General features: G+C 47.0%; 1 protein-coding gene across 4 annotated transcripts; it reads right to left on the bottom strand.

Moving 5' to 3' along the window:
- Positions 1-17,111: 17,111 nt before the first annotated feature.
- Positions 17,112-48,349, bottom strand: LOC141176107 (uncharacterized). Of its 4 annotated transcripts, none has more exons than XM_073660099.1 (8): positions 48,265-48,349; positions 27,449-28,964; positions 27,189-27,334; positions 26,880-27,059; positions 26,673-26,796; positions 26,491-26,588; positions 26,202-26,292; positions 17,112-19,724 (listed from the first exon to the last, which is right to left on the bottom strand). In XM_073660099.1, exons 3-8 carry the CDS (start codon positions 27,264-27,266, stop codon positions 18,433-18,435), a joined length of 1,863 nt encoding a protein of 620 aa, XP_073516200.1. In that variant the 5' UTR covers positions 27,267-27,334; positions 27,449-28,964; positions 48,265-48,349; the 3' UTR covers positions 17,112-18,432. The 4 variants fall into 4 exon arrangements, with proteins under 4 accessions (XP_073516200.1, XP_073516199.1, XP_073516202.1 ...); XM_073660098.1 differs by having other exon boundaries at positions 28,767-28,964; XM_073660101.1 differs by having other exon boundaries at positions 17,112-19,721; positions 28,767-28,964.
- Between the last annotated feature and the right edge of the window lie 2,467 nt (positions 48,350-50,816).

Genomic DNA, 50,816 nt, shown 5'->3' with positions numbered 1-50,816 from the left:
TACGGAGCAGAGCCGCGTGTGTACGAGGTGTACGGAGCAGAGCCGCGTGTGTACGAGGTGTACGAAGCAGAGCCGCGTGTACGAGGTGTACGAAGCAGAGCTGTGTGTGTACGAGGCGTACGGAGCAAAGCCGTGTGTGTACGAGGCGTACGGAGCAGAGCCGTGTGTGTACGAGGTGTTCGGAGCGGAGCCGTGCGTGTACGAGGTGTACGGAGCGGAGCCTAGTGTGTACGGAGCGGAGCCACGCGTGTACGAGGTATACTGAGCAGAGCTGCGTGTGTACGAGGTGTACGAAGCAGAGCCGTGTGTGTACGAGGCGTACGGAGCAGAGCCGTGTGTGTACGAGGCGTACGGAGCAGAGCCGTGTGTGTACGAGGTGTTCGCAGCGGAGCCGTGCGTGTACGAGGTGTATGGAGCGGAGCCTAGTGTGTACGGAGCGGAGCCACGCGTGTACGAGGTATACTGAGCAGAGCCGCGTGTGTACGAGGCGTACGGAGCAGAGCCGCGTGTGTACGAGGCGTACGGAGCAGAGCCGTGTGTGTACGAGGTGTACGGAGCGGAGCCGCGAGTGTACGAGGTTTACGGAGCGGAGCCGCGCGTGTACGAGGTATACTGAGCAGAGCCGCGTGTGTACGAGGTATACTGAGCAGAGCCGTGTGTGTACGAGGCGTACGGAGCAGAGTCGCGTGTGTACGAGGCGTACGGAGCAGAGCCGTGTGTACGAGGTGTACGGAGCGGAGCCGCAAGTGTACGAGGTGTACGGAGCGGAGCCGCGCGTGTACGAGGTGTACGGAGCGGAGCCGCGTGTGTACGAGGCGTACGGAGCGGAGCCGCGCGTGTACGAGGCGTACGGAGCTGAGCCGCGTGTGTACGAGGCGTACGGAGCAGAGCCGAGCGTGTACGAGGCGTACGGAGCAGAGCCGAGCGTGTACGAGGCGTACGGAGCAGAGCCGAGCGTGTACGAGGCGTACGGAGCAGAGCCGAGCGTGTACGAGGCGTACGGAGCAGAGCCGCGCGTGTACGAGGTGTACGGAGCAGAGCCGCGTGTGTACGTGGTGTACGGAGCGGAGCCGAGCGTGTACGAGGTGTACGGAGCAGAGCCGAGCGTGTACGAGGTGTACGGAGCAGAGCCGCGTGTGTACGAGGTGTATGGAGCGGAGTCGAGCGTGTACGAGGCGTATACGGAGCGGAGCCGCGCGTGTACGAGGCGTACGGAGCGGAGCCGAGCGTGTACGAGGCGTACGGAGCAGAGCTGCGTGTGTACGTGGTGTACGGAGCGGAGCCGAGCGTGTACGAGGTGTAGGGAGCAGAGCTGAGCGTGTACGAGGTGTACGGAGCAGAGCTGCGTGTGTACGAGGTGTACGGAGAGGAGCTGCGTGTGTACGAGGTATACGGAGCGGAGCGGCGTGTGTACGAGGTATACGGAGAGGAGCCGTGTGTGTACGAGGTATACGAAGCGGAGCCGCGTGTGTACGAGGTGTACGGAGCGGAGCCATGTGTGTACGAGGTGTACGGAGCGGATCCGAGCGTGTACGAGGTGTACGGAGCGGAGCCGTGCGTGTACGAGGTGTACGGAGCAGAGCCGCGTGTGTACAAGGTGTACGGAGCAGAGCCGCATGTGTACGAAGTGTACGGAGCAGAGCCGCGTGTGTACGAGATGTACGAAGCAGAGCCGTGTGTACGAGGTGTACGGAGCAGAGCCGTGTGTGTACGAGGCGTACGGAGCAGAGCCGTGTGTGTACGAGGCGTACGGAGCAGAGCCGTGTCTGTACGAGGTGTACGGAGCGGAGCCTAGTGTGTACGGAGCGGAGCCTAGTGTGTACGGAGCGGAGCCGCGCGTGTACGAGGTATACTGAGCAGAGCCGCGTGTGTACGAGGTGTACGGAGCAGAGCCGCGTGTGTACGAGGTGTACGGAGCAGAGCCACGTGTGTACGAGGTGTACGGAGCAGAGCCGCGTGTGGACGAGGTGTATGGAGCAGAGCCGCGCGTGTACGAGATATACGGAGCAGAGCCGCGCGTGTACGAGGTGTACGGAGCAGAGCCGCGTGTGTACGAGGTGTACGGAGCAGAGCCGCGTGTGTACGAGGTGTACGGAGCAGAGCCGCGTGTGTACGAGGTGTACGGAGCGGAGCCGTGTGTACGAGGTGTACGGAGCAGAGCCGTGTGTGTACGAGGTGTACGGAGCAGAGCCGTGTGTGTACGAGGTGTACGGAGCAGAGCCGCGTGTGTACGAAGCGGAGCCGCGTGTGTACGAGGTGTACGGAGCGGAGCCGCGTGTGTACGAGGTGTACGGAGCGTAGCCGCGCGTGTACGAGGTGTACGGAGCAGAGCTGCGTGTGTACGATGTGTACGGAGCGGAGCTGCGTGTGTACGAGGTATACGGAGCGGAGCCGTGTGTGTATGAGGTATACGGAGCGGAGCCGCGTGTGTACGAGGTGTACGGAGCGGAGCCATGTGTGTACGAGGTGTACGGAGCGGATCCGAGCGTGTACGCGGTGTACGGATCGGAGCCGTGCGTGTACGAGGTGTACGGAGCAGAGCCGCGTGTGTACAAGGTGTACGGAGCAGAGCCGCATGTGTACAAAGTGTACGGAGCAGAGCCGCGTGTGTACGAGGTGTACGAAGCAGAGCCGCGTGTACGAGGCGTACGGAGCAGAGCCGTGTGCGTACAAGGTGTATGGAGCGGAGCCTAGTGTGTACGGAGCGGAGCCGCGCATGAACGAGGTATACGGAGCAGAGCCGCGTGTGTACGAGGCGTACAGAGCAGAGCCGTGTGTGTACGAGGCGTACGGAGCAGAGCCGTGCGTGTACGAGGTGTACGGAGCAGAGCCGTGTGTGTGCGAGGTGTACGGAGCGGAGCAGTGTGTGTACGAGGTGTACAGAGCAGAGCCGCTTGTGTACAAGGTGTACGGAGCGGAGCCGCGTGTGTACGAGGTGTACGGAGCAGAGCCGTGTGTGTACGAGGCGTACGGAGCAGAGCCGTGTGTGTACGAGGCGTACGGAGCAGAGCCGTGTGTGTGCGAGACGTACGGAGAGAGCCGTGTGTGTACGCGGTGTTCGGAGCCGTGCGTGTACGAGGTGTACGGAGCGGAGCCTAATGTGTACGGAGCGGAGCCGCGCGTGTACGAGGTATGCTGAGCAGAGCCGCGTGTGTACGAGGTGTACGGAGCAGAGCCGCGTTTGTACGAGGCGTACGGAGCAGAGCCGTGCGTGTACGAGGTGTACGGAGCGGAGCCGCGCGTGTACGAGGTATACGGAGCGGAGCCGTGTGTGTACGAGGTGTACGGAGCGGAGCCGCGTGTGTACAAGGTGTACGGAGCGGAGCCGCGTGTGTACGAGGTGTACGGAGCAGAGCCGCGTGTGTACGAGGTGTACGGAGCAGAGCCGCGTGTGTACGAGGTGTACGGAGCAGAGCCGCGCATGTACGAGGTGTACGGAGCGGAGCCGCGCGTGTACGAGGTGTACGGAGCAGAGCCGCGTGTGTACGACGTGTACGGAGCGGAGCCGCGTGTGTACGAGGTGTACGTAGCGGAGTCGCGTGTGTATGAGGTGTTCGGAGCGGAGCCGCGCGTGTACGAGGTGTACGGAGCGGAGCCGCGTGTGTACGAGGCGTACGGAGCGGAGCCGCGCGTGTACGAGGTGTACGGAGCCGCGTGTGTACGAGGCGTACGGAGCGGAGCCGCGTGTGTTCGAGGTGTACGGAGCAGAGCTGCGTGTGTACGAGGTGTACGGAGCGGAGCTGCGTGTGTACGAGGTGTACGGAGCGGAGCCGTGTGTGTACGAGGTGTACGGAGCGGAGCCGCGTGTGTACGAGGTGTACGGAGCGGAGCCGCGTGTGTACGAGGTCTACGGAGCAGAGCCGCGCGTGTACGAGGCGTACGGAGCGGAGCCGCGCGTGTACGAGGTGTACGGAGCCGCGTGTGTACGAGGCGTACGGAGCGGAGCCGCGTGTGTTCGAGGTGTACGGAGCAGAGCCGCGTGTGTACGAGGTGTACGGAGCGGAGCTGCGTGTGTACGAGGTGTACGGAGCGGAGCCGTGTGTGTACGAGGTGTACGGAGCGGAGCCGCGTGTGTACGAGGTGTACGGAGCGGAGCCGCGTGTGTACGAGGTGTACGGAGCGGAGCCATGTGTGTACGAGGTGTACGGAGCGGAGCCGAGCGTGTACGAGGTGTACGGAACGGAGCCGTGCGTGTACGAGGTGTACGGAGCGGAGCCGCGTGTGTACAAGGTGTACGGAGCAGAGCCGCGTGTGTACGAAGTGTACGGAGCAGAGCCGCGTGTGTACGAGGTGTACGAAGCAGAGCCGCGTGTACGAGGTGTACGGAGCAGAGCCGTGTGTGTACGAGGCGTACGGAGCAGAGCCGTGTGTGTTTACGAGGCGTACGGAGCAGAGCCGTGTGTGTACGAGGTGTTCGGAGCGGAGCCGTGCGTGTACGAGGTGTACGGAGCGGAGCCTAGTGTGTACGGAGCGGAGCCGCGCGTTTACGAGGTATACTGAGCAGAGCCGCGTGTGTACGAGGTGTACAGAGCAGAGCCGCGTGTGTACGAGGTGTACGGAGCAGAGCCGCGTGTGTACGAGGCGTACGGAGCAGAGCCGTGTGTGTACGAGGTGTACGGAGCTGAGCCGCGAGTGTACGAGGTGTACGGAGCGGAGCCGCGCGTGTACGAGGCGTACGGAGCGGAGCCGCGTGTGTACGAGGCGTACGGAGCGGAGCCGCGTGTGTACGAGGCGTACGGAGCGGAGCCGCGTGTGTACGAGGTGTACGGAGCGGAGCCGCGTGTACGAGGTGTACGGAGCGGAGCCGAGCGTGTACGAGGTGTACGGAGCGGAGCCGAGCGTGTACGAGGTGTACGGAGCGGAGCCGTGTGTGTACGAGGTGTACGGAGCGGAGCCACGTGTGTACGAGGTGTACGGAGCAGAGCCGCGTGTGTACGAGGTGTACGAAGCAGAGCCGCGTGTACGAGGTGTACGGAGCAGAGCCGTGTGTGTACGGAGCAGAGCCGTGTGTGTACGAGGCGTACGGAGCAGAGCCGTGTGTGTACGAGGTGTTCGGAGCGGAGCCGTGCGTGTACGAGGTGTACAGAGCGGAGCCTAGTGTGTACGGAGCGGAGCCACGCATGTACGAGGTATACTGAGCAGAGCCGCGTGTGTACGAGGTGTACGGAGCAGAGCCGCGTGTGTACGAGGCGTACGGAGCAGAGCCGTGTATGTACGAGGTGTACGGAGCGGAGCCGCGTGTGTACGAGGTGTACGGAGCGGAGCCGCGTGTGTACGAGGCGTACGGACCTGAGCCATGTGTGTACGAGGTGTACGGAGCGTAGCCGTGCATGTACGAGGTGCACTGAGCAGAGCCGTGTGTGTACGAGGTGTATGGAGCAGAGCCGCGTGTGTACGAGGCGTACGGAGCAGAGCCGTGTGTGTACGAGGTGTACGGATCGGAGCCGTGCATGTACGAGGTATACTGAGCAGAGCCGCTTGTATACATGGTGTACGGAGCAGAGCTGTGTGTGTACGAGGCGTACGGAGCAGCGCCATGTGTGTACGAGGTGTACGGAGCGGAGCCGTGCGTGTACGAGGTATACGGAGCGGAGCCTAGTGTGTACGGAGCGGAGCCACGCGTGTACGAGGTGTACGGAGCAGAGCCACGCGTGTACGAGGTGTACGGAGCAGAGACGCGCGTGTACGAGGTGTACAGAGCAGAGCCGCGTGTGTACGTGGTGTACTGAGCAGAGCCGCGTTTGTACGAGGCGTACGAAGCAGAGCCCTGTGTGTACAAGGTGTACGGAGCGGAGCCTAGTGTGTATGGAGCGGAGCCGCGCATGAACGAGGTATACAGAGCAGAGCCGCGTGTGTACGAGGCGTACAGAGCAGAGCCGTGTGTGTACGAGGCGTACGGAGCAGAGCCGTGTGTGTACGAGGCGTACGGAGCAGAGCCGTGTGTGTACGAGGCATACGGAGCAGAGCCGTGTGTGTACGAGGTGTTCGGAGCGGAGCCGTGCGTGTACGAGGTGTACGGAGCGGAGCCTAGTGTGTACGGAGCGGAGCCGCGCGTTTACGAGGTATACTGAGCAGAGCCGTGCGTGTACGAGGTGTACGGAGCGGAGCCGCGCGTGTGTACGAGGTGTACGGAGCAGAGCCGTGCGTGTACGAGGTGTACGGAGCGGAGCCTTGCGTGTACGGGGCGTACGGAGCTGAGCCGCGCGTGTACGGGGCGTACGGAGCTGAGCCGCGCGTGTACGGGGCGTACGGAGCTGAGCCGCGCGTGTACGGGGCGTACGGAGCTGAGCCGCGCGTGTACGGGGCGTACGGAGCTGAGCCGCGCGTGTACGGGGCGTACGGAGCTGAGCCGCGCGTGTACGGGGCGTACGGAGCTGAGCCGCGCGTGTACGGGGCGTACGGAGCTGAGCCGCGCGTGTACGGGGCGTACGGAGCTGAGCCGCGCGTGTACGGGGCGTACGGAGCTGAGCCGCGCGTGTACGGGGCGTACTTAGCTGAGCCGCGCGTGTACGGGGCGTACGGAGCTGAGCGGCGCGTGTACGGGATGTACGGAGCTGAGCCGCGCGTGTACGGGGCGTACTTAGCTGAGCCGCGCGTGTACGGGGCGTACGGAGCTGAGCCGCGCGTGTACGGGGTGTACGGAGCTGAGCCGCGCGTGTACGGGGCGTACGGAGCTGAGCCGCGCATGTACGGGGCGTACGAAGCTGAGCCGCGCGTGTATGGGGCTTACGGAGCTGAGCCGCGCGTGTACGGGGCTTACGGAGCGGAGCTGTGTGTACGAGGTGTACGGAGCGGAGCTGCTTGTATATGAGGTGTACGGAGCGGCCAATAGCAAAGCCCTCGAGGTGTGAAGAACATACGACCCCCTAAAGTGACCCCATTTCGGACACTGTACCCACGAGGGAAGTCATCTGAGGGTGTAATGGACGTTCTTACGTTCTTATCCCACAGGTGTGTCACTGATTTCTTTACCGCTCGTTTGTGTGTAAATAATATTACATTTGTTCAGAGCCGCAGCGAGGGGTTCAGCCAGGGGTGGACACACCGCCGATGCAGCTGCACCCGGGCCCAGAGGTGAAGGGGGGCCCATGCAGGAAGGGGCGCAGTGCTCAGGCAGTAGACCACGCAGCTGCTATGGGGCCCCTTGACTGAGGGCTGATGCTGCTTAACCCCGTCCACCCATAATGATTTTTGATACCCTGGGCAGAGTGCGGGCATTGAAAAATGGGGCATGTCATGCAGGAGAGAGGCTGCTGGCCAATGAATACTTCCCCATCAGACTGATGAGAGCGCTCATTGGCTGCTGTGTCTGTCCTCCTGCAGGGTCTTACAGGGGGTCTTCTGCCTCCTGCTGTTCTTTTGCCAGCAGCATTTCCTCAAAGAGGGGGGAGGAGAGTCCACAGCATCGGACAGCACGCAGGGGCAGAAAGCTGAAATCAGTCCTGCCTGCTGTGTCCCCTCCTCCACAGTGGGCTCTACAGCCCTCTCCAGAAGACCTTAATATCATAAAAGATTAGTATATGAGTGCATGTATATGTGTGCAGGGCTGCCACCAGTAATTTCAGACCCCATACTGGCAAAAAAATTTCGGGCACCCTTGAGGCTCCGCCCAGGCTCCACCCCAGCTCCACCTCGACTCCTCGAACCTTCCACAGTCACACCGCCCACTCTTGGAAAAACTCCATTTCTGCACCACATCCTTATCAATCACACATTAAGTGTATGTGCCCACGCTCAGGAGACGCCTGTGGCCCCGAAGCTGCGGGATAGTCGTGCGGCTTCTGCCCTCATTTTATGCAATTGAGTGGCGCGATTTGTTTTTTTGTACATGCGGAGTTTCTTCATAAATGTTATTCTGTGGAGAAAGTCCACATGTGGACCCGCAAGACAAATTGACATGTTGCGGGTCTGAAAGACGCGACGCATGTCAGTTTCCGTAGGTGATCCATAGGTGCACAGAGTCCCATAGTGGACATGGGATTTCTAGAAATCCTATCCATTATGCTGTAACACCTGGCCGCTGCAGGTTTGATGCTGCATAAGCACGCAGTGTCAAACCCACAGTGGCTCCTGTCCATGTGCACATACCCTAACAGTTCCCATGGAACACCATATCACATACATAGCAGCAGCTTTTGTTTGGCCAAAAGATTTTGTAAGCCGCCGCCACGACAAGGTAAACTCTTCTGTCCGGGCCCTACTCTACTCTAACCTATTAAACATTTCTTAAAATATCCAGTACTCTATTTAGGTATATTTTTCTTTATTTTTCTTTAAGGGAATGTGTCACATACATTTTTTCAAATAATATCACATACAAATGGACAAAAACCGTCACACCATGGCCGGACTACATATTACCACCACAAAGTGACCAAATAATACCACATACAAAGAATACTGACACACCATGACTAGACCACATATTATCACCACATAGTGACCAAATAATACTACATACAAGGAGCAAATACCACCACACCATGACCAGACCACATATTACCACCAGATAGTGACCAAATAATACTACATACAAGGAACATAGAATTAAACCTCATACTCTTGTTCATGCATATTTGTATCCCACCCTGTATATAAACTGTTTATTGCAGGAAATTCGTGTGAAAACCACCGATGTTAGGAAATATACCCGCATCTGATCTGGTGCAAAGTATAATATCCTGGCAAAGGATCATAGAGCTGCAGATATACCGAGCATTATCAGTCATATCAACGGGAGGCAAATAGATGCATCATTGTAAAACAGACAAAACAAGTATGTACAAAACACTGGTGAGATTAATGTAGAACATTGCAATGGTGAATCAGATTAGATGGAATGTACAAATCCATGATATCCAAGAGCTGAATGTATAACAGATCAATGGCAATGGGAGACGTCTGCATAGAGTCTGATGGAAAACCTGATCGTGAGGCTATAGGTATAGCAAGCATTTCTATCTGTATCAATGAAAAACAGATTGTCATGGAAGTATTGAAAATCTTTTTCTTCTCCCCTGTCATAGATATTAAGAAGTCTCTCTCTCAGACTCTTCTTCTCTCCTCCCCTATAGTAATTGTCCATGGGAGAAGAGCTGACACTTTGGCCAGTGATCTCTATGCAAATCAACACACACATGAGAAGGGCCTTGCAAGCAAATGCTGGCCCAAAAGCTGCTACCAAACCCAATTAACACAGGCTTGTGATAGATTTACAGCTAACTGAGAAGGTTGTATTCCCAGTGCTTGAAAGGGAATGTAACAAAGGCCTGCAGACGGCCAAAAGCCGATATGAAATAACTAAAGTTCCATATGTCCGATAATAATGGGGCCTATATTTTGGGTGGCAGGGTCCGCTAAGGAACAATATGGATATTTAACCGTCGCTGTAAGCCCCTCTAGGGAGCTGTGGCGCAAAAGTTACAAAATAGAAGACGGCAGCTATACCGTGTGTGGTCTCTGGAGAAAGGTAAAATCATAACGGAAAATATGGTATCACTTTCGGGCCTCTACGATCAACCCACGATAAGTTATTGCAAAAAAAAAGATATCTAATAAAAATATGAAGGCTGGAGACTAGCCCCCGTGATGTCATCACAGGGGGTATATGGGCAGGTCTCACTTAGGCATAAAAGAATCCACAGAGGATGGATCAGCACTTATGTTGGAAGTTACATAGTTTGTGTAGCACGGGTCACATTCGCTGAACGGCATCGGGAGTGCTTCCCTCCACCTATACTGAGTCATCTCTGCGAACTGTATAGAGTAAGTTGAGAATTGGAAGACACATTACTGTAATGTGTTGCCTGACAAAGGTTTTCTATAGAGTGTGGTGTCCACTTTATGAGATGTTACTATCCCTGTCAGGAAAATATCCAGAAATGGAGTGGAAATCAAAGGTTCACTGACAGTGAATTTTAAATTTAAGGAATAAGAATTCAAATACAAAACAAATTGTGACACTAACTGGGGGTCACCTCTCCATACCAAAAGTACATCATCAGCATATCTACCAAACAAATAAATGTGCTAAAAAAATGGATTATCATCAGAAAAAATGTAGATTTCTTCCCACCACGACATGTACAGAAAAGCCAAAGATGGTGAGAATTTGGAGCCCATGGGGGCTCCAAGTACTTGTAAATAATATTTAGAATCAAACATAAAATTGTTGTGGGACAACAAATATTTTATGTTATAATGAACCTTTTTAAATTCACAGAATATCCACTATATTTATTTAAATGGTGTTGAACAGCAATGATGGCCAATGCGTGAGGGATGGAGGAATACAGGTTGACAACATTACTGGTGACAAACCTATATTCTTCCTGCCACACAAACCTGTCAAAAACCCTCAGGACAGACGTAGTATCTTTCACATAGCCTGGTGTTTGAATAACCAGAGGATACAAATGTTCACCAGCCATTGGCTTAAATTCTCATTCAATGAACCCATACCCGAGATAATAGGGCGAAGGGTGGGGGGGAGATAACCTTGTGTGTTTTGGGGAGCCCATGAAAAATGGGATAATCAGGTAACAGCCAGCGCTGAATTTTGTTATTAAACACCGACAAATAAATGCCTTCCTCCAGAATAGTGGACAACATTGTTTTATACAAATTGGTAGGATTCATAGAGAGCACCGGAGCAGATTTCATATATCAACAGTTCTAATAGCACATACTCCGGGGCATCAAAACATTTTGTGTCCATAGAGAATAATGATCTCACACATTGTTCTTTCTTTGGTCTTGAAAAAGTTAATTATCCGGTAAGGGGTGGAAACAGACAGAAACACCTTAATATGCGTGAAGCCTTCTGGATCTGACGTGTAAATACTAAATACCCTTCGGGTAATGAATTTCCGCAATGACCTGTTTTACATCTATTGATGAAATCCATACTGGTTTATTCCCAGCAGACATCTATATGGTGACATTCCAGGTTTTCTGAATTTATTTTGTGTTTTTCCGGTTATTATTTGCCGGTGTACTTATTTTCCTTTCTGTATATTGCGCTATCATCGCTGATTCATCTTCGCAGAACGCACATAAATGATGCAAATATCTTATAGATTTTTCAGCAATGACGGAGTATTTCCATTCAATGTTCTGCAGCTTATTTATCTTCCATTTCTCATATATTTATTTTTGTCAGTTTTTTCGCAATATAATCCAATGATTTGTTTTTCGTTGATACAGATAGAAATTCCCGCTACATCCACAGCTTCACGATTCAGTTCTGCATCAGATATTTGTTTTTGTGAGTTTTATTATAATGTAATTACCTGTTTTTCGTTGATACAGATAGAAATGCTTGCTCCATCTATAGCCTCACGATCAGGTTCTCCATCAGACTCTATGCAGACGTCTCCCATTGCCATTGATCTGTTATACATCCAGCTCTTGGATATCATGGATTTGTACGCTCCATCTAATCTGATTCGCCATTACAATGCTCCACAGTAATTGATTCGCCATTACAATGCTCCACAATAATCTGATTCGCCATTACAATGCTCCACAGTAATCTGATTCGCCATTACAATGCTCCACAGTAATCTGATTCGCCATTACAATGCTCCACAATAATCTGATTCGCCATTACAATGCTCCACAGTAATCTGATTCGCCATTACAATGCTCCACAGTAATCTGATTCGCCATTACAATGCTCCACAGTAATCTGATTCGCCATTACAATGCTCCACAGTAATCTCACCAGTGTTCTGTACTTGTTCTTGTCTGTTTTACAATGATGCATCTATTTGCCTCCCGTTGATATGACAGATAATGCTCGGTATATCTGCGGCTCTATGATCCTTTGCCAGGATATTATACTTTGCACCAGATCAGATGCGGGTGGATTTCCTCAATTTTGATTTGCATAATTTTTTCCCCTCTATATGTTCATTGTTATAGGTTTATAGTTTCTCCATATTGGTTATTGTGCATATTATTTTATATTATATTTTTACGTGTCAGATCGATAAGAACAATATTTCTATTCACAATTTAGACACTGATGCGTTTTCTCTGTTTATTGGACATTGTTATTGCGATGCTCTATACTGAATCTATCATCCATCTCATGTACAGTATACATGTTCCTGTCCCTCTATAATCAGTATATCCTTCCACCTTCCGTTGCTATAGTTGATGGCATTTGCGATGTTCTGACCCTGTGATCTCACACCTGTACACTTAATCCCGGTGTTGTGTTCCTATATGGGATAATCCCTGGCAACTAACACCGGTGGTCTTCACACAAATGTCCTGCAATAAACAGTTTATATACAGAGGGGGATACGGATATGCATGAATAAGAGGATGAGGTCTAATTCTATCTTATTTTTCACCATCATGGTGTTTTGCATTTCTGGCTTGTTGTGTGACGCTTGCAATGATCATCTTGTCTGTATTTGATCTCGTTGCCTTCAATGTGAACTGTGGCCGGGATTTTCTTCACACCTTTTGCATGTCTAATTGATTTCTCATTTCGTGTCATGTGTCTCCATTGTGCCTGTATATATATATATATGACTTCATTGTCCTTTTCTCATCTGCTATAACTAAGGACACAACCCTAGCGCCAGAAGCGCATAAGAATTTTACATTTTTTTTTTTTTTTTTAAATGATCCAATACATTTTTTTCATATTTTACCTGTTGGAGTGCTGATTTTCTCCTTTTCGTTTTCTTCATATGTCTGTGCTCACCAGCCGGACCGGCACCCTTCAGTGGACTATCTTCACCCTGTTTGGATTCAGCGTTGCAGCTCCCTAACCCTCCCTCCTGTTTCTTCACAATATTGTAACACGTATCCTAGGCCTCGATGTTCCCCATACAAACTTGCTGTTAGAATTGTTGAGACGGGAGAAAAAGGTCTGAGGAACGCAGACCGGAACGGTCTGAAATATATAAAGAAGATCTGGTAAAATGTCCATTTTGATCACACTAATACGACCAAACCAGGACAAGGGTTTCAAGTTATAATTCATTCGATTTTTAACCATTTGTTCAAGGATGGGGGATATAATTTAAAATATACAGATCATCCAAGTTCCCCAGAATTTGTATACCCAGGTACTTAATTGTGTCTTTCTGCCACTTAAAGGGGAAATTAGAAATTAGTTATTGTGTCAGTTCAGGGTTAAAAGTTATGTTCATGGCCTCTGTTTTAGAGTAGTTGACTTTAAAATTGCTTACATGGCCGAGTTATAATTCCTTTATTACAGAGAGAAATGAGATCACTGGGTTTGAAACATAGAGCAACAGCTCATCTGCGCATAGAGCTAGTTTATAGTGATGTGAGTCTATAGTAACTCCACTAATATCTGGATTTGTATGTAATGCTACCGCGAAATGTTCCATCACCAATGTGTATAGGAGAGGTGATAAGGGACAATCTTGTCTCGTCCCCTTTTTAATAGAAAATGTGTCAGATAGTAGGCCGTTTACCCTATCGCTTTAGGGTCAGTGTAGAAGGATAGAATTTTAGATAACAAGAAAGAGTCCAACCTAATTTGTGGTAGGGTGCTCTTCAAGAAAGACCAAGGCACTGTGTTGAACGCTTCTTTAGTGTAGGCAGAAACAAGGCACATTGAGATCCCCTGTTTATTGCATGTGAAATTAACAATGTTTTATTTGTATTATCACGAGCTTCTCTGCCCTGATCGTTGCTAACAATTGAGGGTAGACAGTGGGAGAGCCGTGTTGTAATCACTTTAGAGAATATTTTGACGTCTACATTATTTAATGATATTGGAAGAATATTAGGGCAGGCATTTAGTTCTTTTCCAGGCTTTGATGAAACCATTATATGAGCCTTAAGTGATTGGGGGGCAAAACGGGGAGTCTTCTGAGATATTATTGAGCACTTTGGCTAAAAATGGTAATAACAGAGGTGCAAACATGTTACAAAATCTATTATTGAATCCATCTGGCCCAGGGCTCTTCCCGATAGGGAATGATTTATTGGCCTCTCATATCTCCTGTTCAGTGAAAGCTTAGTCTAGTATCTCCTGCTCAGGGGTCTGTAAGGAAGGAACGGCAGTGTCCATAATATATTTATAAATTTTTGTTTCAAGAATATTAGGCGGCATGTCGTGGTGTTGTCCATGAATATTATATAGCGAGCTACAATGGCAACAAAATGCTTCCGCTATGTCAGTGGGGCTATGAATTTATAGTCTTGGTGATCCTTTTATTTTGGATACGTATGTCCTTTGCATCCGTGGATGTAACTTCCTTGTCAATGAGAGACCACATTTATCTGTGAATTCATACGAGAACCTTCACATGTGATCTTGGCATTTTGTATACGTTTGATCTAGTAAAGACCTTCCCTCATTTCTTTTTTTCAATCAGATCATTTTTATTTAACAAAACAAAGAAAGACCAACATTTTGTTTTTTTTTAAATAAACTTTGTGACAAAAAAAATAAAAAGAAAGAAAAACCAGTAAACAATACAAGAACCGGTTTACAATGATATAAATCCCAATATCACTCTATAGTACAATGTTTTGGAATAGTAATTTTACATTTGTACATAAATATCTGAATACTTCCGGACGGCTTATTTTTTTCCCTATTGGGACATCAAAAGAAAAAGAATATATCTAAGAAGGGGCAATTGTGTGGACTGAGACAATTATTATTAGCTGACACCTTAGGTATAAGGATATAAATTCCTGGTTTACTATAAGGAAATGTACAAATGGTCCAGTATAGTATTTCTGAGAAGGTTTTCTGAAGCAATACCTGGGGTAATTAACCATTGCTCCCATATGTGTATAGATTTCTTGAGAGCGTTCCTTTAATATAAGATCCCCTTTCCAAGCATAGAGTGTTATTTATCCTGGATTTTAGTTCTGTTATCGTTGGGGGAGAATTGTCTATCCAATGTAGTGCCAACAACTTTCTGGCTTGGAATAATATTCTTGAGGTAGCTATTGCTATATGGGAGTCTGGGTCTACGTCTTCTCCCAGGAGTCCTAGGATACAGATTTTAGGTTCCAACTGAAGTTGTATCCCAAATACAGATAGTACAAGAGCGATCACCCCATTCCAGTAGTCGCCAATATTTACACATTCCCACATCATATGTATCAGGTGGGCGTCATTTTGATCACATCTAAGACATGCGTCATCCGTTTGTATTTCAATTTTAAATAAAATACTTGGGGATCTATATACCCTATGAATCAGAAGAATTCGGGACAATCTTTGTGACTCCGACAATGAAAGTTTCGGTGTCATTTCAGTATTTTCCCCCATTGCTCCTCAGATAAGGGACCCACATCCTCCTCCCATTTTGTCTTAACTATCAAAGGATATTTATCCAACTATAGGGCCAGTAACTGCCTATAAATAAGGGATATTAGACCTTTTGTATCCACTGCTGTAGCAATGGTACAGTTCTGCTCAAAAGTTTACATACCCCAGCAGAATTAACATCCTCACCTGTGACCTGTTTGCTTGTAATCAGTGTGTGTGCACTGACATTTCTGGATTGTGAGTCATGGGGAAAGCAAAAGAATTTTCAACGGATCTATGGAAAAAGGTAGTTGAACTGTATAACACAGCAAAGGTAGACGAACAAAGATTTCAGCCACAACGGCAAGGAAAATTGTTCTGGATGCAAAGAAAAACCCACAAATAACATCATCTGAAATTCAGGACTCTGAAAACTAGCGGTGTGGCTGTTTCAAGATGCACAATAAGGAGGCACGTGAAGAAAAATGGGCTGCATGGATGAGTCGTCAGAAGAAAGCCATTACTGCGCAAATGCCACAAAGTATCTCACCTAGAATACGCCAAAGAAGCCTCAAAACTTCTGGAACAAGGCAATTTGGAGTGATGAGACCAAAATTTAACTTTTTGGCCACAACCATAAACGTTACATTTGGAGAGAGGTCAACAAGGCCTATGATGAAAGGAACACCTTTCCTACTGTAAAGCACAGAGTTGGATCGCTGATGTTTTGGGGATGTGTGAACTACAAAGGCACAGGAAACTTGGTAAAAGTTGAAGGAAAGATGAATGCAGCACGTTATCAGCAAATACTGAAGATAAATTTTCACTCATCAGCCCGGAAGCTGCACATGGGATGTACTTGGACGTTTCAACATGACAACCATCCAAAACACAAGGCCAAGTCGACCTGTCATTGGCTACAGCAGAACAAAGTGAAGGTTCTGGAGTGGCCATATCAGTCTACTGACCTCAATATCATTGAGTCACTCTGGGGAGATCTCAAGCGCGCAATTCATGCTAGACAGCCCAAGAATTTACAGGAACTGCAGGCTTTTTGCCAAGAAGAATGGGCAGCTTTACCATCTGAGGAAATAAAAAACCTCATCCACAACTACCACAAAAGACTTCAAGCTGTCATTGATGTTAAAGGGGGCAATACACGGTATTAAGAACTGGGGTATGTGAACTTTTGATCAGGGTCATTTGGATGTTTTTGGTTGTCATTAAGATTTAAAAAAGAGAAAACACAGTAGTTTGACAATAAATGGCTTCATCCAACCAATAGCCATGAGTGGAGAAAAAGTTTTTTTGTTATCATTCATATTCTCTGAGACAAGGCCAAGAAAGCAAAAATTCTGCCGGGGTATGTAAACTTTTGTGCACAACTGTATCTAATTATATGCTTAAAGAAATAAGTAATCATCTGAAAACTGTCTCTCTCATCAAGGAAGACTAGATTCATTTCAGGAGCTCATATGATTGGCAGGTTCCTTTTCCATCTGGCTGCATCACCATCAAGTTCCTGATCCACTGAACGCCTTCTGCGACGTGCTGGAACTCTCTGTGGCAATGGTGGAGCAGGTGGCCAGTCAGATATATGGAATGTCCAGGACATCACAAATAGGTCTCATGTTGCTTGGATCTTTGAAAATTTACAGCTAGAATGGGTAGCCCCAGGAGTACATCAGGCCATTTTCCCAGAGGGCATCAAGTAGTGGTTTCAATACCCTTCTTTTAGCAAGTGTCATTCAGGATAGATATGTGAGCAATTATATGCGTTTTCCATTGAAATCACCAGGACCCAACTCCTCTGCTTTCCTCACAATGGCCTCTTTTATATTGAAAAAATGTATGCGACAGGTAATGTCCCTTGGACGCTCAGGATCTGGGCCATGATTGCCTAATGTACGGTGCGCCTTATAAATCTCCACCTCCTTATCAATAGGATCACCAAGGATATTATTGAATAATGATCGCAGTGTTGGCATAATCGCTTGTGCATTGATGCTTTCAGGTATACCCCTTATCCAGATATTATTGTGATTTTCTTGATCATCAACCATATTAAACAGATGGTTTATTTACTGCCTGTGAAGATCCAGTGTTAGTTTCTGAGCATTTTGATGGCCTCTAACCTGGACGACATTATCCTCTAATCTCTGTACCTTGTCAGTAAGCTGTGACAGGATAGAAGTGAGGGGACGTGTTTCAGTATTGTATGTGGTCTCCAGCCTCTGAATATATTGCTCCATATCTTCTTTAGTAGGGATAGATACAATCTGATATACAAATAAGTTATGTTGTTCCCCACATCAGAATAACCTGTGGCTGGGGGGTAAATGTCCCTGTGAAGCAAGCACTGCACAGTGGGGGCTTTGGTGAGCGTACAGGGAGATTTGTGGAGCTGTTTTCTTGTGAGGCCTACATTAAGAGAGAAATTGCTGCAGGACTTACAGGCTGGAGCTGTCTGGCATCATGAGGGTTTAGACTGCTTTTTTTCCATGCTGAGGTGAGGCAGTAATAGCTCCGGAGCAGGAAGATAAGACCTTCCATAAGAAACGCGGCATACCAGGCATGCTGACAGAGGTGGAGGACCTCAGACTAACCTCTGATCTCTTCTTTCTTTCCCATATCGAAAGTCATGTTGGAGGCTGTAAATTGCTTATAATTCCCCCAGGAACACAGTCTGACGAGAGTGCTTTCAATGTGTGCATTCTCTTGGTGCTATGTCCAGGCTATGTCCCTCCTGTTGATGTTCAATACATCCAAAGGCGAGGACAGTGAAGGCGGCGTTGATTGGGCACAGAGCTTGTGTGATGTAACAACTTTATGTGAGCCCCGGGAAAGCAAGTTGTGACACCAATGGAACAGTGCCAGAACGGGAGGTGCGTATGAGTGTTTTTATTTTAACAAGGCCAAACATGAGGAATGAGAAGGAGTTGTCCTAGTAGTGAACAACCCCTTTATGAAGATACAATTTTCGGTTAAAACATTTCCAACATTCTGAACATGAAAAAGATTTCTCCCCAGTATGAGTTCTCTGGTGACCAAGAAGAGATTATTTATTCACAAAACATCTCCCACATTTTGAACATGGAAAAGGCTTCTCAGCTATGTGGGTTCTCTGGTGTTTAACCAAATCGGATTTCTGGTCAAACATTTTCCACATTCTAAGCTGGAAAAAGGGGCTTCTTCTCTGTGTGAGTTCCCTGATGTTTGATAAGACTTGATTTCTCTGTAAAACATTTCCCACATTCTGAACAGGAAAAGGGCTTCTTCCCTGTGTGGGTTCTTAGGTGTATAACAACATTTGATTTCTGGTTAAAACATTTCCCACATTCTGAACAGGAAAAAGGCTTCTTCCCTGTGTGAGTTCTCTGGTGGATAACAAGATGAGCTTTCTGTTTAAAATATTTCCCACATTCTGAACATGAAAAATGCTTCTCCCCTGTGTGTATTCTCTGGTGCTTAACAAAATCTGATTTCTGATTAAAACATTTCCCACATTCTGAACAGGAAAAAGGCTTCTCCCCTGTGTGAATTCTCTGGTGGTTAATAAGATGTGCTTTCCGGTTAAAACATTTCTGATTAAAACACTTCCCACAGTCTGAACAGGAAAATGGCTTCTCCCCTGTGTGAGTATTCTGATGTTTCATAAGACTTGATTTGTCTGTAAAACATTTCCCACATTCTGAACATGAAAAAGGCTTCTCCCCTGTGTGAATTCTCTGGTGGTTATTAAGATGCGCTTTCCGGTTAAAACATTTCCCACATTCTGAACATGAAAAAGGCTTCTCCCCTGTGTGAGTTCTCTGGTGAGTAACAAAATCTAATTTCTGATTAAAACATTTCCCACAATCTGAACAGGAAAATGGCTTCTCCCCTGTGTGAGTATTCTGATGTTTCATAAAATTTGATTTCTGGTTAAAACATTTCCCACATTCTGAACAGGAAAAAGGCTTCTCCCCTGTGTGAGTTCTCTGGTGGCAATCAAGATGCGCTTTCCGGTTAAAACATTTCCCACATTCTAAACATGAAAAAGGCTTCTCCCCTGTGTGAATTCTCTGGTGAGAAACAAGATCTGATATCTGGTTAAAACATTTCCCACACTTGGAACAAGAAAATCTATTCTCCGCTGTGTGAATTTTTTGATATTTAAGGAAAGATTTTTCGAGGGGAAAACTTTTTCTAGGTTCTGAAAGTGAAAATGGCTTCTTTGCTTTAGAAGCAGTTTGTTTTTTAATGCTTATTTTGTGACTTTGATTTTCCTTAGTAATTGATAATGAATCAGAAGACAGGATCTGTTTCAAAGGATCAGATGATAGATCTTTGCTGTGAAGGGATGATGTTATATCTGTAGTAATGGCATTCACTTCAGTTGTATCCTGTGGGATCTCGAGATCATCTGATTTAAAAATTGAAGTTGTCAGCTGTCCCTCTGCTCTCCTGGTATAATCATCTGCTAAGAAAAAAAACAATTATTAATTTTAAATAAAATATCTTTAAAATTTATATTTTTGAACATTTCTACAAACACTCCTTAAAATGCATGTTCTTTAAAAAATTACATTATTCACCAAGACAATGACAGTTCATAGTCTAATAAAGGCTCTTGAAAAGCAACATGGCTTCCATAAACCCATCCAGCAATATCCGCTCTCCCAAAGTCAAATCTCCCCCTCGCTTCTGAGCCTTGCAGTGTGACCAAACCATACTCAGCATCCATGTATTTGGAATTACTATTGTGAGAAGAACCCACTTAATTTACGGTGTGTGTCTCCTGGAGCACAATCTGAGCACTATGTGTTGGGTAATAAAATGACACATTTGCAATTTTCACTCTCCAACATGCACTTCTTGATAATTTCCAGAAAGTGGCTGTGGAATCAAAATAGTCACTTTTGCTATAGACTGAAAAGCTCTGGAGAGGGACAGAAGCGCATACAAAATAGGGCAATTCCGCCTGGTTAGGGATAGGTTATAATCGATGATAGCACTAACCTAAGGCTGTTGTGTGTAGGCACAACACCTATAAGAACATAAAAAGCCGCTGCTGCTGCCCCGTGGCTGGAGGAAAGGTTCTTCCAGAGGTATAATGGTAAAAATGGAAGCTGACACGTTTAGGCGGGCTGGGCTCCGGAAATGAAAAGCCTTGGGATTCCAATACGGTTTGTATTAATACCAACACATTTTCTGTCATAAAAACCAAGCCTCTTGGTTTTATACAGGTGCATCTCACTAAATTAGAATATCATCAAAAAGTTAATTTATTTCAGTTCTTCAATACAAAAAGTGAAACTCATAGTATATAGAGTCATTACAAATAGAGTGATCTATTTCAAGTGTTTATTTCTGTTAATGTTGATGACTATGGCTTACAGCCAATGAAAACACAAAAGTCATTATCTCAGTAAATTAGAATACTTTATAGCACCAGCTTGAAAAATGATTTTAAAATCCGAAATGTTGACCTAATGAAATGTATGTTCAGTAAATGCACTCAATACTTGGTTGGGGCTCCTTTTGCATCAATTACTGCATCAATGTGCATGGAGGCAATCAGCCTGTGGCACTGCTGAGGTGTTATGGAAGGCCAGGTGGCTTTGATAACAGACTTCAGCTCGTCTCCATTGTTGGGTCTGGTGTCTCTCGTCTTCCTCTTGACAATACCCCATTGATTCTTTATGGGGTTAAGGTCAGGCGAGTTTGCTGGCCAATCAAGCACCGTGATACTGTTGTTTTTAAACCAGGTATTGGTACTTTTGGCAGTGTGGACAGGTGCCAAGTCCTGCTGGAGAATGAAATTTCCATCTCCAAAAAGCTTGTCTGCAGAGGAAAGCATGAAGTGCTGTAAAATGTCCTGGTAGACGGCTGCGCTGACTTTGGTCTTGATAAAACACATTGAACCTACACCAGCAGAAGAGATGGCTCCCCAACCATCACTGACTTCACACTAGACCTCAAGCAGCTTGGATAGTGGCCTGTCCACTCTTCCTCCAGACTCTAGGATCTTGATTTCCAAAAGAAATGCAAAATTGAGGACTTCTGGTTCCAGCGCTGGTAATGTAGGGAGGATGACTCCTGAGCTCCCGGCACCTCCACAGACCTTACTAAAGTACCGGCTACAAATAGCGGCGATAGGCTCCGTAACCAGGCAAGTCAGGAAGACTGAACGGTGGGGCACGCGTCCCACCTACATGGAATGATATCTACTGCGCAGCAATGCCAAAAACAAGACAGCCCGCGCTTTCAGGGAGGTGTCATGGTGCTGGTACATGCAGACACTCGCGCCACTGCAGAGGAAAGCAGGCTGGAGACGCACATGAACACTGGCACCGATGCTAACAGAGACACCCAGGTACTGAGATTGGACTATAAGAGACTGGCCTCGGAGGTGGCCTATAAACTATTACCTGAGATATTACATACCTTGAAATAATCAGTGACACAGGCACTGCAGGCAATGCAGGAACAGCTACATGAGGCCACTGAGTAAATAAACAGAATAGAAACAAGGATATCTGCAATAGAGGACGATGCGCACACTGATCAAGAGAGTCTGGCTAGACTTACAAGAGAAAATGTTGTATTGAGAGACTGAATAGACAACCTGAAGAACAGATCCAGAAGGAGTAATCTCGGAATAGTGGGACTGCCAGAGACATTCCCCTATGAAGAGCTGAAAAAACTCTGTGAAATAGACATACCCAAAGCACCGGACATCACAACAGGACGCAAATCTGAAAGGGTGCACCGCATTGGTCCACCAGGAAATATGGAGAAAGGGGACAATAAAAGACCAAGACAAGTAATAGTAAAGTATCTTGATTTTTCTGATAAAAATGACATTATATAGAAATATCGCCGCCTCAGACAGCCCCTGTTGGTCCGAGGGGTAAAACTTCCACTATTTGAAGACTTTTCAGCTGAAGTAACCAGACAACGCAGATCCTTTGCTTTAATCTTTTCAGTCTTATTTAGCAAAAATATACGTTTTCAATTAAGATATCCAGCAATTCTTCATATAAGACTGTGGGATGCATCCTCCAGACCCTTCACAGATCCGAAAGCAGCGGAAGCGTTCATGGATAACATCTTGAATCTACAACAACAGGACAGCCCCTATGCACGAAGAACAGATCCTAGAGAGTCGCAAGGAACACCTGAAGAAGACATCGGGTGATCACCCCCCTCCTCATCAAATTCACCGAGAAAGCAGAGGCAAGACAGGAGATCAAAAACCCCATGAAAAGAAAGAACTGTTGGGACAGTGAGTAAAAGCACTCTTGGGGAAAGATATGGGAGTCTACTCAGGACGTTGATTATATAAGACTCTGTGATATTCCTCACATATACCCTCCAAGTGTCTCACCACCTTGCCTCATCCAGATCTTGGTCTCTCCCCAGTAATATCCATTAAGGGCTAACTGGTAGGAGGGTACTGAATGTTTTGTATTTTCATGTAATATGTTGGACGAGTCTGGGGGAGGGGGGGGAGACAATAATAAGGGTATAATTTGAAAAGAGGGGCTATAGGAACAATCTGAAAGGAAAATGTGGCAAAAAAAAGGGGGTGATAGATAAATAAATAAAATGATACAGGAGGTGCCGTGGTGAGGGAGATTTGACCAGGAAGAAGTGAAGTCAAAGAAGCTTAAAATACTGTATATAAGCTTAGGGTCATTTATTAACATGGTCATCAAGTTTGGTTCATGTTTAGAGTTTAAAAAAGCCAAGTTTTGTTTGTAGGGATCTATAATAAAATACAATCCTGGAGCGGTTCATCTACACACGTTATCTCACTTGAACAGTTGCAGCTGAAAGCAGGGAAAGGGGGAGAAAAGGGAAAAAATGGGGGAGAAAAACCAGACACTTGGGGGAAAAGGTAACCCAAAAAAATGTTGGAAAAAATTATGAGAATAATTTCATGGAATGTTAAAAGGATACGCTCTCCGCAAGAGCGTATGATGATTCTTTGTCACCTGAAACGCCTGAAGCCAGATGTAGCTCTACTCCAAGAAACCCATTTAGAAAAAAAAGATTTCCGGAGAATGAAAAAAATGTGGGTGGGTAAAGTTTTCGGGGCATCATCGGTTGATAAGAAAGCAGGGGTGCTCACATTAATGAATAAAAATATAAATGGGCAGATGAGTGAAACTTATGTGGGAGAAGACGGTAGACTTCATATTCTGTCATTACCTGTAGGGGAGAAACGTATAGCTTATACAATGTCTATGCACCAAATACAAATAATAAAATCTTCTTCCATCAACTGGAGAAAACGGTAATAGCAGACCTGGGCACAAATAGAATAGTGGGAGGTGCTCTAAGTTAGGTGGTCAATGTTGAGGAGGACAGGAAGAACTATCAAAAGGCGACCAAAACCGCCAAAAGACAGGATAGAGTTTTACCCATTTTGTTTGTCTACGGGGTTAGGTGATGCATGGAGACTACTACACCCTCAGAATAGGGAGTCCACTCACTATTCGCATGCGTGTGGCTCGCTATCCAGAATAGATTATTTTCTCATATCGGCAAACATACTAAGAAGGGTAGAGGAGACCCAGATGCAAAACATAGTAATATCTGATCATGCATTGATACTGTTAGATATAGCTGATACACGCCAAAAGGTTCAGATTTTTTATGGAGATACTCCTCCTTATTGAAAGATGATGAAGGCTTCACCCTAAGAGTAAAAGGATTAGTGGTCAGATTTTCTAATAGATAACGAAGAGAATAGGGAAAATAATAAATGACTATGGGAAATGGTAAAAGCAGTAACAAGAGGCAGAATAATGTCATATGTCTGTGGCAAAAAAAGAAACACTCAAAAAAAATTCGAGGAGGCCTCTGAGAAACTTAGAGATGCCTACACCAAATTTCAAACCAGTATGAATAAACATAACAGGGAAAAGTGGTTGAAGGAACAAAGATCGTGTGGGTGGAAAAAAGGGAACAATTATACCAGCGGGATCTCGAAATTAACTTATCCAAATATGGAAATAAATCAGGGAAAATGATGGCGAATCTGGTGAGAAATAAGTTAACAGTACAAGGCCCCCAATGTTTGAAGGACTCGAAGGGTAACATCCCAGGAAAATAACAGAAAGACTAGGATCCTTTTACAGAGATCTGTATAGCAACACCTCTACTGAAAAGTTTGGAAATAGCACTTTACTAGAAAGGGTTAAACTACCAAAACTGACAGATGAGTTTAAACAACACCTAAACGCCAAAATCACACTAGAAGAGAAAATAACCACCATCAAAAAACTCCACAACAGCAAAGCACAAGGCTCAGATGAATACACAAGTGAATTCTACAAAACGCTAATAGAAGACATAGCCCCTCTTTTAACAGATCTATTTAATGACATACTGGAGGGAAAAGGAATGATTAATTCAAGCGTCATGGCCTATATCAAATTATTACATAAACCAGGAAAAGACCCAATGGGCCCGGGCTCATACAGACCGATTTCTCTCAGAAATGTTGACAAAATACTCTCCAAGATAATGGCAGATAGATTGGCCACCATCATGCCAAAGCTAATATCACGCACACAGTCAGGTTTCATCAAGGGTAGACCGGCCACGATAAACATTAGAAAAGTACTATTGACACTTGACAAGATAAATTTTAACCCAAGGACGAGAGAAACACCAGCTTTACCTGCAATAGATGCTGAAAAAGCTTTTGACAATGTAAGATGGGATTGGATGTATATAGTGTTGAGAGGAATGTCTTTTGTAGGCCTCTTCTATGAATATATACGCACCATATACTCATCTCCGAAGGCACGGGTATACAGTACAGACCAAAAGTTTGGACACACCTTCTCTAAATTTAAACATTTTTCTGTATTTTCATGACTATGAAAATTGTACATTCACACTGAAGGCATCAAAACTATGAATTAACACATGTGGAATTATATACATAACAAAAAAGTGTGAAACAACTGAAAATATGTCTTATATTCTAGGTTCTTCAAAGTAGCTACCTTTTGCTTTGATGACTGCTTTGCACACTCTTGGCATTCTCTTGATGAGCTTCAAGAGGTAGTCACCGGAAATGGTTTTCACTTCACAGGTGTGCTCTGTCAGGTTTAATAAGTGAAATTTCTTGCCTTATAAATGTGCTTGGGACCATCAGATGTGTTGTGCAGAAGTCTGGTAGATACACAGCTGATAGTCCTACTGAATTGACTGTTAGAATTTGTATTATGGCAAGAAAAAAGCAGCTAAGTAAAGAAAAACGAGTGGCCATCATTACTTTAAAAAACAAAGGTCAGTCAGTCTGAAAAATTTGGAAAACTTTGAAAGTGTCCCCAAGTGCAGTTGCAAAAACCATCAAGCGCTACAAAGAGACTGGCTCACATGAGGACCGCCCCAGGAAAGGAAGACCAAGAGTCACCTCTGCTTCTGAGGATAAGTTTATCCAAGTCACCAGCCTTGGAAATCGCAGGTTAACAGCAGCTCAGATTAGAGACCAGGTCAATGCCACACAGCGTTCTAGCAGCCGACACATCTCTTCAACAACTGTTAAGAGGAGACTTTGTGCAGCAGGCCTTCATGGTAAAATAGCTGCTAGGAAACCACTGCTAAGGACAAGCAACAAGCAGAAGAGACTTGTTTGGGCTAAAGAACACAAGGAATGGACATTAGACCAGTGGAAATCTGTGCTTTGGTCTAATGAGTCCAAATTTGAGATCCCAGGGGGAGGTGGATCTTCCTGGTTGCAAGTTCTATAGAAAAGGGTTTTCAATACCCAAAGTCATTTCAACAGTTTTGGGTGGAGGAGAATGTTGTGATCTAGCGGCAAAATGGAGATCACACGATTGTGATAAGGTCGGACTACACTACTGATAAAGCAACCACAGCCGGTGACTGAGAAGAATCAATGACTTCTCTGTATTTAGTGGTCACTACTCACCTGGCCAGCCATATGTAGGAATCTCCTCTTTACACCACTCAACACCCCTCACATATGTCTCTGTAGTATTAATATGGGTCAGATCTTCACCCTGAAACAAATATCGTAAAAGTCACAGACAGATCGAGAAGTCCCATCTATGATCAGCTCTAATCTTGCCATCTCCACCGTTCTCATTACACAAGTATAAAACATATAATACTGGTGGATAAAACAAGACTGAGCACAAGACCTTCACAGCCGTCTACACATCATAGGGGAAATCTCATGACACCTTCTCTCCATCTACCTGATGATCCTGAGGAGCATTGGGATCTTCTTGTTTACAGTCCTGTCGAAGAAGAGGACGGGGACATCTCTCTGGTGTTGTCCTCTTACTGGATAGAACTGGAGGAAAGAAAATTCATGGACTGAATTCGTTCTTTACATACAGATAATTATAGGCCGTGTGTATTTAGTCCTGTCTATTACCTGGTGATGTGAGGGGCTGGGGAACCTCCATCATGACGTCCTTGTACAGATCTTTGTGTCCTTCTAAATACTCCCACTCCTCCATGGAGAAATAGACAGCGACATCCTGACACCTTATAAGAACCTGACACATACAATGATACCATCATCCCCCCGATCCCTTCATAGCGTTACTGTATAATGTCCCAGCATTCCCAGCAGTGTCACCTCTCCAGTCAGCAGCTCAATCATCTTGTAGGCGAGTTCTAGGATCTTCTGGTCACTGATGTCCTCATGTATCAGGGGGTGAGGTGGAGGCCCTGTGATTGGGCTCAGGGGTCTTCCCCGTCCCTCAGACACAGGGGCCTGACAGCGCTCACTAGAGGTCTTCTTCACTACTGTGTAATCCTGGTTATGGAGAGACACATTAATACATCTCACTCTAGACATTTCCAGAGTCCTCACCTCTCCAGTTCTGTCCATCTGTTATTCCCATAGATAAGAATGATGTAATGTAACGTCATCAGAATCTCTCACCTCTCCAGTAAGCCGGAAGAGGATCTCTAGGGTGAGGTGTAACATCCTCTCCACCATCTTGTCTCTGTCCATATCCATCCTTGATGGATAAAATCAGGAAAATTCTCTTATATAGAAGATCTTCACTGATCTGATATTGTAGAGACCTGAATGAGAAGATGAGCCGATGTAACATCATAAAAATCCTGTGTAATTGTAACATCCCTGGTGGCGTGCTTGCATAGTGCACCACCTCCCACTATGCAAGACCGCAATCTTACCCATCAGTCCAGCCTGCAAACCTTGCTCCAGTTCATGCTGTGTGCTTGTCCCTTGTCTGACTGCTTAGGGCGGCGGCCCGGTTGCTTCCTGATTCTTATAGCTGCTGTGGGCGCGCTCCTAATGCATCCCCAGCCTATTGCTGTGAGTCACTGGATATTTAAACCCCCTCCACCCTGAAGGTGGTGCCTGAGCAACACTAACAATCAGTGTGCTCCTTCGCCTCTGAGTTGCCAGGTCCTGTTCTCATCTTGTCTGTTTCCGCCATCCTGGGGGCTGTATTCCCAGGCCTGTTACCTGTGACTTCGTTCCAGTGTCAGTTCCTGTCTGAACTATCTCCTAGCCTGTTGTCTGTTTATTTCTATATCCGTACCTTCCCTTTTTCTGCAGTGTCTGAACCTGCACCTAGCTCCAACTCGTTGTCTCTCTACTTCTGTTTGTGACTTTAGAGTCCACTCGCTACTTCGTTGTAAGTACCTTGTGTGTATCTGGTTCTGCTTGTCCCTTTTCCCTTCCTCCATATCTACCTCCTGTGTTCTAACCGTCTTCCTGTATTTTCCTGTCTGTTCCATGTGAACAGAGCCCAGTCCTCTCTGCCTGCACCTTCAGCCCTGTCCTGCTCTGCTTGTCCACCGCTCCTGCGGTTTCGCTCTGCTCCCCCTTGTCCACCGCTCCGGTGGTTCTTCTCTGCTCTGCTTGTCCACCGCTCCAGCGGTTTCGCTCTGCTCTACCTTGTCCAGCGCACCTGCGGTTTCGCTCTGTCTGCTTGCTCACCGCACCAGCGGTTTCTCTCTGCTCTGCCTTGTCCACCGCTCCGGCGGTTTTGCTCTGCTCTACCTTGTCCACCGCACCTGCGGTTTCGCTCTGTCTGCTTGCTCACCGCACTAGTGGTTTCTTTCAGCTCTGCCTGGTCCACCACTCCGGCGGTTTCGCTCTGCTCTGCTTGCTCACCGAACCAGCGGTTCCTCTCTGCTCTGCTTTGTCCACCGCTCCGGCGGTTTCGCTCTGCTCTGCCTTGTCCTCCGCTCCGGCGGTTTCGCTTTACTCTGCTTGTCTACCGCATCTGCGGCTCTGTTCCTGTATCCCAGTCTGTACTGGACCCTATCCAGCCTGCGCTCCAACCTGCTAGTGCCTCCCTATCTGCACGCCAGCCGTGCCTGCCAGTACCTCCCTGTCGGCATACCAGCCGTGCTTACCAGTACCCACCTGTCTGCATACCAACTGTGCCTGCCAATACCCACCTGTCTGTATGCCAGCCTAACCTGCCTGTTCCTGCATTCCCCAGTTCCTGCATTCCAACAGCGATGTCCGGGGTCTGACCTGGAGTAGCACCTGGTCCTTCTGCTCGGTTCCTCCCTGGTGCACGGAGTCGACTGAGCTGCCATGCGACCTTGGTCGGATCGGGTTGATACTTAGTTACGCCCCTCCAGGCACTCCTCGGTTCATGGTACAGTGGGATCACTAATCAAGCACACCCCAGTCAGTCCGGGCGTGTGCATAACAGTAATAATACAATTACTGGAGATAATAAGGGGAAACATATGAGGAGATTTATTATTTTACAGTATTTAGTTTTCTTCTTTACATCTAGTAATAAAACCTATATACACTGCTCAAAAAAATAAAGGGAACACTCAAATAACACATCCTAGATCTGAATGAATGAAATATTCTCATTGAATACTTTGTTCTGTACAAAGTTGAATGTGCTGACAACAAAATCACACATAAATCATTAATGGAAATCAAATGTATTAACCAATGGAGGCCTGGATTTGGAGTCACCCCCAAAATTAAAGTGGAAAAACACACTACAGGCTGATCCAAGGTTAATGTAATGTCCTTAAAACAAGTCAAAATGAGGCTCAGTATTGTGTGTGGCCTCCACGTGCCTGTATGACCTCCCTACAATGCCTGGGCATGCTCCTGATGAGGTTGCGGATGGTCTCCTGTGGGATCTCCTCCCAGACCTGGACTAAAGCATCCGCCAACTCCTGGACAGTCTGTGCTGCAACGTGACGTTGGTGGATGGAACGAGACATGATGTCCCAGATGTGCTCAATCGGATTCAGGTCTAGGGAAAGGGCGGGCCAGTCCATAGCTTCAATGCCTTCATCTTGCAGGAACTGCTGACACACTCCAACCACATGAGATCTGCCATTGTCCTGCATTAGGAGGAACCCAGGGCCAAGCGCACCAGCATATGGTCTCACAAGGGGTGTGAGGATCTCATCTCTGTACCTAATGGCAGTCAGGCTACCTCTGGCGAGCACATGGAGGGCTGTGCGGCCCTCCAAAGAAATGCCACCCCACACCATTACTGACCCACTGCCAAACCGTTCATGCTGAAGGATGTTGCAGGCTGCAGATCGCTCTCCACGGCGTCTCCAGACTCTGTCACATGTGCTCAGTGTGAACCTGCTTTCATGTGTGAAAAGCACAGGGCGCCAGTGGCGACTTTGCCAATCCTGGTGATCTGTGGCAAATGCCAAGCATCCTGCATTGTGTTTGGCTGTGAGCACAACCCCCATATATGGACGACGGGCCCTCATTCCACCCTCATGGAGTTGGTTTCTAACCGTTTGTGCAGACACATGCACATTTGTGGCCTGCTGGAGGTCATTTTGCAGGGCTCTGGCAGTGCTCCTCCTGTTCCTCCTTGCACAAAGGAGGAGGTAACAGTTCTGCTGCTGGGTTGTTGCCCTCCTATGGCTCCCTCCACGTCTCCTGGTGTACTGGCCTGTCTCCTGGTAGCGCCTCCAGCCTCTGGACACTACGTTAACAGACACAGCAAACCTTCTATATAATTCTATGTAAATAAATATTTATTTTTTATTTTAAATTCTTTTTTTTACAGGTACCATGGTACCTGGGTCTGGAGGTGAGAGTCTCCTCTTCTCCAGCCCCGGGTACCATCCACACATTGAACCGCATTAACATCCGCATGTATACATGTATACATACGGATGTTAAGCATTTCAATGCAAGTCAATGGCGGCAATTACGCTGCGTGTCCGCAAAAATAATGGACATGCTGCGTATTTTTCCGCAATGATACCCGCATCGGAAATTTCCGCAGCATGTGCACAGCACATGCGGATTCTCATTGGGGACCATGGGGCATGTATTATCAAGCGTTTTCGCTGCGGAAATTCCGCGGCAAAAACGCTTGAAAAACGCATAGTGGGCACGCAGCCTTACAGCTGCTGGCAATGATTGAAGGAGGTCCCCCCTGCCAGCCTAACAGTGAGTAAATACAAATGGGGGGGCCTTTAGTCAGGGATGATAGAGGGGAAGGGGTTAAGTTACTTAAGGATGAATGGGGGCCATATTCCCTCATCGCCCCTTTCACAACTGACTGACTGCACGGTGCACCCCATTCCCTTATCCCCTCTGACTGAGGCTTTTCCCTCCATATCACCCCTGGCTGCACCCCCTCCCTGTATCACACCTGACTGCACCCCCTAACTGATCCTCATCCCCCGTATTACCCCTGACCTGAGCCCCCTCTCCCCTTATCACCCCTGACCTGAGCCCCCTCTCCTCGTATCACCCTGACTGCACCTTCTCTCCCTGTATCACCCCTGACCTGAGCCCCCTCTCCCTGTATCACCCCTGACTGCACCTCCTCTCCCTGTATCATCCCTGACCTGAGCCCCCTCTCCCTGTATCACCTCTGACTGCGACCCCTTTCTTGTATCAACCCATGTGACCTCTCTCCCTTTATCACCTCAGACAGACTTAGCCCCCTCTCCCTGTATCACCCCTGACTGACTTAGCCCCTTCTCCCTGTATCACCCATGACTGACTTAGTCCCCTCTCCCTGTATCACCCCTGACTTACTAAAAGTCTTACTAAAAGTTACTAGCAAAGTGAGGCCCTTGATAAGAAGTTATGGCCTTAAATGTGGCAGAGAGATTTAAGTAAGGGAAAGCTCTTTTTTTATATCACTAATAACGCCATACATAAGTGATTTAGGGCCCCCACCACTATTAGTGGATACATTCACATTATGCATTTGCTGCAGAATTTCTACAATGGAAAACCCATAGCAAATTAACAGCGGTAATATCCACACAGATATAGTGCAGATATTGTTGTCTTTACTGCTGGTTCACCTTTACCACTGAGGCTATGTTCCCACGTTCAGGATTCTCTGCGGTTTTGAAACTGTGTGTTTATGCAGTGTCAAAACTGCAGTGGCCAGATGTTAAAGCATAGTGGATGGGATTTCTAGAAATCCCATGTCCACTATGTGTGCATCTCAGGCTGCGGATCACCCGCGGATTCTGACAAGTGGCACGTCTTTCAGATCCACAGCATGTCAATTTCTCTTGCGGGTCCACATGTGGACTTTCCCAATAGACTAACATCTATTAGGAAAGTCCACAGGAGAAAAAAAAAATGGCGCTGCTCATTAGCATAATGAGGGCGGAAGTGCTGCGACTCCACTGCAGTGTCGGGCCGCAGCGGCTTCACTCTGTGGGAATGTAGCCTGACTTGATCCTTTTGTATTGCAAAGGATGAAGTCGGTGGTGAATATCCGCAGCATCGGTTAATTCACGCTCTGGATTTTCTCAGCGTATGGATGAGATGTCATAAAATCCCATCCACTACGCTGGTGCTATAAAACATTGGTTTAGCTGTTATTACACATCAGGGGACATTTATCATTGAGTTTGCACCAAAATGTGGGCGCCATCTCTTTCTATAACAATAAGAAGTGTACTATCTTATATTATACCCTGATATTAGCGTGTTACCACACAATTGGAGGTCTTATATTTATTTCTATGTAGCTACGTAGTGGGCCCCAAGAATGATTTTCTCTGGTGGGCCCAATGTACTCCAGTCCGACGCTGTGTGAGCCTATAGTAACTCCACTAATATCAGGAATTTTATGTAATTCTACAGCTAAATGTTCCATCATCAATGTGTATAGCAGAGGTGATAAGGGACACGCTTGTCTCGTCCCCTTTTTAATAGAAAATGTGTCAGATAGAAGGCCGGTTACCCTATCACTTTAGGGTCAGTGAAGGATAGAATTTTAGATAACAAGAAAGAGCTCAACTCAATCTGTGGCAATATGCTCTTCAAGAAAGTCCAGTGCACTCTGTTGAACGCCTTTTCAGTGTTGACAAAAACAAGGCACATTGGGATCCCCTGGTTTTTTTTTGCATGTGAAATTAACAATGTTTTATCCGTATTATCACGAGCCTCTCTACCTTTAATGCAGCCAACCTGATTGCTGCTAACAATTGAGGGTAGGTAGTGGGAGAGCCATGGTGCAATTATTTTAGAGAATATTTTGACATCTACATTAATGAATGATATTGGATGAATATTAGGGCAGGCATTTGGTTCTTTTCCAGGCTTTGAGAAAAACCATTATATGACTCTTAACTGATTGGGGGCAAAGGAGGGGAGTCTTCTGAGATATTATTGAGCTCTTCGGCTAAAATGGTAATAACATGGGTACAAATATCTTATAAAATCTATTATTGAATCCATCTGGCCCAGGGCTCTTCCCGATAGGGAATGATTTATTGGCCTCTCCTATCTCTTGTTCAGTGAAAGCTTTGTCTAGTAAATCCTGCTCAGGGGTCTGTCTGGAAGGAAAAGCAGTGTCCATATTTTGTTTCAAGAATATTAGGTGGCATGTCGTGGTATTGTCCATGAATATTATACAGCGAGCTATAACAGCAACGAAATGCTTCAGCTATGTCAATGGGGTTATGAATTTCTGGCACAGGTGTCCTTTTATTTTGTATACATATGTCCTTTACATGCATGGATGTAACCTCCTTCCCAGTCGGAGACCACATTTATTTGTGAATTTGTCCATACGTGTTGCTTGTGCTCTGAGAGCAGACAAGAATTATACACTCAGACACTGGCTGTGTGTTATTTTCTTTCTCCAATGCATCGTATTTATTTCATTTGAACAAAAATGGCAGATTTAGAGATAATATATCTTAATCCAAATTAGCTCTTCTTGAAAGGGCTACCACAGCAACACACACACCAACATACATACAGAGTGGAAATTAAGTATTTGATACTCTGCGGATTTTGCAAGCTTTCCCACCTACAAAGAATGGAGAGGTCTGTAATTTTTATCGCAGGTAGACTTCAACTGTGAGAGGCAGAATCTTGAAAAAAAATCCAGAAAATCACATTGTATGGTTATTACATAATTAATTTGCATTTTATTGCATGAAATAAGAATTTGATAGAAAAGAAAAACCGAAATTAATATTTGGTACAGAAACCTTTGTTGGCAATTAGAGTGGTTAGACGTTTCCTGTAGTTCTTGGCCAGCTTTGCACACACTGCAGCAGGGATTTTGGCCCACTCCTCCATACAGATCTGCTCCAGATCTTTTTGGTTTCGGGGCTGTCGATGCACAACATTTTCAGTTGCCTCCAAAGATTTTCTATTGGGTTCAGGTCTCGAGACTGGCTAGGCCAGTCCAGGACTTTGAAATGCTTCTTACGGAGCCACTCCATAGTTGCCCTGTCTGTGTGTTTAAGGTCATTGTCATGCTGGAAGACCCAGCTACGACCCATCTTCAATACTCTTACTGAGGGAATTAGGTTGTTGGGCAAAATCTCGAGATACATGACCCCATCCTCCCTTTAATAAGGTGCAGTCTTCCTATCCTCTTTGCAGAAAAGCACCCGCAAAGTATGATGTTTCCCCCCACCATGCTTCACAGTTGCAACGGTATTCTTGGGGTTGTACTCATCCTTCTTCTTCCAAACACGGCGAGGGGAGTTGATTCCAAAAAGTTCTATTTGGTCTCATCTGATACACATGACCTTCTCCCATGCCTCCTCTGGATCATCCAGATGGTCACTGCCGAACTTCAAACAGGCCTGGACATGTGCTGGTGTGAGCAGGGGAACCTTGGGTGCCCTGCAGGATTTTAATCCATGACATCATGGTGTGTTACTAACGGTAATGTTTGTTACTGTGTTCCCAGCTCTCTTCAGATGATTGACCAGGTCCTACCATGTAGTTCTGGACGAATTCCAGACCTTTCTCAGAATCATCCTTACCGCACGAGGCGAAATGTAGCATGGAGCCTCAGGCTGAGGAAGATTGACAGTCATCTTGTATTTGTTCCATTTTCTGATAATAAATAATCTACATGCTAAAAAAATATGTTTGTTTCGCCGTGGCTGCATGTCTCATGGCTGTTAGACACCTACAACACATACAGGGATTGCCTAACAAACAGGCAATCCCTGCATATGTTTTGGATGTCTAACAGCCACGAGACATGAAGTCATGGTAATGCGAACATGTTTTTAGAGTACGCCAAAGATACTCAGTTAGCACCAAAGCATGCTTGGATAACCCCTTATCCGAGCACGTTCGCGCATCACTAATAATTGTGCCAACAATTGTTGCCCTCTCACCAAGCTGCTCGCGAATTGTCCTGTAGCCCATCTCAGCCTTGTGTAGGTCTACAATTTTGTCCCTGGTGTCCTTACATAGCTCTTTGGTCTTGGCCATGGGGGAGAGGTTGGAGTCTGATTGATTGAGTGTGTGGACAGGTGTCTTTTATACATGTAACAAAGGAGCAATTAATATAGGTAAGAAGAGAAGAGTAGGAGGGCTTCTTAAGGAAAAATTAACAGGTCTGTGAGAGCCAGAATTCTTGCAGGTTGGTAGATGATCAATTACTTATTTCATGCAATAAAATGTAATTTAATTATTTAAAAATCATACAATGTGATATTCTGTTTTTTATTTTTAGATTCTTCCACAGTTGATGTGTACCTACAATAAATATTAGAGACCTCTCCATTCTTTGTAGGTGGGAAAACTGGCAAAATAGTATGTCAAATACTTATTTTCCACACTGTATATACAGTATATGTACACTTTGGGTCACTTCCATCTACAATAGCCCATAGTATATTCCTAAATGGTCAAATTTGACCACTAATACATAATTAGAGACACAAAAGGATCACCACACTTGTTAATTACTAAATAGTATATGTGGGAAATAACTGATAACACAATTCTGATATAGAAGCTCAGATTAGTGATGAGCGAGCATACTCGCAAGTACTCGGTACTCGCCCGAGCATCTCAGTACTCGAGATGCTTGGAGCTCGCTGAGTACTTGCGAGATGCTCGGGCGGATGCTCGGGTCCCCTCCCTGCATGTTTGGCTCTCTTTACAGAGCCAATGAACATGCAGGGATAGCTTATCACTCACTGTAATGCCGCAGCCATGTTGGTTGTGGCATTACAGTGATTGGCTGGCCGCACAGCGTCATCAGGTCTATATCAGACCTGGCGCCGCTGTACTCGTCAGTCTACTCCGCAATCAGGCAGAGTAGGGAGAGGTACTGCTGAGCTAGGGAGAGATTCGCTTGTTTATTAGGTAGTGTAGGTAGAACAGATCCAAACATATGCATCTCAACAAACAGTCGTGAGGACTAATCCATCTTCAGAGATATCAGGCAGGCAGTGTACATAGGCAGGCAGGCAGTGTATATAGCAGACTGCAGTGCATATAGCACAAGAGGCTCCATTCCAATTCTGCCTTCTGCTGCTGTTAGATATTTCTATACAAAGGCCCAGGTCTCAGGGGCCAGGAATACTTTTTTTTTGGATCTTAATCCTCATTATTTGCTTAAAAAACAATCCAGAGAACACAGTTTTTCTGCGACATTTGCTTGTTGGCACTGCAGAATACAGCCAGGTCCTTTCAATAATACAGTGCTAAAAATCCAGCTATTTAAAACTGTATTTTCTCCGTCACACGGATCATATATACGTTTTCAGAAAATACTACCATTTCTGGCCTCCATTAAAAATTTGTTTCAGTGTGTCAGCGAAGTGTTTGACACCGGTTTGCTGTTTAAAATAGTTACCTACAGGCCAGGTATTTAAAACTGTGGTTTCTCCGTCACATAGATCACATATAACTTCGCTCCAAATTCAGCCATTTGTAGTGAGTGTGGAAGATATTGGCCTCCATTTAAAATGGGCAAGGCCCGTGGCAAGGGACGGGGAACTGGGCGTAATGGTGATGGTGCATGCAGAGGCCGAGGCCGTGGGCAAGCTGAAATTGTGCCACAACAAACACCCATATCTTCTCGCCTGTCCTTCCTGTACCAATGCCTAGGGGACCGCAGCACACCACTATTGAACCCAGAGCAGTGTCAAAAGGTTGGTTGAATAGCAGATAATGCAGAGTGCCTGGAGACAACAGATCCCACACTTGGACACTCCGAAGAGCTGTTCACTTTTCCATTTATAGATTCGGGTCTCTTGCCCAGTCCACTTGAGAGGGGCAAGAGGAGATCACATGTAGCGATGCCCAAATATTTGAGCAGCCACGGTCACACGAAGGCGACAAGTGTCACAAGAGGTGGACGATGAGGAGACACAATTGCCAGAAATTCAAAAGGAGGACCAGGGTGCGGAAGTGGAAGAGCGAGGACAGCAGGACACAGGGGGAGGGAGGCAGAGCATGCCAACAGGCAGGAAGAAGTAGTGTGGTGGCCGCAGACAGAAGGCAGGCAAACGTTCACCGTAACACCAACACGAAGGAAGTTGCCAGTACAACTGTTAGGTCTTCCCGAGTCTGGTTGTTTTTTAAAGACTCTGCCGATAACCACACAAAGGCCATTTGCACCACCTACCAGGCCAGCATCAGCATCAGGGATGGCAAAACTACCAGCCTGACCACCACCACCATGATCAGGCACATGGCAGCAAAGCACCTGTCCATGGTGCATGCGAAGATGCCTCCTGCCCTGCACCTGTAATTGCACACTCTCAAGTAGCAGGGTCAGGAAGCATGTCCACATCCTTGTACCAGTGCAGCGTTCAGTTGTGCATACCCCAGTCCTTAAAACGCAAGAGCAAATACGCAGCCAACGCCCCACAGGCCACTCTACTAAATTCCCACATTTCGTGACTGTTTGCGTTCGAAATGTTGCCTTTTAGGCTCATGGAGACAGAAGCATTCAGCAATCTGATGGCGGTGGCCGTCCCTAGGTCCCCAGCCGCCACTATTTCTCCCGGCGTGCTGTCCCCGCATTACATAAGCACGTGTCCCAAAACATTAGCCGTGCCCTCAATAATGCAGTTACCGTGAAAGTACTCCTAACCAGGGACACATGGACAAGTGCTCGTGGGCAGGGAACGGTACATCTTGCTGACGGCACACTGGGTTAACATAGTGGAAGCCGGGACCCAGTCGGACCTTGGGATGGAACACGTCCTCCCGACGCCTAAGATTGCGGCCTTTAGGTCAATCAGGGTTGCCCCCACAGTCTACAGCTCCTGCATCTCAGCCTCCATTTCCGAAATGACCACATCAGTCACAAGCTGGAAGCACTGCCTCGGCCAAGCGGCAACAGGCTGTGCTGAAGCTAATATGCTTAGGTGACAAACAATGCTGAGTTGTGGACCGCTCTGAAAGAGCAGGCAGATCTTTGGCTCACACCGCTGAACCTACAGCCAGGCATAGTCGTGTGTGACAATGGCCGGAACCTAGTGGCGGCTCTGAGGCAAGGCAAACTCACACACGTACCATGCCTGGCCCATGTGCTTAACCTCGTGGTTCAGCGGTTTCTCAAATCCTACCCGGAGCTTCCGGATCAGCTTTTTAAAATACGCCGCCGGTGTGCCCATTTTAGAAAGTCACCTACAGCTTCCGCAGCCCTTGCCGTGTTTCAGCAGCGTTTGCAGCTTCCGGCTCACAGACTGGTGTGTGATGTCCCCACAGTGCAGATGCTGGGAAGGATTTGTGAGCAGAAGAGGGCAGTTGTTGAGAACCAGCATCAACAAGGCCGTCTATATTTAGTTCAGACTCCACACAAGACCTCAGGAGTGGACATGGATGTCAGACATATGTACCATCCTCCAAAACTTTGATGACTCCAACAAGATGGTGAGCGGTGATGAAGCCATAATTAGCATCACCATCCTGCTTCTCTGTCTTCTGAAACGCTCTCTGCTCACAATCAAAGAGGATGCATTGCAAGTGGAGAACAATGAGATGGAGCAAGGAACCATACATGGTGATTACACACAGCCCAGCCTCATCTCATCCCAACGTGGATTGGGTGACAATGAGGAAGAGGAGTAGGAGGAGGAAGAACAGGCGCTAGTTTCCTGCGCTATAGACGGTACTACCTGCACAACTGTAATACCATCTGTTCAGCGTGGATGGCCTGAGGACAGAGAGGAGGAGGAGGTGGAGAGCATGGTCAGTCGTCCTCTTGGTGAGGACACGGAAGTCTTGCCTGTTAGCAGTCTGGCACGCATGGCTGAGTTTATTTTACGTTGCCTTTCCCATGACCCTCGCGTTCTCAAAATTTTGTGTGACAGTCATTACTGGTTGGTGACACTTCCAGACCCACGCTACAAGGAGAACTTTATATCTCTTATTCCTGAGGCGGACAGGTCTACAAAAATGTGGCAGTACCAGAAGGCCCTTGTTGCGGAACTATTAAAAAAATTCCCATCTGAAAACGATGACGGCAGAGGTCACAGTTCGTTGGACAACCAAGGACTACAGGTGAGAGAGACACAACTCCAATCCAGCAGAGGCAGGGGAACACTGTAAAAGTTCTGGGAAAATTTTCTCAGCCCATCCCATCGCACAGGCCCTGAGGCGTGGGGTACTTTCACAAGGGGTGCAAAGTTTGGGAAGATGCTGAGGGAGTACCTTGCCGACCGTACCAACGTCCTCTGTGATTCCTCTGTGCCTTATTATTATTGGGCATCCAAGCTGCTTATGTGAAATGAAATGGCTCTCTTCGTCTTGGAGCTACAGTGGTGGCCAAAAGTATTGGCACCCCTTCAATTCTGTCAGATAATACTCAGTTTCTTCCTGAAAATGATTGCAATCACAAATTCTTTGGTCTTATTATCTTCATTTAATTTGCTTGCAAGGAAAAAACACAAAAGAGAATGAAGCAAAAATCAAATCATTGATCATTTCACACAAAACTCCAAAAATGGGCCAGACAAAAGTATTGGCACCCTCAGCCTAATACTTGGTTGCACAACCTTTAGCCAAAATAACTGCGAACAACCGCTTCCGGTAACCATCAATGAGTTTCTTACAATGCTCTGCTGGAATTGTAGACCATTCTTCTTTGGCAAACTGCTCCAGGTCCCTGATATTTGAAGGGTGCCTTCTCCAAACTGCCATTTTGAGATCTCTCCACAGGTGTTCTATGGGATTCAGGTCTGGACTCATTGCTGGCCACCTTAGAAGTCTCCAGTGCTTTCTCTCAAACCATTTTATAGTGCTTTTGGAAGTGTGTTTTGGGTCATTGTCCTGCTGGAAGACCCATGACCTCTGAGGGAGACCCAGCTTTCTCACACTGGGCCCTACATGCTGCAAAATATGTTGGTAGTCTTCAGAATTCATAATGCCATGCACACGGTCAAGCAGTCCAGTGCCAGAGGCAGCTAAGCAACCACAAAACATCAGGGAACCTCCGCCATTTTTGACTGTTAGGGACCGTGTTCTTTTCTTTGAATGCCTCTTATTTTTTCCTGTACACTCTATGTTGATTCTTTTTGCCAAAAAGCTCTACTTTTGTCTCATCTGACCAGAGAAAATTCTTCCAAAACATTTTAGGCTTTCTCAGGTAAGTTTTGGCAAACTCCAGCCTGGCTTTTTTTATGTCTCGGGGTAAGAAGTGGGGTCTTCCTGGGTATCCTACCATACAGTCCCTTTTCATTCAGATGCCGACGGATAGTACGGGTTGACACTGTTGTACCCTCGGACTGCAGGGCAGCTTGAACTTGTTTGGATGTTAGTCGAGGTTCTTTATCCACCATCCGCACAATCTTGCGTTGAAATTTCTCGTCAATTTTTCTTTTCCGTCCACATCTAGGGAGGTTAGCCACAGTGCCATGGGCTTTAAACTTCTTGATGACACTGCGCACGGAAGACACAGGAACATTCAGGTCTTTGGAGATGGACTTGTAGACTTGAGATTGCTCATGCTTCCTCACAATTTGGTTTCTCAAGTCCTCAGACAGTTCTTTGGTCTTCTTTCTTTTCTCCATGCTCAATGTGGTACACACAAGGACACAGGACAGAGGTTGAGTCAACTTTAATCCATGTTAACTGGCTGCAAGTGTGATTTAGTTATTGCCAACACCTGTTAGGTGCCACAGGTAAGTTACAGGTGCTGTTAATTACATGAATTAGAGAAGCATCACATGATTTTTCAAACAGTGCCAATACTTTTGTCCACCCCTTTTTTAGGTTTGGTGTGGAATTGTATCCAATTTGGCTTTAGGACAATTCTTTTTGTGTTTTTTCATAGAAGACAAATTAAATGAAGATAATAATACCAAAGAATGTGATTGCAATCATTTTCAGGAAGAAGCTGAGTATTATCTGACAGAATTGCAGGGGTGCCAATACTTTTGGCCACCACTGTAGCATTTTATCTGAGAGGGTTTTTAGTGCCTCTGGTGGAATTATAACTGATAAGCGCATCCGCCTGACAACTGAAAATGCTGACAGGCTGACTCTTATAAAAATGAACAAGGGCTGGATTGGGCCAGACTTCTCAACACCACCGAATGATAGCAGCGTAACATAAACTCAAATCCAGTGTCTTTTTTGGGAGATGCATTCCTATGCACCTCTTCACACCCACACATGGGTATACGCTTCCTGATTTGGGCTATTTGCTCTTGTCCTCCTCCTTATCCTCATCCTCCACCAACATATTACCAGGGTGAGCGTGGTCCGTGATGCAACACCCACATAATTTTTTTTGAAGGGTGTTTATGATGCCCGTAAAAAAAATTTTTTATACAGTATGTTCATGTAAACCCCCCAGGGATAAATGTTTGTCAGCCCATACACTTAGTACATGGGCATTACAAGTATAGGAGACCTGCTCCTTTCTAATGGTAACATTTTTTTATGAGGCCCTCCTCCACATCTCTTCCAAAGGGCATTGGAGTGCCTCCAAATTTTTGGCAACCCTTGCATTCACTGCATAGGCAAACGCAATGGAAGACCCACTTCCTAATAATGGGATCATTGTTTTCAGGAGGCCCTTTGACCTCCACATCTCTTCCAAGGGGCATTGGAGTGCCTCCAAATTTTTGGCAACCTTTGCATTCACTGCATGGGCAAACACAAGGGAAGACTCACTTTCTAATAATGGGAGCATTGTTTTCAGGAGGTCCTCTGACCTCCATGTCTCTTCCAAGGGGCATTGAAGTGCCTCCAAATTTTTGTCAACCCTTGCATTCACTGCATAGGCAAACACAATGGAAGACCCACTTCCTAATAATGGGAACATTGTTTTCAGGAGGCCCTCTGACCTCCACGTTTCTTCCAAGGGGCATTGGAGTGCCTCCAAATTTTTGAAAACCCTTGCATTCACTACATAGGCAAACACAATGGGAGACCAACTTTCTAATAATGGGAGCATTGTTTTCAGGAGGCCCTCCTCTAAGTCTCTTCAAAGGGGTATTGGGGTGCGTCCAAATTTTCAAAGGGATATTGGGGTGCGTCCAAATTTTGGGCAGCCCTGCCACTCACTGCATATGCAATAACAGTATAGGAGACCCACTCTTTAGTAATGGGAACAACAAAGCATAGCCGGCTAATGGTTCTCTAAGAATAGTGAGGGCCGATTGCTGGCCCTTTAAGAATAGTAAAGGTCGCCTGATGGCCCTATAAAAATAGGCTTTGTGACTTTCAGAGTCCCTCCTTCATAAATGAAACAGGATGTGTCTGATCATGTCTCACACACCACATGGCCAGATAAGGTTGTAAAATGTTAAAATGACATTTCCTGGTGAAAGCATTTGTCACGATTCAAAAGCACTACGTGTGAAAGATAGCCTATAAGGTGGAGGAGTATTTTTGTTTTTGGTTATTTATTTTGCCTTATATACAAGTCATTACCCTGGAAAGGATGTTCATTAACATAAATCCCAGGAAAATCCATTTTGTTTTTGTATGTTTTATTGTGAGTCCGTAAAAGTGGCGTAATAACTCTGACAACATTGTTGACAGCAGTGACCTGGGTGTCAGAAATGCTTCCAGGGGTCTTCCCATGCCATTTGAGCACTGTTCCCATCGATTTTGGCAATTTTTAGTCCCTCTTGGGGAGACACTGGAAAAAAGCTCGAGTTTCCCATAGACTTACACCGCGTGCAGAATTATTAGGCAAATGAGTATTTTGATCACATGATACTTTTTATACATGTTGTCCTACTCTAAGCTGCATAGGCTTGAGAGCCAACTACCAATTAAGTAAATCTGGTGATGAGCATCTCTGTAATGAGGAGGGGTGTTGACTAATGACATCAACACTCTATATAAGGTGTGCTTAATTATTAGTTAACTTCCTTTCCGTTGGCAAAATGGGTCAGAAGAGAGATTTGACGGGCTCTGAAAGGTCCAAAATTGTGAGATGTCTTGCAGAGGGATGCAGTAGTCTTGAAATTTCCAAACTTTTGAAGCGTGATCAGAGAACAATCAAGCGTTTCATGGCAAATAGCCAACAGGGTCGCAAGAAGCGTGTTGCCAAAAAAGGCGCAAAATAACTGTCCATGAATTGAGGAAAATCAAGCGTGAAGCTGCCAAGATGCCATTCGCCACCCGTTTTGCCATATTTCAGAGCTGCAACGTTACTGGAGTATCAAAAAGCACAAGGTGTGCGATACTCAGGGACATGGCCAAGGTAAGGAAGGCTGAAAAACGACCACCTTTGAACAAGAAACATAAGATAAAACGTCAAGAATAGGTCAAGAAATATCTTAAGACTGATTTTTCAAAGGTTTTATGGACTGATGAAATGAGAGTGACTCTTGATGGGCCAGAGCCTGGATCAATAAAGGGCAGAGAGCTCCACTCCGACTCAGACGCCAGCAAGGTGGAGGTGGGGTACTGGTATGGGCTGGTATCATCAAAGATGAACTTGTGGGACCTTTTAGGGTTGAGGATGGAGTGAAGCTCAACTCCCAGACCTACTGCCAGTTTCTGGAAGACAACTTCTTCAAGCAGTGGTAAGTAAGAAGTCGGTATCGTTCAGGAAAAACATGATTTTCATGCAGGACAATGCTCCATCACATGCATCCAACTACTCCACAGCGTGGCTGGCCAGTAAAGGTCTAAAAGAAGAAAAAATAATGACATGGCTGCCTTGTTCACCTGATCTGAACGCCATAGAGAACCTGTGGTCCATCATAAAATGTGAGACCTACAGGAAGGGAAAACAGTACACCTCTCGGAACAGTGTCTGGGAGGCTGTGGTGACTGCTGCACGCAATGTTGATCGAAAACAGATCAAGCAACTGACAGAATCTATGAAAGGAAGGCTGTTGAGTGTCATCATAAAGAAAGGTTGCTATATTGATCACTAATTTTTTTGGCTTTTGTTTTTGCATGTCAGAAATGTTTATTTCTAAATTTTGTGCACTGATATTGGTTTACCTGGTGAAAATAAACAAGTGAGATGGGATTATATTTGGTTTTTATTAAGTTGCCTAATAATTCTGCACAGTAAGGCTGGGTGCCCACATAGCGTTTTTCAAGCGTTTATGCTGCGGAATTTCCGCAGCATAAATGCTTGTGAAACGCTAGGTAATCCGCACCCCATGGTCCCCAAGGGGATTCCGCATGTTCTATGCACATGCTGCGGATTTTTCCGCAGCATTTATGCTGCGTACAAAAATCCGCAGCATGTCATTTAATTTTGCGGAAGCGCAGCGGAACTCCCGCCATTGACTTGCATTGAGACACATAGAAAACGCGACTGTACATTTGTACAAGCGGCTTCTATGCGTCTCTATGTGCGGATGGTACCCAGTTCTGGAGGAGAGATGACTCTCATCCAGACCTGGGTACCATTGTACCTGTGAAAAAGGAATAAAATAACAAATAAAGTTTATACTCACCTTTCCGAAGGCTTCTCTCTGAATGCCGGCATCGCTGAAGGACCTGCGGTGACGTCACAGTCATGTGACCGCAGGTCCTTCACCGCTCTGTCTCGCGATATGCCGGCATCCAGGAAGCAGACAGGAACGAGCGCTGCAGCCACGCCGGGGCTTCGGGGGTGAGTATAGTTTTATTTGTTTTAATTTTTACGGTTCACACTGTATAAATCCATGCTATTTGCATGGATTTATACAGTGTGACCTAGTTGTCAAGCACTTTCCAAGTGATGCTATCGCCTGGAAAGCGCTCGTCAATCTGCATGCGTTTTTTCTGCCAGGGAGATGCAGAAATGCTGCAGAAATTTTCTGCTTCATTTCTACATCGTGGGCACATAGCCTAATAGTTACCTGCATAAACAGATATCCTCCTAAAATAGCTAAATCTAAAAAAAAAAACACTCCAACTTCCAAAAATATTAAGCTTGGATATTTATGAGTCTTTTCGGTTGATTGAGAACATAGTTGTTGATCAATAATAAAAATAATCCTCTAAAATACAACTTGCCTAATAATTCTGCACAGTGTACATTGGGCTCGTTGCTCAGGTCGGGCACCTGAGCATTCCAATGTGCTTGACCCGATCATCGGGCACCCGAGCATTTTAGGGCTAGCCCATCACTAGCTCAGATATCTCGATGAAGTACAACTATATGTGAACCCCATTCACAGGGAACTGAGTAGCAATGGGTAGAGTATAAAATCCAAAAATGTAATCCAGAATGGAACTGTATTCATACAAAACAGGCATAGGAAATTTTGCTTATTGAGTCCCTTAGGGGCTATTGGATTCAGTATGGAAATCCACTCATTTTCCTTTTTTGAGGATACATCTGTTGTGATCACTACCTCTCAAATTGGGCTTAAACACCTCAATGATACAAAAGAAGGTCTCCGGTTTCACCTCGATGTATACTGTTCAGGTGTCTCGCTAATGAGGTGTCCCAACCATTGCATATATATCGACCAAATGCTCCCCCACTCTCCTTCCAGACTCCCTCTAAGTCGTGCCTACATAATCTAGGGGGCAGGTGCATGTGGCCATATATAAGTCCTGAAGTTTTACAGTTGCAATAATCCCTTAAAAAAGGTATTACCCATGGAGAAATTCAAGAAAGATTTACATGGTCTCATGCAATTACATGTGCAACATTCTCCACATCTAAAGAAACCGCAGACTCTTCTATCCAGCCAAGTCCACTTGAGTGCAGGTTTTTAGTAGAAACTATTCACTAAACGGCCCCTAATTGTACTGACCCTTTCTGGAAGTTATTGTGGGAGTAGATCACACAGCACCCTCAGGTCTGGGTCGGCCACAAGTATATCCCAGTGTTTTCTGAGGATATTAAAGAAGTGGTCACTCTTATTGTCATAACTTCCTATTACTCGTGTTATGCCATCTTTTTCTTGGTGTCTTGGTTAGGTATGGAGGAGTGTCTGTCTCTCCCGCTTTTCTGCAAACTATCATGAGGAATCCAAAATGTACCAGGAGTACCCTTTTCCCTGAATCTGGTTTTCATGTCTATTGCCTGTATATTAAAATCTGTGACATTAGAACAGTTCCTTCTCAACAATAAAAATTGGCTCTTGGGAATTCCTTTTTTTAGGAGGAGGGAGTGGTGGCTATCCCACTTTCATAGACCATAAATAGACCATTAATGCTTGAAGGTTTATGGTAGATGAGTGTCCCTAGGGTCCCATCCAGTTTTTTCTTCATTAGTACATCCAGGAAAGGCAAAGGGTTATAATTAACCTCCAATGTAAATCTCAGGCCGACTCTATTGATGAGTTCTCTGACAAATTCAATAAATTGTTCACTCGTCCCTGACCAGATGATAAAAATGTTGTCAATATATCTATACCATACCCCAATATATGGCTGCCATCACTTATGATCATCCCTGAATATTGTGGATTCCTCCCACCAGTCCAGGAATAATTTAGCATACGACGGGGCACAAGGGCTCCCCATCGCAGTACCCCTGAGCTGGTGGAAGTATTTCCTGTCAAAAAGAAAGAAGTTATGAGTAAGAGTCAATTTTAGAAGATCCTCCATGAAGTCATTAAGTCTGCTACACTCTATTGATCACAATTTCAAGAAATGTCTTACTCCTCTGATACCATCCTCATGCGGTATATTACTGTACAAAGCCTCGATATCTAGTAAGGCCTGCTCCCCTACATGCATGTATACATGCTCGAGAGTATAGATGTAGGGGAGCAGCCAAAGGGAAAACCAATTCCAGAAGGATTATTCCAACTGTAAAACCTCAGGTGGTACTGGGGGAACATTACACTGTGTGGGGGCATCATACATACTGCATAAGGGGCATAATGGGGGCATTACACTGTGGGGGGCATCATACATCCTGCATAAGGGGCATAATGGGGGCATTACACTGTGTGGGGGCATCATACATACTGTATAAGGGGCATAACACTGTGTGGGGGCATCATACATCCTGCATAAGGGGCATTACACTGTGTGGGGGCATCATACATTCTGCATAAGGGGCATAATGGGGGCATTACACTGTGTGGGGGCATCATACATCCTGCATAAGGGACATAATGGGGGCATTACACTGTGGGGGGCATCATACATACATCCTGCATAAGGGGCATAATGGGGGCATTACACTGTGTGGGGGCATCATACATTCTGCATAAGGGGCATAATGGGGGCATTACACTGTGTGGGGGCATCATACATCCTGCATAAGGGGCATAATGGGGGCATTACACTGTGTGGGGGCATCATACATCCTGCATAAGGGACATAATGGGGGCATTACACTGTGGGGGGCATCATACATACATCCTGCATAAGGGGCATAATGGGGGCATTACACTGTGTGGGGGCATCATACATCCTGCATAAGGGGCATAATGGGGGCATTACACTGTGTGGGGGCATCTTACATACTGCATAAGGGGCATAATGGGGGCATTACACTGTGGGGGGCATCATACATACATCCTGCATAAGGGGCATAATGGGGGCATTACACTGTGTGGGGGCATCTTACATACTGCATAAGGGGCATAATGGGGGCATTACACTGTGGGGGGCATCATACATACATCCTGCATAAGGGGCATAATGGGGGCATTACACTGTGTGGGGGCATCTTACATATTGCATAAGGGGCATAATGGGGGCATTACACTGTGTGGGGGGATCATACATACATCCTGCATAAGGGGCATAATGGGGGCATTACACTGTGTGGGGGCATCTTACATACTGCATAAGGGGCATAATGGGGGCATTACACTGTGGGGGGCATCATACATACATCCTGCATAAGGGGCATAATGGGGGCATTACACTGTGGGGGCATCATACATCCTGCATAAGGGGCATAATGGGGGCATTACACTGTGTGGGGGCATCTTACATACTGCATAAGGGGCATAATGGGGGCATTACACTGTGGGGGGCATCATACATACATCCTGCATAAGGGGCATAATGGGGGCATTACACTGTGTGGGGGCATCTTACATATTGCATAAGGGGCATAATGGGGGCATTACACTGTGTGGGGGGATCATACATACATCCTGCATAAGGGGCATAATGGGGGCATTACACTGTGTGGGTGCATCATACATCCTGCATAAGAGGCATAATGGGGGCATTACACTGTGGGGCCAGTAAAGGGGTCCTGTACTCTGAGAACAATACGTTTCCTCCCTTCCTGTCTCCATAGTTGGGTCGTATGTATCTATTACAGGAAACAGAAAAACCTTATGATTCTTAAAAAGGGGCAACACAAGACCCCAAAAGAGTCTCCGTGCTGAAGGGGTTAATGCCCCCTGCGCCCAGTAATGGGGTCTCCACATACCTCCACCTGCAGAGCCGCCACCACATATATGGCTGCTCTGTGCGCACAGGAGCTGTGATGAGGTCACAGGAGGGGAGGAGTCAGGGGTCACATGATCAGGGGCCTCAGTGGATGCAGGACTCTGCTGTGCTGGTTGTCATGGTGCTGGATGAGCTGAAGTTTATGTGTGGGGTCAGGAGGGGTTTACAGTGTGGATGTAGCAGAGCCGCGTGTGTACGAGGTGTACGGAGCAGAGCCGCGTGTGTACGAGGCGTACGGAGCAGAGCCGCGCGTGTACGAGGTGTACGGAGCGGAGCCGCGCGTGTACGAGGTGTACGGAGCGGAGCCGCGTGTGTACGAGGTGTACGGAGCGGAGCCGTGTGTGTACGAGGTGTACGGAGCGGAGCCGTGTGTGTACGAGTACGGAGCAGAGCCGCGTGTGTACGAGGTGTACGGAGCAGAGCCGCGTGTGTACGAGGTGTACGGAGCGGAGTCGCGTGTGTACGAGGTGTACGGAGCGGAGCCGTGTGTGTACGAGGTGTACGGAGCAGAGCCGTGTGTGTACGAGGTGTACGGAGCAGAGCCGCGTGTGTACGAGGTGTACGGAGCAGAGCCGCGTGTGTACGAGGTGTGCGGAGCGGAGCCGCGTGTGTACGAGGTGTACGGAGCAGAGCCGCGTGTGTACGAGGTGTACGGAGCGGAGCCGCGTGTGTACGAGGTGTACGGAGCGGAGCCGCGTGTGTACGAGGTGTACGGAGCGGAGCCGCGTGTGTACGAGGTGTACGGAGCGGAGCCGCGTGTGTACGAGGTGTACGGAGCGGAGCCACGTGTGTACGAGGTGTACGGAGCGGAGCCACGCGTGTACGAGGTGTACGGAGCAGAGCCGCGCGTGTACGAGGTGTACGGAGCGGAGCCGCGCGTGTACGAGGTGTACGGAGCGGAGCCGCGCGTGTACGAGGTGTACGGAGCGGAGCCGCGCGTGTACGAGGTGTACGGAGCGGAGCCACGCGTGTACGAGGTGTACGGAGCAGAGCCGCGCGTGTACGAGGTGTACGGAGCGGAGCCGCGCGTGTACGAGGTGTACGGAGCGGAGCCGCGCGTGTACGAGGTGTACGGAGCGGAGCCGCGCGTGTACGAGGTGTACGGAGCGGAGCCACGCGTGTACGAGGTGTACGGAGCGGAGCCACGCGTGTACGAGGTGTACGGAGCAGAGCCGTGTGTGTACGAGGTGTACGGAGCAGAGCCGTGTGTGTACGAGGTGTACGGAGCGGAGCAGCGTGTTTACGAGGTGTACGGAGCAGAGCAGCGTGTGTACAAGGTGTACGAAGCAGAGCCACATGTGTACGAGGCTTACGGAGCAGAGCCGTGTGTACGAGGAGCACAGAGTGTGTACGCATAGCTCCCAACCGTCCCGTATTCTGCAGGACTGTCCTGTCACTACGGTTCTATTTATACTCACCTCTCTGGTGTTGGGGTGTAGCTCTTCCTCCTTGGGGGCAGGCCACTCACTGGTCAGTGAATAAATTACATTATATTACACTCCCCTCTTCCTTTGCCTGCTGTGGCCTCTGCTGGGACTCAGACCTACATCTCAGTAGTCAGAGGCTTTATCTCTAACCACTGAGCTACAGCTCTCAATGGTGAACAGAGGAGGATTTCGTTAACTTAACTCTAGATTGCAGGCAATGCATTGTAGAGTCAAAAAAGCACAGACAGTACAGAAGCTGAGTATGCATCTCCATAGAAATACATTGTATATAGCAATGTATTTTTATGGTGCCTGTATACTGAGGTGAAGAAAATGATTTTTTGACCCTCTAAACAAAAGTAGAAAATTTGTGAACAATTACAAAAATATATATTTTTCTGGGAGTCCCTGGGTCTTGAATCCACAACCTTAATACATTATAGCCACAGCGGCCCCTGCTGAGCCACCAGCTCTAATGAAATCATTGCGACTCCGCTTGTGAATGAGGGAACAAAAACTAATCCTCAGGTCCCAACGAGAGATGAGCAGGACGCACAGATGACGTTGCGCTGCCCTGAAAGATAAGAGACTCACGGTCTCCCGTCCACAGGTAGCACTGACCTGGACACTGGACCAGAGACTCAGGAATCCATCCGCTCATCTCTAGTCCCAACTGTCCGGAATACAGTGGACAGTCCTGGATTTGGGTCTACACACTGCAGTCTCGGCCATCTGGCTGAATTTCCCTCGCTATTAGCGCCCCTCTGACAACTGCTCCTGCCAGCGGAAAAAGATACTAGTAAATGGATGTCGATTGGGTTGTGGCCAGAGGCGTGGCCAAAATTTTCCTGTTTCTGATCTTCACGAGTTGGGAGGTATGCCTGTACGAGGTGTTCGGAGCGGAGCCGCGCATGTACGAGGTGTACGGAGCAGAGCCGCGTGTGTACGAGGTGTTCGGAGCGGAGCCGCTCGTGTACGAGGTGTACGGAGTGGAGCTGTGTGTGTAAGAGGTGTACGGAGCGGAGCCGTGTATGTACGAGGTGTATGGAGCGGAGCTGCGCGTGTATGAGGTGAACGGAGCAGAGCCGCGTGTGTACGAGGTGTT

This window comes from Phyllobates terribilis, unplaced genomic scaffold (assembly GCF_046119375.1).
Source record: "Phyllobates terribilis strain yellow unplaced genomic scaffold, ASM4611937v1 Scaffold_17__1_contigs__length_24005725, whole genome shotgun sequence".
Lineage (NCBI taxonomy): Eukaryota > Metazoa > Chordata > Amphibia > Anura > Dendrobatidae > Phyllobates > Phyllobates terribilis.
Note: the sequence above shows the minus strand (reverse complement) of the source record. Positions and strands in the feature narration are given on the sequence as shown.

Coding starts and splice junctions, on each gene's coding strand:
- LOC141176107 (XM_073660099.1), bottom strand. CDS start 27,266: ATGGATATGGACAGAGACAAGATGGTGGAGAGGATGTTACACCTCACC. Junction 26,589..26,672: donor CCAGCCCCTCACATCACCAG/GTAATAGACAGG, acceptor TCTTTCCTCCAG/TTCTATCCAGTAAGAGGACA. Junction 26,293..26,490: donor ATGCTCCTCAGGATCATCAG/GTAGATGGAGAG, acceptor TATTTGTTTCAG/GGTGAAGATCTGACCCATAT.